Raw genomic sequence first — 72,089 nt, forward strand, 5'->3', positions numbered from 1 at the left:
TTGGAAGCCCACGTGGATTCCATGTTAGTAGCCAATCAAATCAACGGGACGTACACGGCCGTGAACGACACAATGGCCCTGTACCTCGCACAAGCAAAATCCCTTATGCGCGATTTCAACGACTGCAAAGTAATACACGTCAAGCGAAGTGAAAACAAATCTGCGGATGCGTTAAGCAAGCTTGCATCATTAGCCTTCACCCACTTAGGAAAGGATATCCGCATTGAACTCCTCGAGACACCTTCGGTCCCGCACAAGGAAATTTGTGTCATCCAAACCGGCACGGAAACGTGGATGACACCAATAATAAAATACCTTGCGACAGGTACACTGCCAGAGTCAAAAGCACAGGCAAGAAAACTACGCTGTAAAGCACTGAATTATCAACTCATCGATGACATTCTTTACTGGCGTAACTTTCTTGGCCCACTTTTGAGATGCGTGGACAACCAAGATGCTGACTACCTCCTAAGGGAAGTACACGAAGGCATCTGTGGAATACACGTAGGTCCCCGCGCTGTTGTAGCTAAGCTAAACAATGCGGGATACTTCTGGCCGGGGATGCATACGGATGCGCTGGCATACATCAGAAAATGTAGGTCTTGCCAGCTCTACGCACCCAACACGCACCGCCCGAAGAATGAACTTGTTCCAGTCACCTCTTCATGGCCATTTCAGAAGTGGGCCATCGATGTGACAGGCCCATTTCCTACAGCAGCAGGAAATGTTCAGTTCCTAGTGGTAGCCATCGACTACTTCACCAAGTGGATAGAAGCAAAACCCTTAGCCCAAACAACCGCGAAACATATCAAAAAATTTATTTGGGAATTTATTATTTGTCGTTTTGGACTTCCACAGAATTTGGTGAGCAATAACGGCACCAACTTTGCTGATAAGAAGCTACAACAGTGGCTGAAAGAACTTCAAATCACCCACACCTTTACCTCAGTGGCACACCCGCAAGGTAATGGTGAGGTGGAAAGAGCAAACAAGAGCATCGTCGAAGGCATAAAGAAAAGACTCTTGGAACACAGATCCGGCTGGGTGGACGAGCTTCCGCACGTCCTTTGGGCAAACAGAACGCTGAAGAAGGCCAGTACGGGAGAAACCCCGTTCAGCCTCACTTATGGCACGGAAGCCATGGTCCCGGTCGAAATTGGTTTACCCTCACCAAGGGTCTTGATTCAGCCAGAAGACAATGATGCTGAAAGACGGTTGGACCTTATGCTAACCGAGGAACGCAGAGACTTAGCCGCAGTGCGTGAAGAGAACTACAAGCGACAAATGCAAAAGTACTACAACACGCGGGTAAAACTCTGCAACTTCAAAGTAGGAGACTACATACTGCGTAACAACGAGGCTTCGAACCAAGAACGCCCAGGAAAGTTGGCCCCGGTCTGGGAAGGGCCATACATCATCAAAGAAGTCCTGGGAAATGGCGCATACCGGCTCGAAAGGCTCGATGGCACTCCCATCCCAAGAACATGGAATGGAGCTCAATTACGCAAATGTTATATGTAGATCAATTCCAAACTTGTAAAGAAAAGGCCTAGAGCCACTTCTAATGGAAATGATTCTCCTTTCACAATGTGTTGATAGCCTTACCTTTATACTTATGAACTTCCCACACTGATGTGCCGGTATTCACCGCATAAAGGGGGGAAGAAGTAAGTCGTTACGTGTGGAAGGCGGCAAAACCCGCATAAACACAACGCTAAAAATCTTAAAGTTTTAAGGAAAACCTACACGCAGGTCAGATGTAAGTAAAGTTTAGCCATCCTTGTAAGTGCAAGTGACGGTCTTACCCGCACAATCACGAACAAGGAAGCAAAACTTCAACCTATCATCTACCACGTTCAAAGGTTAACTTATTCTGAACACTTAGAAAATTTCAAAGGAAAAGATGAGGAAAACTTCCACGCAGGTCAGATATAAGTAAAGTTAAGCCATCCTACTAAGTGTAAGTGACGGTCATACCCGCACAATCATGAAAGAGGAAGCGAAACAAACTTATAATATACCACGTTAAAAAGTTAACTTATCTAAGTACTAAAGAAATTGCTAAGTTAGATCAAAACATGCGTAAAATAAACAAGGCAAAGAACAAACAGTCTTTATTTCATTAAAATTCAAATATTATAAAGAGCTATACAAAAGCAAAAATCTACGCTAGTGGTGGAAAGGGATCTTCAGAATCAAGCTTCAGGACCACTTCCACTTGGACCCGCTCCATCAGTAGAGCGTGGTGGTTCAAGGAAAGCTTTAAGGATAGCAAGCCCATCATCAGCAGCAGCGACTTCGTTCACCTTCTCCACCACCGGATGCGGGAAGGCGGCATACTGATTCACTGCTTGGTCGTAAACAGCTTCAGTATCAACATTGTACAAAGGGAAGTTGGAAGGCGGGATGCCTTTCTCAACGAACCCTAGACCAAGCAGGAAGCCGGCCTTTTCCCCATCCTCATGAGAAGCGTTGAGGGCTGCGCTCATAGCATCGTCATAAGACGTCTCTGAGAAGACCCGATGCACAACCTACAAGAAAATATACAAGTATAAGCCATTCCTTGGCAACCAGAGCTTCTTGGAGGGCAGCTTGAGCTTCGTTACGGGCGCGTTCGGCTTCACTCTTGTTGAGGTTGGCAAGCAACACTTCCTTTGCAGCAGCCTCTTCGACGCCCTTTAACTTCCGCTCAGTATGGTCAAGCACCCCCCTCTGGTCCAATTTCTCCTGGAGCTTTTTGGCGTCTTCCATCGCCAAGGCATCATGAGCCTGCTGGAGAGCCTCTAATTTGGCTTTAAGCTCTTCATTCTCCACGCGTAGAGGCTCAGCAATGGCTTCAGCCTTGGTGGCCCTCTCGGTTGCGTTCCTCGCAGTTTCCTTAGCCAGCCGAAGCTGTTCATTAACAGCTTGGGCAGCCTTGGAACGGGCCTCGAGTCGAGCCTGAACTTCAACCTCGAGGGCCTTGAAGGCCTTCTCCTTTTCCGCTGCCACTGCGGAAAGCCTTAGGTTCTCCTCCCGGACAGCCCGCACCTGAGCCACTTCTTTAAGGCGAGCTGCTTTTAACTTGTCGTTTTCACGACAAAGCAGCTCGACGCGCGGCTGCATCCGGGCCAGGAGAACCCGAAGCTCATTGGTTAGCCTACCCTCCTGGTAGCTAGCCATGGCTTCCCCCAACGCACCACTGGGAGCAGCGTGACGAGCCCATTCCATGCACTCCACAGGGGTGCGAAGGGTTGTTCCTCGGCGAATGTTCCATCGTGGAACATACACTTCATTGGAATCCGACACTGCAAAAACATAAAGCAGTTAGGAAAAGATGATATAAAAAAAATAATAATAATAATATGAAAAGGGCCAAAAGAACCCTACGCACCTGTAGGGTTAATAACAGGCCGATAGCCGCCGAACCCATCACCTGAACCCAAGGGAAATCCATCCAAGAGGTCAGGCAGATGGGAAGATGGCAGAGATTGGCGTGAAGCCCCATGCGTACCTGATGGATCGACCGTCGTTGCCGATGACGGGGGCATGGTAGCAGCCGCCGCGGTCGCCGCAGCAAAAGTAACCGCCGGCTCGGTGAAAGATGCCGTAAAAATGGCACTCACAGCCGGCGGTGACGTCATCTCGGCTGGAACAGTCGGCTCAAAGGAGTGAGCAACTGAACCAGCGGGGGCAGGCGCAAGCGCCTGGGTCGTCGCCTCAGGTAGGCTGACCAAGCCTACCGTCATTGGCGGAGAGGTACTCCTCTGCGCTCCACCCTAGAATGCGTCAACATCCACGCCTGCACAAAGAAGATAAGTGTTAAATGATATTAAGCTATGAAGATAAAAGCTAAAGGAAGTTTGTACTTACGGGTTTTGTTGAGCCTAAAGGTACGGAGAGGCGGGGACGAACCCGATGGAGCCGGCCTCTTTGCGCCGGTTACCGTCGTCTTCTTGGGCTCTCCGGAGGTGACAGTTGCAGCCTCCGGAGCGGTGGTCTTATCACCACCGGGATTCCCCGCCACCTCTTCGCTCTCGGTCTCCGAATCAGACCAAGGCGCCGGATCGGCAGTGGAGGCCACCTTCTCCTTCCCCTTCCCGCCGGCAGCCTTCTTCTTCCGCACCAACGGAGGACCATCTGCGGATTCCTCATCATAACATACGATTAGAGGAATTCCAGCAGAGGTTTCAACATTGAGGGGTCGAGGGTCGAATAGCGCCTTACCTGGCCGCCGGGCGCTAAGGATCTCATGGCCTTGCGGATAGACCTCCACGAACCGATCCGCCGTTTGTTCTAGGATGGGCAACTCGTTCTCGTCCAGAGCGCGAGTACCCATCCGAGCGGGACCGTCAGCCTCCCGCGGGTTCAGGAGCGACTGCAAGTCGTTCCCCTCTGAAATAAACAGGAAAGAAGTTAGAAGAAACTCAGAATCAACAAAAAGAAACAAAGCATACCGTAAGGAACAGAGTTCGAACCGTATTCGAGGACGATCGGAATCTTTCGCGCATCCGCCTCCTTCCACACCCGGCTCATCCCCAGCATCACCATCCCGGACTCCGCAAACCGGTAAACCGGAGATTGGACTCGGGATATCTTCGCAAACCATTCCGCCTCCTTGTAGTTGGAAGCGTGAAGGCTGGGAAGTGCTTGCCTGTTTTTGAATTTCATGGCAAGTGGGATGGCGCGAGCGGAGATGTAGAAGAACTCCCGCTTCCACGCGCGAAGACTGCGCTCGGTTGCACAAATCCTCAAACCCTTAATCCGGGTTATCAACGTGTACCACCCCTGGATGCACCTCCAAGTGTAGAAGGTCATCAGGCGGTCAACATAGGGCTCAATGCCCAAGATCCGGCACACCCACTCGAAGTGCCGAATCTTGGCAATCGCCATCGGGTGCACCTCGGTCAGGTGCACACCGTGCCTCTCAAGGACACGGTAAACAAACTTTGTCAATGGGAACCTAAGATTCCCATAAACAAAGAATGCAGCATAAACCCCGATCTTGCCTCTGGGGGCATCATACACCGTCTGGTGGGGTTCAGGAAACTCAGGCTCGAGAGACTCGAGCATGAACTTCCTGACGATGTAACGATACAGATAGCCAGGCAGAGCACACTGGCACTCGCCAGCAGTACTCTTGTCATCGGCTGTAGACTCGAGATCACGAGACGACATCTTGCAAAAGAAAACGATTTCGGGAGAATGCTTGCCTGAAAATGTGAGTATTCGCCGGAAATCGCTTAGAAGATGAAGAGAAGAGTGAAAGTGTGGATTACAAAGAACCCTCTCCCCCTTTATATACTAATCGCAATTAATGCGATGCATTTAATGCGGAAGAGAGAGAAACCGAAGGAGCAATGAAACTATGACACGTGGCAAAAAGCAAGCTAGCAACAGCTGTTGATAGGACGCATACCATTAATTTCGCGGCCATGCGCCCGAAAAATCGCGCCCACGCGCCTGAAAAAGCGTCTGGAATGACCATGTACTGTCACGTCACCATAACTTCCTGCACGTCCTGACACAGTCAGAAGAAACCGTCGCACGACGTTTCAGAGGTTTGGACTGTTCTTATCCTTCCACCAACTCTTCGAATTTCAAAATTCAAAATTCAAAAAGATTCTAAAGTAAGCGGGAAAATACCCCTTACCTTGGCAAACAAGTAACCATAAGACGAATGCGGGTACAGTGTTAAGGCAAAACCCTTCACATACTTAGCACCCGCAGGGAATTGACGCCAGGAAAATGTTGGAAGTAAAGTAACCGTAAGACAAGAGCGGGTACAGTGTCAAGGCAAAACCCTTCACATACTTGGCACTCTGTAGGGAATTCAAACCAAGAAGGATCTTCTGGGCCATGCTTGCGGAAACGGGAATAACATCCCCGCATGACGGGAACGTCGAGAACTATATTGTTCGAAACTCCATGATGGGATTAGTGGTTTTAGCATAATTGATCAGTATGTTAAAAACTACCAAAACCCCTTGGAGAATCCACACAAGTGGGACTCAACGCTCCTGACATACGAGGAGGTTACAAACCTACCCGCTTCACACCCAAAGATCAAGCAGAAAAGTCGGGAATTTCTGCGTGACATCAGGAAAACCGCGGGAAGAATCACCACGGAAAACCTAAAAACTAAACCCTTTTCAAAAACCCCTTGCTAAGTCCAAAAGTTCACCTCACTTATTAATAATTCATGAGAAGAACATTGGACTGGGGGGACTTGAAGAGGTAGGTCCCAGCAGAGCCCAGTTGGACCCGCAAGACTCACCTTGAATAGGGATGTCTGCGCAATGACCAACTACTCCAGCAGGACCCACCATGCTCAGAGAACCTTACGCGCAGTACGCCAGCTGTACTCGCATGGAAAGCCTCCCAATGGTGAAGTACCCCGCCTGTTCCCGCAGCTGCGGATACAAGCCATCAGGGAAGGCTACCCGCACTAACAGCAAGGCTACACGCACAAGGCATTTGCTACTTCAGTAGTCACATGAAGGAATGAGCAAGGCGGGAATACTCCCGCCTAAATGAGCCAGTCCGTATGCTTCTGGAATGTCTTTCGTACTATACCTAATAAGGTATGGGCGGAACAGACAATTTGACCAGAGCAGCCCATGACCCAATCACAGGGTGACAGCTCACCGACAACAATACGAGGAGGAGCACCCTCTAGTACTGTTTGTCACTATTAGCCGCTGCCTACTCACCAACCCTTACGATGGGACGTGCGCATCCTACAGTTGGTGGAACAGTGCGTAGCCGGCAGTAAAGGAACAGTATACAGCCGACCTTTACTGTTGGCCGTAGCCTATCCACCAACCAGCATGGCCTGTGCGTAGTCCACTGTTGGTGGAACAGGAATACTATTCAGCCGGCTGTACCTTCTAGGAAACCTACCTTCGGCTATAAATACTCCAACACCTTGGAATGGTAAGGACATGATCTGATATCTCAATCTTATCTAGCAATCTCTTAATATACACTTATATTCAGAGCAATCTAGTCTGATTCTCATGCCGGAGGGTGGTCACAAGGAGGAACCCCCCCCCTTCTCAGTGACGAGCCTACGGTATCTGTTTTGCAGGTCCCCTGAAGAACAACCTTCTCTGCTAGACCTCATCCTCGTGGGAAACATTACTTAACCCCCAGATTATCTATAATCTGCCCCGGGTCACTTAGTGTTTCTTCAGGGGCCTTAATAATTTTGTGGCCTCAAGCCCTTACTGGAGTTAACAAAGCAGTAGGGCCGGTAGTGCTGTAACCAATCTTATTCAAAAGTAGTATAAGTTGGAAATCTTAGGCCACTCTTTCCAGTTTCCACTAGGGATGGCAACGGGTTGGGTTCGGGCCAGGTATTGGTAATCCCATGCCTAAAACCATTTGTAAAACCTTGTCTTATACCCAGCCTATTACCCGCCGGGTATTTATCGGGTAATTACCCGTCGGGTATCTGGGCATACCCGTGGATATCGGGTATCCCGTAGGGATTTTAGATACATTTTTTTATCATTATAATTTTTTATACCATTTATTTATACAACAATTATTACAAATTAAAATATATTACACTCCATATATATAAGCATTACAATAAATAAATAATATCATTATAATTTTTAAATAATTATATATACATATATATACAAACACACACACTTCATAATCTATGAAATAAAAAAATTTTCCGGGTATAAGGTTCGGGAAAAATGGGTATGCGTTTTCGGGTAATCGAGCCGGGTATCATCTAATCCTATTCCCGCGAAAAATTTTAAATTCTAATCTCATACTGGCCCATACCCATCGGGTTTTGGGTATACCCGTCCCATTTGTTTCGAGTTTCGGATATACCCGTCAGGTTCAGGCTTTTTTGTCATTCCTACTTTCCACCTTCGAAGTAACATACTCCAGGGTTCGATGGGTTGTGTCGCCGACTACCTCTTCAGGCCTCTTGTTTTTTTAGTGAACCTTCTCAAAGATGGGTAAAGAAGTGGGGCGCATCTCCTTTCCTTGGTCGACAATAATAACTTAAGTTTTTCAGTGGGTTTGTTTCGGCTCAGGCTGCATTAAAGGCAAATTCAGGCAAAGTTGCTAAACACAAGAAAACTTATTTGGAAACACGTCTTTCTTCCCTTTGTTTTCAATATATTTGGTTTCCTGGCTTTAGAGGCTGTTAATTTTCTGACCAGGTCTAGCAAGTCATGCATCATAATTTTTAGACCGCCAAGACCAAAAGCGTCATTTTTAGTAGGGTTGATTTTGCTATTCAAAAGGTGGTTGTGCCGCAGCTTATTTTCCATTTACCTGACACTCTAGTGTAATTGTTAGGGGTTAATGAAAACAAGTATGAGTGTTAAGATAATATATATATATATATATATATATATATATATATATATATATATAACAAAACCTCCTTATTTTCTTTCAAGCCATCAGATTGTTTTATTTGTAAATAGTGGTTTCTCATGCATTTGCCCCGAATTTACAGGTATGGGTCTCACCAAACCTGGATAGCCATTGAACGGTTATAACATCTCATTATATTAAAAATTAATCTCACCAAATTTTTTATATGAAAATCCTATAAAATAAGGATATACTAAAAATTAATATCCGATTTTGATAAGATCTTATTTATATTATGAAACAATTTATAGTAAAAAAAATAAGCGGGTCATGGGTCTCATCAAACCCATATAGATTTTAAACAGGTTATAACATTTCATTTATTTGTGAAACCCTTTCATCACCAAACCCTAAATATATTATTAATTTTCTTACAATAAATAAAATTAAAATAGAAAAATACATATAATATTAGAAACGTAAAATGTAAAAACAAACCCCATAGTCAAACCATAATTAATTTCTCAATATGGATTTAGTTACATTAGCAATTCTTTTTTCTTTTAAGTTTATATATATATATATATATATATATTGTTAATTTTCTTACAATAAATAAAATTAAAATGGAAAAATACATATAATATTAGAAACGTAAAATGTAAAAACAAACCTCGTAATCAAACCATAATTAATTTCTCAATGTGGATTTAGTTACATTAGCGATTCTTTTTTCTTTTAAGTTTAACTTAAATGAAAAGTTTCATAAAATAATATCCAAATTATAACAAATGAACATAAACGAATAAATATAAAAATTAAGTAGATAATTCATTCAACGTTTCATTAAAAATGAGCATAACCCAACATAAATTTATCAAAATAGGTTCAAGTATATTATTAACTTCTTACAATAAATAAACTAAATAAAAAAATACATTCACAATATTAGAAACGAAAAATTTAAACAACCCCGTAATACGGGGTATAAAAACTAGTGTGTGTGTATGTGTGTGTGTCTATATATATATATAGGGTGGAGTTATAATAAGAAGTGAAGTGTGTCTAAAAGGTGTAAGAAGTAATTTGGTGTGTTAGATTTGATGATTTGATGATCTAGATGAAAAGTGTGTTTTTTAGGCGGTGTGTTTTATTTTAATAGCTGTTTTATAGCACTTCAGGAGCATATTCGTCCAGTGTGTTATAATTTTTAAACACAAGACCATGAATATCAAGAACAACAACACACTATGTTGAACAAAAACACAATAAATATCATACTAATGCATCAACTTTAAACACTCCACGACACGTTATTCCTCTTTGGCATTTCATCAAACAGTTGGCGTGCAACACAATATCTTATGCATTATCAACTTTAAACACTCCACGACACGTTATCCATCTTCGGCATTTCATCAAACAGTTGGCATGCAACACAATATCTTATGCATTATAAACTATACCCCAGTGTGCTTTTTATCCAAGAAAAATGAACACAATTATATAAAAAAACACAACTATTCAAAATCTAAAACACACCATGTTTATAAAAAAAAATAATAGCTCATCATCCTACCATGACTGATGAATTTGCCGGAAAAAAAATTCGGTCACTCGAAGTTACATCAAAACTATTCAAAATCTAAAACATACTATGTTTATAAAAAAATAACACTTCATCATCCTATTCGATCTCCTCAAAACAGCCTTGGAGACCAAATCACCACTCCGTAGCTTATCTGGACCCGGTATCATCACCCCTACATAACGAGACGTCTCCGCTGCAACGACGGACAACGAACCCATATTGTTCCGGCAGGGGTCTCAACCACCACATAAAGCAGACCCGATACGCAGCCGCCAACAACAGACCACCGCTACGAAGGGTTCTATGGCAGAGGTTGTTAGCAAGTTATGAGGACAGTGGCGACGCCGTGAAGTGGGATGGCGACACCGTGCAGTGGTGTATATCTGGATGGAGTTGCCGGAAAAGGAAAGGGGTGTATTGGGTCGCCGGAAACCATGGAAGCCATGAACTGATGTTATGAGAACGGTGGCCAGTGAGGAGGGTGTATTGAGGACGGTGGCGGCGCCGTGAAGTGGGTTGGCGACGATGGAGAGTGAGGTGTATTTGGATGGAGATTGTAACTGATTATGATAATTAATTTATATAGAAATTTACAAAATTAAAAAGATTTGGTTGATTACAATCTTGCCCTTGAATGAATATTTTGATCCAATGGTCCAAAATGCTTCTTACACTTCCTAAGATATTTCTACTTCTTATTTTAACCTTGCTCTCTCTCTTTCTCTCTCTCTCTCTCTCTATATATATATATATGTATGTATGTATCAGGATTATGTGAGAACTTTTTAAGAATTAAGAACTATGAGAACCATTTTGGAACACAAAACTCCCAAAAATTAAAAAAAATCATAAAACAAAAAAAAGTAAAAAAAAAAAATCTTATTCATAATCCTGGTTTAAAAAAAATCTCGGCTTAGCTAAATTATACATATATGTATAATATGTGCATATATGTACACACATGGTTTTATTATACATCTATCTATAATATATATAAACGAAACCCCCAAAATCCTACGTGTCGCGATGTGTTCGCTCCCCATTTTTATGGAACCCACCAGATTGCTTAATTTTTAAATAAAGGTCTCTCATTGATTTAACCCAAATTCATGGGTATGGGTCTTACCAAAACCAGATAGCTCTTAAAAGGGTTATAATATCTCATTAAATTAAAAATTAATCTTACCAATTATTTGATATGAACATCCTATAAATTAGGGTTATACTAAAATTTAATATCCAATTTAAAAAGAAAAAGATATTATTTATTAATAAACAATTTTATAGTAAAAAAACATAAGCTGGTCATTGGTCACCAAATCCAGATAGCTTTTAAACGGGTTATAACATATCATTTATTTATGAAATCTTTTCATCATCAAACCCTAAATATATTATTAACTTTCTTACAATAAAGAAAATTAAAATCAAAAAAATAAATATTAAAAAACGAAAAATGTAAAACAACCATTCTCTCAAGCCATCATATTGCTTTATTTGTAAATAAAGGTTTCTCACGCATTTAACCCGAATTCACGGGTAAAGATCTCATCAAACCCATATAGCTCTTAAACGGGTTATAGCATCTCATTATATTAAAAATTAGTCTAATCAAATATTTGATATGAAAATCCTATAAAATAGGGATATACTAAAAATTAATATCCTATTTTATTTAAAAATATATATATATATATATTATTTATAATTAAGAAACAATTTTGTAATAAATAAAATAAACGGGTAATGGGTATCACCAAACCCAGATAATTTTAAACCGGATTATAACATATCATTTATTTGTGAAATCATTTCATCATCAAACCTCAAGTATATTAATTATTAACTTTCTTACAATAAATAAAATTAAAATCCAAATATACATATATAAATATTAAAAACGAATAATGTAAAACAACCCCTGTAATACGGGGGATAAAATCTAGTATTTATATATATATATATATATATATATATATATATATATATATATATATATAATTTAAGGTAAATGATAATGTGCATATGTATACATTACGTAACTAGAGATTAAATGAAATTATACGCATATGTATAGGTATAATATATATTAACTTTTTTTAATGAAACTGGAATGAAATATAAGAATTTTAGTTTTTTTACTTTTTTAAAACTTTCTTTCTTTTTGTTTATAATATTTTAAATATTTTTAGAGGTTATTTTTAGTTGTCCAAAATGATTTTCAAAGTTCTCAATTTGCCAAGGGTCTCTTAGTATCCTTACCGTGTGTGTGTTGTATATATATCTATATATATTGTTAATACAATTATAATTTACATTAAAATTATAGAAATTACATAACTAAGATCACATAAATATGTTACAAATAAGTAAAAACTTCATCGTGCACTACATTGATAATTGTATTGGTCGATATACATTGTTTATCAAAAAGCAAAATCTTTAGTCCATGTCTGCTTGTAACTCTTTATATAGCCACGTATAGTTGTCCATGTGACAAATAAGGTTCTTTAGGTATATAACGATCCTAGATAAATGATAATATATCCATGAAACTAAAAAAAATATGTTAATACATATAAAAAGTCTTACCTTTTAATCAATTCATATGATGTCATTTGAGATCATCTACTCTTGTTTATCCAAATAACATGAGAGAAGTTGTTGGAATATTTAACTAATCGATATAACATATTTTAATAATAAATGTTATAACTGTAATTTTTTTTCAAAAATTTTTGTGCATAGCTTTATTATTTAAAATATAAACCATAACAAACACTTTAATTATGACTAACCAACATGTAATACTAGCATAACCCTAATTCGTTGTATTTGTGTAAAAAAAATTAATAAGTTAATATAATATTGAAATTATGTAAATAACTGATGAAAATATATTCTAGTATTCTAGGTTTAATATCCTAAATGATTTTTGGAAAGCGAAAATAGTAGAATGGGATTGAAACAGACTTTTTTGTTTAAAATTCTGAATGCCTTTAATTAAGTAATTTGTCTTATAAGACATATTAAATTAATATATTTAAATGTTTAAAAAATTATAAATCAAGTCATAAAATATATGTTTATGAAGCATTTTGGTCTCAGTTATGGAAGAAAATATTTAAAACTAAATAGTGATCTTCTTATTACTAAAATCCTTTATGCTACACGAAAAAAGTTATATAAATAAATGACAGATGAACATACAATAAATAGTTATACATGCAGATTATAATTATAACATTCAACTCCAATGATTTAATGTTAAACACCAAGATATATATAATAGGTATTTTCCATGTTTTTAAGATTTATACAAAACGTTTGGAGAAAATTAAGAAAATACATACTTTCCTGAGTTCAAATGCATTTGAGAAAATTTTAGATTCAAATTTGAAACAATCTTATAAAAAATTTTTTGCGTTGCTGCTCGAATCCTAATTTAAAACCAACTTGTAGTTTACCAAACAAATCTAAATTTTCGACAGTGATGCACATTTATTTTTCTTTAATTTGCAATTACCTGTGAGTTTAAATTATATTCTAACATATATGCAACTTCAATTTTGTTGTTTCCTTATTTTCTTAACCATTAATGTTAGTTAATAAATCAGTTAAGATTTATATTTAATAAAAATAAACTTAAATTCATATGTTAAATGACTTAAAAGATAAGGACCATATATTAAAATTTGTAAAAAAAATGATGAGAAAGGCTATAAGATTGACAAGTGACAAGAATGGTAGTATTTTATTATAGTATATAGATGGATAAGTTCAAATCATTATATTCGCCATTCATTCGTTGTCGCGCGACACTAAGTGATCCCAAATGTTCCTTGATGACACCTCAACGTGCTCTCCCTATTTTGCAAGCATGATGTATAAAACAATATATTACAAATTTGCAAAAGTACCACATATCTAATCATAGGACAATATGGCTCTCGGGTCCATTTTGGGGCACTCATAACCAATATTATGAGACCCTCAATTCTAGATTTCTAGCCACATAAATTTCACCCAGGTTCACATTGGTGGATGTTGCCGCAAACACGTGTTAAGGATACAAGACTACGTGTGACAAATTTAGGTCTTTTAGGTGATTTAATGAACATTAGGTTCATATCAATTTGCGGGATGTAAAACTTAGGGAGGTCAAGAAAGGTTATAAACATTTCTGATAGATTATTCATCGTAAACATATACTTAGTTGATTATAATACTGGTATAATCGTATAAAATAGTTAACAGTGGTTCGTCTAAACAACTTGCAACAACGCGTCTATATTTCCTATAAGTTGCATCCAATTTTACAATGTTGCGTCTAATTTTTCATGTTTGATGTATGAGTCAACTACGTGGTTATAAAGGTACGTGCAACCCAATGTTGTTGAGACCGGACCGGACCGCACTGTTTAAATTTTATTTTCGGCCCTAATAGTAATTTTTAGACAAAAGTTGTTTAGCAGGTTGGACCGGCTGAACCGGTGAACCGGTTACCCGTCCGGTTCGCTACCCAATCCGATTATGAAAATATTGGTGCAACCTATTAAAACATTGTACAATTAATGGTACTCAGCTGTTATTGCACAAAACCCGTACGAATGTAATTATACGCGTTTCATCCTGAATTGTTTGTACGTCTCACTAGTAAAATCACCTTTCTATAAAAACTAGTCTCCCACCTCACCATTCGTAGGCAGATGGCATTTAAACCAGTTAAGAAGGTTTCAGTCTCAATTGTTGAGACCATTTACTCGGGTTGCAGAGTTGTAGTTGCAACAACTTATGACATTTATAGGAACTACACCTTTCACATAAAATCTTTCCCAACTTTCTACTCCAATCTCCAATAGCTGTCAACATCTAACTTTATTTTTCATCTTCTTCATATAATTTTTTTTTGAAAATATATATCCAAGCGAGCCTTCCTGAGACGATATGTACGTCAACCGTCCACACTGGCTTTGGCATTGCAGGCTTGACTCACCGAGGAACATCACAATGAGAAAACTCATCACTGTGGCAAAACCCCATTGGGTCAGGTTTTAAAGCTAAAACCATAAGACCCAGGCTTTAACCATCACTATAATGACATTGAACCGAAGGCAAATTGCACTCTATCAAATCAAATGTATTTTAATTTTACTTTTTCACTCAATCAAGCTTTTCGCTCAATCAGTTTCTTCTATAACTTTACTTTTCACTTAATTGCGCTATTGCTAGAAATATAGACTGATCGATGATAAGCGTTAATTTTATAGCGTTAGGTAAAATATTTTTAATTTTAAATCTCTTGATCGCTTAAATAATTAGATTTAAATACACAAAGAAGTTACTTAACAAAGGATTATCACCAACGGATATCTACTTACGATTTTAATCCATCGGTAATCACTAGCAGAACGTTGACGGAACCTAACTAAACAAAGAAAATATAATTAAATTAAAAAATTTTAATTGAATAAATTGGTGACAGATTATCGATGAAACTTCTACTACTAGAAAAAGGAGTATCACTTAGAAATAGTAATTATCGACAGATCTCCAAAGATAGGCGAACATGTCACATAAAAGAAAATTATAAGCAAAACCAAAGTACATAGTTGGTAATATAGACTTCTCCTACTGATAACTAACAGAATATTACCTTGTAGTCAAGCCAATGTTTATCGACCACTAATGTCTAACCCTAACGAGTTTTTTCTTTTCCTTGTTTTGTGGTTCTGTCATCTGTGTATTAATATTGAAAAAAAAAGTCTCACAAAAGTCGAGAAAAAAAAAAGGTATTCAGTTGAAGGATTCACATTTTACAGGCCACGAACAAAAAATCAAAAATAAAGGAGGTGATTTATTACTTTTTTTTACAAGGAATTTAAGGAAAACCAAGTTGATTTGGAATTCTTTATCGGTTGGTTCACCAAGTTTGGGTTGACCATTGACCGCTTTTATTTGGGTTGGACATGCGGAATCAATTCAGAGTTCTTATTTTATTGGGTTAAATGAGTTAGTTTTAACCAAGTTTGATTTATTTTTGTGAGCAAGTTGCTTTGGTTCTGAAAAGTTGTTCGGAATTGATTGGCTTGTATTTGTTCTAAAGAAGTGGAGCAAAGGCATTTGACGAAGTCAATGGCAGGTGACGAAGAAAGACTGGTAATCCTGTTGGGTTTCAGTGGTGATCAGTTAAAAATTTGTTTATTAAAACCGGTTCAATAAACGTGATTAATAAATAATTAATCTCATTAATTAATAATTATACGCAACGGAATGTATACAATTAATCAACACCGAAACTAAACCCGAGGATCCGGTTACAGAAAATACGAGTACAAGTCAAACAATAAATATATTATTATAACTAACGATATATTTAAGTTTACATCGGTTAATAAATAACCGGTCGAGACACCGAGGGATAACGAACGACGCTAGTTTGACGAACAAGTAACCGGACAGCGACGACGACAACCTTTGTCGATAGCAGTGGCGGTATCCGATCAGAAGCAGCAAACAACAAGAACAACAAACGGCGACCTGGGAAATGGCGCTGGTGGCTGTGTTGCGGTGATGCTGTTCGGCTTTCAAACGAAGATGGTGGTTTGTTTTCTTTACGTGAAGAAACAAAAACCCAACTCTTGTAATGGGGCTTATGCTCCACACCTTTTGGAGTGGTGGCCCGCTCCTGTCTTTTTTCTTCAAGATATGTCCTTTTTTCTTTTAGGTTATAATTATATATAAGTATAATTATTAAAACCTAACCGGGACACCAAAGTCCAATTCGTTTAAAGCCCGAACAAGTTTATTTACTTAGTAAATAAACTATACTATTTATAATTATTATAAATAATAATTCCGTCATAGTTATATTCGTCATTTACCGGTTAAACAATGTAAGCAGATTTTAGTTCGTTGCCGTAACTCTTACGGGGTCATAACCCGATTGGGCGTATTGATTTACCTGAACCGGTCTATAATTCCAACAGTCTCCCACTTAGACGGTTTCTGGTTAAGTTACTCAATACTGATAGCCAGTGGTGCTCTAGCTACACATAGCTGCTCCGAATAAGTTATAACATTTTAAATTCATTAACCAAAACAATCTTGGAATACACTATTGCAAGATAACGAATTTATGGTAATCGTTGTCATCTATCCTTTTTGTATAAGACATCAATTGAACAATGAGACATGGATCAAGTTCAATCTCATATGGCGCTCAATCATTATAGTTCTCTATCTAGAATCAAAGTGGTCCAATCAAGCACACAATTAGTTTGGGTGAGGCCTCACACTTCACCAGTTTGAATCAACGAGGGCGCCAAGATGTCTAACTGTTACATATCATGTAAGAGTACAAAATCCCATCTTGATTATATACAACTCCCACTGAACTTCAGATCATTCCCAACCAATGTCTTTATAGCTGGCAGTTACGCGATAGCGGTTGACACTGATCAAAGAATAGCCTTTAGTAAACGAAAGTTCTAATATGTATCTCATGTCTAAGGATACTAAATGAGTATACCGGTATCAAAACATCTTATGACTAAGATCCATGAAGATGATTTGATGCGAGTTACATCCAACGTCATTCTTAATGAGGCCTGTGAGTTTGGAAGTCAACCCCTTGAGTCTAAAGTCAGAATAGTCTTAATTCAGAGTCGTTCCCACGAGTCTAACCGACTACGGTTAATTTAGAATACAATATTCATGAATTAAACGTATTAAAATCGAACACAGTTATATTATTCAACATTTGGATTTAACCATTAAATCAAAAGAGAACTCAAAAGTATAACTGTTTAAATGTTCACACATCCAAATACTAAATCAAAACAAACTACTAGCTAATCTAAGACCGATAGCATCTCTGTGATGATCATGCTTGTCCTGAGTCATCGGTTTAGTGAACGGATCAGCTAGGTTTTGATCTGTGTCTACTTTGCTTATTATGATGTCTCCTCGTTCCATTATTTCCCAAATGAGATGGAACTTCTTTAGAATGTGCTTGGCTCTGGATGAGACCTGGGCTCTTTGGCCTGAGCAATAGCACCTGTGTTATCATAGAACACCTCGATTGGTTTATGAATACTCGGAACCACATCGAGATCAGCGATGAACTTCTTCATCCAAGCAGCCTCTTTAGCAGCATCTGATGCAGCTATGTATTCTGATTCGATGGTAGAATCCGCCACCACACTCTGCTTGGAGCTTTTCCAGTAAACAGCTCCTCCATTGAGAGTGAATACATATCCTGATTGTGAGCGAGAATCATCTAGGTCAGTCTGGAAGCTAGCATCAGTGTAACACCTTACAGTGAGTTCTTCTTCCACTCCTCCAAAAACTAAGAACATGTCTTTCGTCCTTTTCAGGTACCTCAAAATGTTCTTCACAGTAGTACAGTGGGCAATGCCAGGGTTCTACTGAAAACGACTAGTCATGCTCAGCGCATACGAGACGTCGGGTCTAGTACATAACATAGCATACACGATAGAACCAATCGCTGAAGCATATGGAATCGCTTGCATGTGCTTAGTTACAATGTCCGTTGCCGAAGATTGCGATTTGTTCAACACGGTTCCTTTAGCCATGGGGAGAGATCCTTTCTTGGAGTTATCCATAGAGAAGCGTGCCATTACTTTGTCTATGTATGTACTTTGACTTAGCCCTAAAAGCCGCTTAGACCTATCTCGGTAGAACTTAATTCCTAGAATATAAGCAGCTTCGCCAAGATCTTTCATTGCAAAACAAGAGCCCAACCAGTTCTTAACTTCCTTAAGCATAGGGATGTTGTTTCCAATGATCAATATATCATCCATATACAGGATGAGGAATGATATAGTGCTCCCACTAGCCTTTCTGTAAACACAAGGATCATTTTCAGTTTTGATAAAACCAAACTCTTTGATTTTCTCATCAAAATGAATATTCCAGCTGCGAGATGCCTGTTTAAGTCCATAAATGGACTTATTCAGTTTACACACCCTGTTAGAATATTTAGGATCGACAAAACCTTCAGGCTGAACCATATAGACATCTTCAGAAAGATGTCCATTAAGAAAAGCAATTTTGACATCCATTTGCCATATCAAAGGGAAGAAGAACTACTCTAAATTCATTTTTAATGAGATGATGAGCAACCTCAAAGGAAAGAAGAAGGATATGTTCCTCATGTATCCGAGGTTTCTACAGATGATTTTTGATTCACATTATCCACAACTGATGAGATCTGTAGAGACGCTTGATTTGAAGAGTTTGGGTCCTACTACTTTTGGTCTGATGAAACAATCAAGGATGGGAACAAAGTTTACATACCAAGGACTCTATCCCTTGGTAAAATTCAGGAAATTTGTTGATATTGAAGCTGCAGTTGCACCAATCATTACTAAGGAGCACGTGACTCCAGTTCAAAGGCCAGTTGCACCGACCTTCGAATTATCCTCTGACGATGAACCAGACAGTCCTCCGCCATCTACGACGAGAATTGAATCTCATGTTCCTCCTGAAACACCAGTACCAACATCCGCTCAGATCGAAGCAATTGAAGCAATCAAAGCAAAGCTCCAGTTGACTGCATTGAAACCTCCTCAATCAGTCACTGTGACACATGAAGAAAAGCTAGAAGAGGAAGCAGACACGATATCGTACCACGTAAAAGAAGGAAGAAAGATCCTAGACCGGGTGTCCTGATAACTGAGGCTACAACTAAAACAACAACACCAATAGAAACAACTACACAACTAGCAACACCAACAACAGCACCAACCGTATCTGCTGCATCACCACCACTAGTTCATTCACCACCGCCAGCTCAATCTTCACCACGTGAGCCAGTTACTCAACCTCAGGTGTCACCAAGTTCTGTTCATGACCCACAACCTTCTCAAGATCTGTTATTTGATGAGGTATTTCCAGACTATGACTTTGAAACTCAGGTTGAATCCATTTTTGGACCCTCAGGACCATCCGATCCGGTTGGTCAAGGGAGTTCCAGTGCGTCAGAGAAGGTGGCCCAAATTCTTGTCATGCAAGACAAGGGCAAAAGGATAGCACTAAAGCAAGCACCAGTTGATATACATGCTCTACAACAGCGGGTTTTTGAATTGGAGCAAGACTCGGCTGTCAAAGATGTCCGAATTCAAGAGCTAGAAGCAAGCAACTCAGACAAGGATTCCAAGATTAAAGAGCTTCAAGCAAGTATGGGAGGCCTCACTGCCCTTTACTATGATCTCCAACAAAGGCTTGTGAGTAAATTTGGAGATGAATTCAAAAGTGCTGACGAAAGAGAGAACGTTCCAACAACTCAAGATGAGTTTTGTCCAGCTTCAGAAATTGAGAATTCTGTGAGTCTACAATGATATATGTCTGCTCCATCTAGAACCGCCGAACAACAACAAACACTTGTACGAAAAACTCTGATTCGCAAAAACTCAAATAAGAATGTAACTTCGTCTGATCATCCGGAAAATTTTGTTGTTGAGCTTCAAAAGGGGTTTTCTGATAAATACGACGATCGTTCTGGGATTGTGTCGTGGGGATTTAATGTTGACAGACATATTTGGTGGGTTAAAAGGAAGTCTGGATGACTCGAGTATTACAAGAAGTTGAAGGACTTCGGTTCATGGACAAGGGTGGACTTAAGTGAATTAATCAAGGCACCTTTCCATAACCCAAGTAACGAGTCAAAGGCCACTAACTTCTGGATGTATTTAAGCAATCAGGTTGAAAAGGGATTTCCTTCAATGCCTACTGCTGAATCTTTTATGAAGAAGGGCAAGGGTGTTCTCGATCCGCACACTGGAAATACGATGATGAATGTAATGTGGCCACCCACCAAGAAAGCTTCTTCAATTCCTCTAAATTCAAGACTACCTGATGGTGTTCTTGAAGGCATGAGGTTTTGGACCTATGACGGTGAGAACGCAACAGTTATCATTCGTTTAAAGAAGGGATCGTTTAGATTTGTTGATCCACGAGATTTACTTCGCTTTGGTGAATAAGACATCAAGATGCTTAGTGGTTTTCAAATCACAGCTGAGCCCTTGTATGAGCCTGCTGCCAAAGAATACACACGTATGGTGGGTTCGATAATACGTACAAAATTGTGGGCTGGAGCTTATAGGGAGGCTGATAAAGAAGCTGATGCAGAGATACTCGAGCACGAAGTCTAGTCAAGAAATAAACCAAGGGGGAGAATGTTAGGTTACAATAAATGGTTTATGCTTTTAAATATGTTGTTGGTCCTTCTTTTGTAAACCGGAAAGGGTTTTCTGTGGGCTTGTGTTTGTGTTGGGCTTAGGTATGGTATATGTCTATAAATACCATGCATTTCACATTGTTCTTTTGGTTGGTTGTTCATCCATTATTATTCAATCTGTAAGTTAAGGGCTTAAGCACCCGACGTATAATATACGTGTGTTTTGAAGCTTCTTCATTGTGTTTGGTGTGTTCTTAATCGTTTCTCACAGAATCAACGTAGTGGTTAGTTTCCGCCTAACCATTAAGTATATTGATATCACATTGAAAGATCCGTCACGGGAATTACACCGGCTCTTGTCTTTTTTCTTCAAGATATGTCCTTTTTCCTTTTAGATTATAATTATATAAAAGTATAATTATTAAAACCTAACCGGGCCACCAAAGTCCAATTCGTTTAAAGCCCGAACAAGTTTATTTATTTTGTAAATAAACTATACTACTTATAATTATTATAAATAATAATTTTGTCACAGTTATATTCGTCATTTACCGGTTAAACAATGTAAGCGGATTTTAGTTCGTTGCCCAAGGTGTAACTCTTACGGGTCATAACCCGGTTGGCCGTATTGATTTACCCGAACCGGTCCATAATTCCAACAAATCCAACCCAAAGCGAGTGGGGGAATATCTTTACAGGTTCCAAAGCTGAACGGAACTAATTACATCACATGAGCGATTGTGGTGGAAGCAATTTTGGATGATCAAGACCTATGGGAAGTTGTTCAACCAGAAGAGGTGCGGTTATTGATGCAAAAAAGTATAAAACTGCAAGATCGTTTTTGTTTCAAGTGGTGGATGGTGATATTCTTCTTCAGATTTCTCAATACGAGAATGCCTGGGATATATGGATGGCTTTGAAGGCGCGGTATGTTGGGGCTGAGCGAGTTCAAAAGGCTCTACTGCTAACGTTGAAAAGTGAATTTGAGAAACTCAAGATGGCAGAAAACGAGACTGTTGACGAGTTTGCAAGAAAAATAACAAGTATGGTTTCAAAGGCAACGAGTCTAGGTCACGTGTTCGAGCAAGATGTCTTGGTGACGAAGTTACTGGATGCGGTTCCAGATAAATACTTCCAACTCGTAGCCTCAATCGAGCAAAGTGTTGATCTCGATAGTTTGATGTTTGAAGATGCCGTTGGAAGACTTAAGGCATTTGAGGAACGTCTACGAGGGAGAGAACGTGATTCAAATTAACAAGGGCAGTTACTTTTCAATCGTTCGGAAAGTAGTTACAAAGGCAAGACGTATGATCAATCCGGTAGCCGAGGTAAGGGTTGGTCGAGTTCACAGGGGCATGGAAGAGGCCGTGAAACTGGAGGTCAAGACCGAGACGATGAGGACCAAGATGGTTGCGAAAACCGAGGTGGTCAAGATCGTGGGCCAAGTCATAAGGGACAAAGAAGAACCAATGATCGTCAAAGGGGAAAAAAGGATAGATCACAGGTTCAGTGTTACCGTTGTGATGAGTTTGGTCACTTTGCTGCTATGTGCCCGGAACGTAAGAAGAAAAAGGAAGAATCTAACTTAAACAAAGTTGATTTTGATCCATCTTTATTTATGATTAAGGGTGATTAAAAGACGGTTTTACTGAATGAAGATGGTATGATTCCAAAGCGTTTCGAAACCGAGCCAATGGAGAAAGATGTTTGGTATCTCGACAACGGAGTATCGAATCACATGACGGGTAATAAAGCGTACTTTTATGAATTGAATGAATAAGAAATGGGAACGGTGAAGTTCGGGATGAATCATCTATTGATATTCGGGGAAAAGGGTCAGTCTTAATTGAAGGGAAAACGGGGGAGCAGCATCTGTTCACCGATGTCTACTACATCCCGAGCCTACAGTGCAATATCATAAGTCTTGGTCAAGCAACGAAAGGTGGATGCGAGATTTACATGAAACATGATTTGCTAACCATTAAAGATGATACATGTAAGCTTTTGATGAAGGTGACAAGGACCAAGGACCGATTATACAAGATTAGCCTCAAGATAACAAGTCCTGGTAAACAAGCTATTGTTGGAATGAAGAATTTTGCAGGTCGAGATCTTCAAAGAGTTGGACTGAAAGAAGACAAGCCGGTTACGAGTCAGATTCCAATCAAAGATTCAAGTTCCAAAATTCAAAGTCCAAAGAAAAGTGTTCAATAACTTAAACGCGTGGTCAAGGAAGAGATTCAAGCCCAAGGGAAGGCGTCTAATGATCAAACGAAACAAGTGTTACTTCAAGCTAGGTGAAGCCCAAAGAACATTGCAAGAGATCAAGAAAAGCCTAGGAAGAATCAATAGAATGATGACAAGCGTGAAGTTGAAGATCCGCCAATTTCGAGTAGGAAATTAGGGGGTGAGTTGGGTGAGTCGGATACAACAATTGGGGGGGGGGGGGGATGATTGTTGGCTCAATTGTTGTTTGGCCCAAGTGTAAGGCCTAACCCATGAATTATTAAGGTTTATTATATTTGGTAATGTCTTGACTAGCAAGTTTGGTTAGTCTGTATAAACCGAGTTATGGTTAGACATTAGATTAAGAAGTTGTGCAACTGAGTTAGGGTTCATCAAGAGTCAAACCGAGTTAGGGCTTGATAGTTTGTAATCAGTTTTTTGAGTGAGATTTTCCGATTAATAAACAAGAGTTATTTGTTTAGTTCGTGTTTGATTATCGATCTGGCACTTGAGATGAGATTTTGAATGGATTCCCGCTAAAATTTTTAGTAGTTTGTCGGTGTAGGGTCCAATACCAGATACCTTTTATGGTAATCTTTAAGAAATATTTTTAAAAAATAGCAGTTCAAGCCTCACCAATAAGCGTTGAGCGTATGAATTTTTGAATTCAAGGGTACAATGGCAACGTCCCTATATTTCAAATATGATATATCGATGTTTGGGTGTGGTTTGTACGAAGAGTCATTATGGGATATTGTTGTAAGCGCATTTGTTAGATTTGGTGTCCCAAAATTTAAAGAGTCCATCATGAATGCGTAATATGCCTTAGGCATAGAATATAGGTGTAAAAATACAATTTAGAGGAATGCCAATACCATGAGTGGGCCGAGCGGCTTTCTTAATTGTGTATATTCGACATGTGCGCACACGTAAAGATATTTTATTTTTATTTGTTGTCCATGTTGAGCCATTAGGACTCGTGGTCTCACATAAAATCTAGTGTATTATTTTATGTGTTGCTCTTATAATTTCGTGAGCACAGGTAAAAGATAAAGGAATGTGCTATCCAGGGTGTTCGCGATAGCCATAGGCACAAGTATGTGCCCACCTATAGAGAACAAGAAATTGTAATATGTGCAAATGTATTGTAATTTATTTGTATGATTTTACAATGTAATATAGTTTGTTTGCAAGAATTAAATGATTTAAATAAAAAAACATGTATGTAAGGTCTAGAAATAATAACACAGATGGAAATAATAATATGAATAACAGGAGCACGAGCACGAGCACAAGCAGCAGCAACAACAAGAAAAACAACTACAGCAACCCATAAGCACATAAATCCATGGCAAGGCCATTAGTAGATAAGAAGCAGATATGATACATGATGGAAGCATGGTTCGTGCATTAATCAACACGGTTTACAACCATATGGCACGCCCCGACTATTTTCGTGCACAGCCGGGACGACAAGAATTTAAGTGAGTCGTGCCAACCAAGAGGCATGACTAGGCAAAAACAATTGAAGATAATCACTGTCCTACGATAGTAATCGCATAGATTGGCCAAGAGAATTTTTTTAAAAGCATAATCATACCTATTGTTACATCCCAACCTAAGACGAAATTGTCGGGGCGTGAACTGATTGCTCATAACTCATAGGACACCAGTATAAGTAGAACCGACAATATCTAAATTACTTTATTAAATATAAATCACAATACACATTACAATATTTAGAAACAAACACAATATACATTACAATCATTTAACTAAACAATTATTATTAGTTGATATCCTAGAGGTCTGATATACGAGCTGCAAACTTGCAAAATCCAATGCCACCTGCGATATGCATAAAAATACAATAATTTGTTAACAACACATGTTGAGTGAGTAAATCACCAGTTTTGATATATATGACAAAGAAAAATAACAAATCAATACTCAAGTGTGTAACAAAATTAAGTACAAATAGTGGTGTCGGTTGACCATGATTAATCGAACACAATCGATAGCTACTAAGACAATAAATCACAATTAAACAAATAATGTTGTCGGTTAACCATGATTAATCGAAAACAATTGATGGCTACTAAGACGGTGTATGATAATACTAAATGAGATACATTATGATGGACCTATCTGAAACAGTAATTAAATAATTAAGCAGTTTGCACATAACACTTAATTGAATCATAACGTAATAGCAAATATAATTTGCTTGTTAATATTTATGTAAAAGTTGTTTGGAATGGTACGCATAAAGTCCCTAAAAAGTGTTTAAAAACAGTAGAAAAAGGAGAGTGATTACTCACCTTATAATCTGATGAGATGAAAGATAATAAGATAGAGAGAACCGAAGCTCGAGATTTAACGTGCTGATTGACCGACCCAGAATAACCTGAAACTTTGAGATAGGAAAATAGAATTAAGAAAGACAACAAAGCCGTTTGAATTAGGTTAAACGAATGTATAAAAATCACGATATAAAGTATTTAATGTTTAAGCGAGCTGATACTGTTTAGAATCTGAACTTTCATGACAAACATAAAAGTCTTCTGACCCGAAAGCTAGTTTTGACCAAAGTAGTAGTAATCGAATAATCATAAAAATAGACTTTTATGCCCCCTAAATGGTTCGGGATCAAATTGATCCATGAAACTCCCTTAATCAGTGAAATTGATTGAGGGATTTTGTTTATAATATGAAAACCTATGAATTTTCAGAAGACAACTTAGCCGGAAGATGAATAGAACAAGGAGATAAACGAGGTCAAAGAGTCTTGAACACCAAAGTTAAACAAAGTCTTAAAGAACTTGAAAAAATCTTGAAGAATCGTCAAAGGAGGAGATGGAATTCGAGATTTGCAGAGATGGTGGCTGATGCTACAGTAGTCTTTAGGGTTTTATGACATGTTTTGATTAAATATTAACGGTTAAAACTTGTTTAGATAGTAAGCAACTCAATTAGGAAACGAAATAATGAGTTGACGATGAAATCGAGCCTAACAACTTAGAGTCGATTGTAATAATAGGGAAATGAATTTGGACAAGTTACAACACTAAATGACTTAACTTGGGCCTTAATTTACAGGATTTGGGTCAAAATAGGAATGATTTATCATTGAAAACGAATAAACAAGTCAAAAATGAACTTTTGCTGATCAGGAGGCTACCCAAGTCACGAAGGGAGGAAAGGGGGGCCTCTCTGCGCTACAACTCGAGTCATTTTTATAAAACTTTGATTTTGACATATTTAGCCCTTGTACTTCTATAAATACGTTTTTCGGCCAATTTTAAGCGATTGTAAGGGTTTCCAAGAGTTATTTGACTAGTTTGAATATTATGAGGATATAAAATGATTAACCCAAGTTAATTACTAATAAGTTCAAGATTTTATTAATACGAAAGATCCAGATTACATTCCCAAGTCGAGTAAACATAACCGAAAACAAATACGAAAAACCCAAAATGTTAAACCTATGGATTAGCATGGATGGGAGCACGATTCCTAGAAAGCATGACCGTGCACCTCAAATTTCACGACCGTCTCTACAAGACCTCCCAGATCATACAAATTTATAGGGAGCATGATTCATTATTTATCACCTAATCCAACACAAACCACACCATATAGATATAAGCTAGATGGTTCGAGAGGGTTCAAGTGAGTGTCATCGTCCACAAGGGGCCTCAAGAAGTAATAATCCACACCCTACTTTGTTTTAGTTTAATTAACGTTGATTAAACCTAGTGTCAGTGTCGTTAATATAGCCTATAATGGCTAAACTTCTTGTATCACTTTCATCTTTATGAGCTTTTATGTATTTACCTTCTAATTAATATTAGGTTACTTTTTATTGTTTTCAATTCTTAAAGCCATTATTATTATTATTATTATTATTATTATTATTATTATTATTATTATTATTATTATTATTATTATTATTATTATTATTGAATATGAGTGCTTAAATTTTATTAACTATTGGTTTTAACTAATATTACAAAGGTTGCACAGTTTATATACAAACTCCAGCATCACTTTTGACCGAAAGGGTGAAGTCTAAAAACTTTATATTGTCTGGGTTAAACTATTTCAAGATCAACTGTAAGTTTGAACGTCATATCCTTTGGTTTTGACTGGTACCTATTTGTATATTCCAAACCAAACTATAAGTTTGAAATGTCATTCTTTTAAAACCTTGTAATTCGCATTTGAGTCTAAGTATGCTTTGAGATTGCTTTAACTCCAACTTGTCTGTCCTCGGCGGTGCTTGACCATTTGACCTTAATGACAATGTAACATCCGTTATTTATCATTTCCTTGTACCCCACCCGCGTTATAATTCAGATTGTTTATCATTAATAAAAATTGAATTATTCAGTAATGTTGTGTATTTGTTTGCTTAATTATGCTATAATATGTTTCAATTCTATCACAAACGCTATTTCATGTAATTTGGTTCATTATTTGCATTTAATCAAAGTTTTGGGGTTATAGTTATCAAAATATAAGCATTTGCTGGAAATCTGTTCTTCCCACTACTCTACAAGCTTAAGCCGAGTCCATCATGATATGCGAAAATTCTAGGGTTTCAGCCCAATCCAATTCGGTGGCGATACACGACGGATACCCCTTCAGTCAATCGCGATACGCGACCTACTCAAGAACAGCGATACTATAATTTGGTCGCGATACGCAACGCACGAGCTCTCGGGCCGTCGTGATACACGAGCAGAGCTTGATTGCAAAATTTTTGTTCCAAGCCAAATTGATCCGCCAAATCTTGATTATAACTCGTTTTTCTGACTATAGAAGGTTCCAATGGCATATTACACGGCATTCCCGTAATTTATTCACCAAGAAACGCTTTGATTCGTTGATTTACCTATAATACCTCTCCAAGTTAGGGTTTTATCCCTAAATTATGAATTAAACCATTATAACTCAATTATTATAAATACCAACAACCTAGACATCTGCCCTCTTGTTCATAACTCTCAATTTACTCAATCTTTCACAAATTCAAGCTCGAAGGTGATGATTTGCACGCTTTGGCTTCTAAAAGTCAAAATTTTCATTGGTCATCTTATTCTAGACGATTTTTGAGTAATTATTTAATTGTTTTATGTTCTTTTACATGTTAGAATCAAAACGCACTATCAAATCAATTGATTTGAGGTGTTTTAAGGTTCAATTTTATCTTGTTCTGTATTCTAGTCTTTTTGTTTTTCCAATGGGGTTATACCCGTTAATTTTTCATCTTTATGTTCTAAATCAGAAACCAAACTTAATAAAAATTGTTTTTTTTACTTATATAGCTTGTTGAAAGCAAACCGGACCTAATTTTGGATTCGAGTCCGATAAAACTAAACCACTCGATTAACTAACTTTAGTGATATAAAATACATATTTCAGTAAATTAAATAAGCTAAGGTATTTAAAACATGACTAGTAATTATTTGGACCAAACTAAGTACAATCGAACCCGACCCACTTAAGTTTAATTTTCTCGTTTTAACTCAATTCTTTAATCCAATTAATGAACCGAACCCCTAATCTTTTATATTCTTTATATTATGTAGTTTGAATTTCTTTTAAGTTAGGTTTCTTTTATGAGGGTTTGTTGTTGGGACAAGTCAAGCTAGTCCTTCCGCTAAAGTCATTCTGTTGTCATTATTTCCTGCCCGTTTAAGAGGTGATTATTTCATAGCTTCGTATTTATATTTTACTGGTTTTGGGATGTAGCATGTAACCATATTTCAACTCAATTGTTTCAATTATTACATCTTCAAACACTAATCATGCTAGTATCATGATGTACAATTCTTTTCGTATTGTTTCATGCTTTATTTGCTACATGTCAAAGTTTTTATTTTATGGTTGATGGATATGGCTACATGAACGCAAACGCTATAATGGGATGGTCATTGAGACAGACCTACTCTTCTAAGTAGTCTGACCTTATGTTTGGGGGGGGGGGGGGGGAGGGGGATGTTGTCCTGAAGATGATGGCCTGCAGTGGTGTCCTACGATGGTAGTGATGGTGGCATGCGGTGAGGGGGTTGGTCTAGGAAGAAGATAAGATGGTTAGTGTGATACATTTTGACTACTTTTTTAGAAGTAATTCTTTTTACTCAAATGGATTTCATTTATTCAAAGTTAGTGTAAAGGAATAAAACCGAAAGTGTTATACGTTTAAAATGACTGCTAGTTTAAATTTTTTAAAGGCCTAGTTTATAATTTGCTAATGCTAAAAGGAGAAAAATTATAATTATGTCAAATCTTTTATTCTATCAGTCAATTATATGTTTAAAAATTATTTAATTATATGAATATGTTAGTGGTATAAAGTTAATATATAGTACTTAGAAGTTTGGACTAAAGTAGCATTAATTACATCTTAAATTAAACTAGCAATACAATAATAAGCTCATAAAAACCAAACACCCCTAAAACATATAACGTGGAGTTGAGCAATGTATTCAATTCCTTGTTCTATTTTTGTAGTTTTGTGAAACCTTAGAAAATTGCTAACATGCGATACCTTAACAATATGGAAATCAAGGATGTTGCACATGATTAATGTCTGGGTCACAATGGCAAAAAGATATCTACGAGGAAAGTTGTTGGCCTAAAGAAGGGGGTTCATAAACTCTGTATCGAAGCACAAGTTGTTTTTTTTCAACATGAAGTTTTCTCGTATACGTCTCACTGTCATTAGTTGTAACTGTGTTTGGCAACAACTTGGTTCATTTTGTGGTAACGGTGGTTAATTGTAATTTGCTACATCATTGGCAATTAAGAACAAGTAGCAATTGTTATTAAAAGTAAGTGTACGTGCATTGGCATCAACTTCCACGATCAACAATATATAATAATTGTTAACCTGACTCATGAAGAATTATGTTGTTTCCGGATAACATTTTGATGATTCCCAACCTATATGAAGGTTTGGTTGTACGTATCATATTGTTTCTATAACTTTTTGGTGCATTATTCATAGCATAAGAATATACTAGTTCTTGTATTCTCCACGAATTTAAAACGTACTAGGCTAGTGCAGCTCGCTTCGCTGTGTAACGACTCTTTTTGTTTCCTTCTGTTGACCTTCTTAGGAGTGAACTTCCTTGAGTCAGTTAAAAGTTTTGAGAGTACCTCCACAATATACCTTAACTTGGAAGTGATTCTTACACGATTTAAATAGATATCTAGGCGTGGATTACCTGTTTGTTTGAGGCTACTATGATTTTTGGCATCAAATAAGTGAATAACACATTGGGGGATCAAGGGGTCGGAGCCCATTAGTGGGATTCAAAATGATCGCTCCTTAGCAAGGTCAAGGAGAAACGCCCGTTGTGAGGGTTCAATTCCTTTGATGGAAAGTTGTTAGAAGTTTAATTAGATTTTCATGGTTGATAGAAAATTGCATAAGTATCAGTGCTATTTGTAATCAAAAATTAAATTGATGCAGACATGCTAATTATAAGCAGTTGTGGAGTTGCTACTAAGTGATTTTTGATTCCTAGAAGTTATTGCTGATGGTAATCGAATAATCGTCAATTGTTTGGTAGTGCTATTTCAACAAAACGTTTAGATTTTTGTATGATAAATTTACATAAGTTTGATAAACTATTTACTAGTTTGACGAACTATTTCCTACCAAGTGTTTTTTGTTTTTTAAATACATTTACTAGTTTGATGAATATGTGAATGATAAACTATTTACATTTTAGTATTTTACACACATAAAAGAGTTGTGGCGCATTAAATTCCCAATATTCTTGGTTTGAAAATCTTACCATTTCATTAATTGTTCCACCACCCATTGTAACTTGCTTACTTTTGTACTAGAATTTTAATCTTCAATATTACGCCATCACGATCTTAATTAAAGTTTTTTAGTCTGCTTCATAGGGAGTAAAAAAGCTAAGGCCGTGCATAAAATAGATCAACTTTATATAGTCATACCATCGACCAATCATATCATTTATGAATATGGAAAAGCTGGGCAGTCATAAGGATTCAAGTACGCTATATAAACCGAAAGAAAGGCTCGAATGAATTATATAAATAGTTTTATTAAACAATGATTAAAATTATAGTGGAGGAGTGGAGGTTGTTCGACTTTAGCATCCAATCGACGCATACACTAAGAGTGTTTATTTATTTATTTACTACTACTGCTACTACCACTTTTACAGCTGCTACGACTATTACCCCTACAACTACTACCCCTAATACTGCTACTTTTAATGTCGCTACTGCTACCACTACTTAAGGTCGATGGATCAATTTTTTATTAGGTCTAACCAATAGTTATGAGGTTTTAATTTTTTTTTTTATAAATATAGCCAAATAAGTTTTAAGATTTTAGTTTTTTTAAGGACTCAATAAATATTCCATTTTATATTTTTTAAAAAGTTATGTTAAAAAATTTGTGCCAGCGATAAAATTGTTCTGCGGCCGGGTGTCCGGCTTGGCCCATGCTTAGGGCCAGCCAGGAAAAGTATTACCGTTCAATTTTCGGTCACAGAGTCCTTCATTTAGGGTTGGTACTTTATTCTTATTTTTGGTTTTACGAATATAATGAATCCAGTCACTGATTATTAGATGGTGAATCCTGGTGATGGTGTGCCCTTGAAGACATGGGTTGGTTAACCCCTTTAGTTTTAGGTTTGATGACTTTAAGACAATGTGTTGAAGTTACATTTTTAGCCTTGCAGATGGTTTCTTTGGAGCTGCACAATTGGAGGTTCAACCACCACCAACCCAAGTTTAAAAGTGTTGCTAAAATCTTTATTATTATTATTTTTTTTAATTTTCTTCCAGCAAACTGTTTTAATGAATGCATTTATCTCTTACCTGTTAGTATCTGTCCACAGAAACACCTTTAATACAGGTATCAAGCCCACACTCTTCTCCCTTCAAACCCACAAGGTGATGCATGGACTCAGTTAATTAGATCTGCTTGTAAGTGTGATCATGGGCTGTAGTAGTCTAGCGATGATCGGTCACCTAATAAACGACGTTTTGAGTTTCGTTATATTCTCCATTCTGGATGTACTAGATCTAGTCCTATGTTACGGCTACAAGGTTATCGATTTTCTCATAGAATCCGAATGGAAACCGTGTTATTGTTCTTCACCGAAAGAGGCCATTGCAAGCAGTGGTAAGATCTTGGTGTCCGAGACTGGTGAAGCAAAAAAGATCGTGTGCCTCACGTCAACGAAGTTGCAACTAGAAGAGATCTCAGACACGCTCTACACTCGGCCATCCTTAGTGTCCGAGGTGTCCAAAACCACCGTGAAAGAGCTTAAACGTCGAAAACTCAATAACACAACCAATGTTGTCACGGCCTTAAACAAGGCCACCATTAGATCGAGTACCTTCACGGTGAACAACACCATTGTGGAAATGTTACAAGAGAAAATAGGTGGTCACAAGTCTCACCCGATTCCTCGGTGGTCGGATTGTGATTGCGACACGTGTAACTCGTGGTCGAATATGTGTAACGATAGTCTTTTTGTCCACACTGATGGACCTAAAGGTTTGTAACTAATTTGTAGTCTAGGATTCTTTTTATATTCTTAATTAACATATAAAGTTTTTAATGATGATGACAACTTTGATGATATCTAGATAAAGTTGGGGACGATGTTTTGTTTATTCACGGGTTCATATCATCATCGGCATTTTGGACTGAGACGGTGTTTCCAAACTTCATGAAAACGACTAAATCTACATATCGACTATTTGCAGTCGATCTGCTAGGGTTCGGACGAAGTCCGAAGCCCCATGACTCGCTCTACACGATAAAAGAGCATTTAGACATGATCGAGAAATCCGTGCTCGAAGAACATAAGGTTAAATCTTTTCATATAGTGGCTCATTCTCTTGGTTGCATCCTAGCTCTAGCACTCGCAGTGAAATACCCAAACTCCGTCAAGTCGCTCACCCTGATCGCACCGGTAAGCACTATTCTTTTGAATGTTTTATAAAACTTTTTAATTGTATTTATGATCTGAATCTTTTAGGTCAATTCATTAACCAAAATGATGCAGATTTCCAAGATTCAATGACTAAGTTTTTACCAACCATGTTAATTAAGACTTAAGTAGCCCAAGTCAAATTTTGTGGGGGGCAACTACACACATCGCTTGCATCTAAATCCCACACCATTTTAAAACCCGTCTTGATAGAGGACGGATGATCGTTTTGTCAAATAATTTTTAAAGTTAGACAGTCTATGGTCAGAACGGTTGTCGGTATTGACCGAATGATTGTTCTGAAAAATAATTTTTTTGAGTTCATTCATCCAGAAATTATGAGCATTAATTTCAAAATTAAACTTTTCTGGTCAAAATGGTGGTTTAAGTGTTTGTGGACGATCATTTTATGGTGTGAATAAGATATGGGTGGTGTAGCTATAACTTGACAAAATTTTGTAGCCCCTTTTCTAAATAAAAGAGCTTATTTAACTGAATGACTTGCCAGCCATATTTTCCGACACCGAAAGGGGAACATGCGACACAATATATGATGAGGAAGGTAGCGCCACGGCGGGTGTGGCCGCTGATAGCGTTTGGGGCATCATTAGCTTGTTGGTATGAACATGTTAGTCGAACAATTTGTTTGTTTATCTGCAAGAACCATCGAATATGGGAATTTCTCACCAAACTCATCACCAGAAATAGGTAACCATTCTGTTTATTAAAAATATTATAAAATGTCGTATCTATAACATGATAGTTTTTTATTAGGCAAGATTTTAAATCTATAAAATCTTATTTTATTTTTTAAAACAAACGCATTAAATTAATTAAAGCTAGTTTACTTATAAGTTGAAGTCATATTATATAGTCAATGTCGTGATCACTTGGACAGCCGAATTAATGCACAAAATTTATGGCCACCTTCTAAGGTTGTCATCCACGATTTCGTATCTGTTTGGTTCATTTATATTTTCTAAGACTTACCCGTAATTATATATAACTTTGTTTAATTTATAAAATTTAAATTAATAAATATTGTTTTACTTATTTAATAATTTTTAACAAATCAATCTTATCATAGCATACATAAACCACCGGAAAAAATGTTACCATTGTATAATCTATGTTACTACCAACACTCAGGGCGGATCTAAGGCGAGTTGAGGGGTTGCCTAGGATAACCCTCAACTTTTACAAATAAATGAAAAATCAGTGGAAATATTTTCTTCTTTATTTTATATATTCGGAAACGTATGTGCAAATATTATAATACCTTTATGTGCAAAAGTTTTTTTTTTAAGGTTACCCTTGAATTTTTCCTTATAGATCCGCATCGTTATTTAATTTGTGTGAAAAATTATTGAAAGTAACAACTTGGGTCCATCTCGGTAAGCATGTGTTTGGTTAAATACTACAATAAATATACAACCAGGATGTGAAATTGTGAATACACATGTCACACTTACCAACTGAGATCATTAAATGAAATGCTATTTACGTGGCCTTTTATTTTTATTCATTTTATAATCCCCAAGGATATAATAATAGTAATTTCAACACCAAAAGAAGCCACCTACGTACATATATGTAGGTCAAATGTTGTTATGACTAATGTTTCCGGATAGAAAAAGACTTGCTAATTGTTTGATTAATTGATTTCATGTTATATTTAATTAAAACAGGATCAAGACTTATTTGATCAAAGGCTTTTGTTGTCATACACATAATGCTGCATGGCATACCCTTCACAACATCATTTGCGGGACCGCAGGCAAGATCGAAGGGTATTTGGATACGGTCCAAAACAATTTAACATGTAGTGTTAATATTTTTCATGGTCAATATGACGAGCTCATCCCAGTTGAGTGTAGCAGCCATGTGAAGACGAAGGTCCCTCGGGCAAACGTTAAGGTTTTAGAAAAGAAAGATCATATTACGATTGTTGTCGGACGTCAAGAGGCTTTTGCTAGAGAACTTGAAGAAATTTGGAAGTCTACAAATTTAAACCGGTAAAAAAAGGTTAAATCCATTGGAAATCAAGAAAATGGATGAATACTGGTAGTGTTATTATATATATGTGTGTATGATTTGGTGAGGCTATTGTTTATTTGATCTTCTGTTGCATTGCATTTTAGAGAATTTCATCTATTCATATACAACCAATTGAAGTTAAAGTTTCACGTTTAGAAAGAAATTTTTAGAAAAAATGATTTTTATTAATATATTGAATTAATAACAGAAGCAAGTATACACTGAATTATAGTTTCGAGTAGATTTGGAAATAAAAAATTGTAACTCGAAAATTGATTTGAAAACGTACAACTTGTGACTTCGATTCAGATCCAACCACGACTAAGTTTCATACATTTGAATTTAAATAGACTTAAATTTTTGAGTAATAAAAATAAAATAGAGTAACAGGTTGGGTTTTTTTTTTTTGCTAGTTTCCCACTAGCATTTTTATGAAATTTGTCATTAAAAAAAATAATAAAAAGAGTAAGACCCTTTTGGTAGGGATTTAGAGCAATATATATCATCCAAGGTAAGTTGATAGAAATCTATTCTCGTTATATATATTTAAAAAATGAAAATAAATAAAAAAGATAAGGGCAAAAGTTTAGAAAGGCTTCCAAGACAAATATGGAGTTTGAAAACCCTTTTCTCCTTTAAGGCTTTAAGGCTGTATGTTATGATGGGATTTTTAAGCGCCTCTACAGTGTTACGTCAGCGTCACGTGGGCACTGAAGGCATCGAAGCCCCAGGGCCATAATACCCCTCTATGATGAGGGAGGCTTCGAAGCCCAACTTTTTTACTTTTTTATAAATCAAAAAAACCAATACAATAAGATATAATACAATAATAAAAAAAATACAATAATACTAAAATACAAAATAAATTAAATATGAAAACATATAAAAAAATTACAGCTACTTTTAGTCGTCGTTTTCGCCGTCATCTTGCTTATTACTCCAAAAATGTTCAACCAAATTCGATCGAAGGTTGAAATTCGTTTCCTTTTTCGTGATTTTTACAAATTAGCAAGTTTCTCATCTTTATTTAGTGTACAGATCGGCTCTGATTCATCGTTGTACTCGCCTTGGCAAATTGCTCTACTCGAGTCCTCCAATATCATATTATGCAAGATAATGCAAGTGTACATTATGTTTCTTAACTTATCCATTTGTTGAAAACAAACCGGTTGTCTAATGATATACCAACGTTTCTTTAATACCCTGAATGCCCTTTCAATGTTTTTTCTTGCCGACTCGTGTTTTTTCTTGAAATACTGACGTTTTTCGTCAATCGGGCACGTAAAGCTAAGAACCAACGTGGCCCACTCCGGATAAATAACGTCGACTAGATAATATCCGTATTCGTAGTTGACATCGTTCGTGAAAATGAGGTGTCGGGTGAGACTCAGTCTGTGAGGCGGTCAAAAATAGGGGACACGTTAATCACAGCTACATCATTGTTTGCACCGGGCATCCCAAAAAACGCATGTCATATCCAAAGATCAAATGATGCAGCCGCCTCAAGAATAACTGTTGGGCCATCATGATCACCCCGATGATATTGACCCTGCGAAGCAACAGGACAGACTTACCATTCCTAGTGCGTGCAATCAAGGCTATCAAGCATCCCCGGAAAATCGTGTCTTTGTTGATGCACCTCGTATATTTTTTGTACGTCACTTTGAGTCGGCTTCCTCAAATATTTTTTTATGTTATAGGTGTGGAATACCTAAGTTTAACAAATTTTATAAAATTCATACTCAAAATTTTACGGTTTTGAAATAAATAATTAGAATAATAATACTCACATTCGCAGAATGTGTGAAGCGCCTCACGAGCCACTGCCTCCAACATCTGTAAATACTCTACCATGGCGTCGCTCACAGCCTCGTACGCTAGTTGACGAATTGCCACCGTGCATTTTTGCATAGTTGAATATCCAGGTTTACCTCTCGTGTCCGGCCGTTGTTGGAAGAATGCATAAACGCGATCTAAATCACCAACTATTCGTAAAAGTAGTTGGCGACTCATCCGAAAACAACGTCGAAATTGTTCCAAATCAAAAGTCGCGTCCGACGAAAAATAATCTATCATCAACCAGTCATGAGCACCTACGCGATCCCGTTGAAGATGAGGCCGTCTTTTTAGTGGTTGTGAGCTTTCACAATGCTGGACTAAGAGTTTGGCAGCCTCTCGAATAGCACGAAATATCGCTTCATCCTCGGAATGTGAATTGGAAATATCGTCGATATCGGGCTGGAAGTCGGGTGTCAAAGATGAGTCGGAAGACATATTTGAGAAGAAAGTTTTAAAAAGTTTAAATAGGAAAATGGGATGTTTGTAGAGATTGGGTGAATGGTATGTGTGTATATATATATATATATGTGTGTGTCAAGACCGTCTTTCGGGTGCAACCTTAGCAAAGGTTTGACAAGAACACATCGACTTAATTACTCAAAGACCGATTGAGTATCCCGACGGAATCAGGATATTCAATGATTGAGAATGAAAGCTTGTGGAGAATTATCAAACACAAAACAATAAATGATAATCGGTAAAGACTATTTCAATGACAAATATTCACTATATTAAATGATACGTCAATGATACAGTGAATGGAATGTCTAGGGTTTTGTGTGACGGCGACTTTTGATATTCGTCTGCAAAGATTGTCAGTATGCGTGCCAAAAAACCGTCTCCTAGTCATACCCTAGGATGTCTATATATAGACCCTAACATTCCATGTATACGTCCTAGACATTACATAATGAAAGATAAATCTAATACAAGTGTTTCAGACCCATATACCTTGCTCGAGCAAGCTTCCTACACAAGGTGTGCTCGGAGAGTGTCCTCGAGCATACTTTACTTAAAATATATTCTCTTTCGAAGAATACATATTCTCTTCGAGTAAGCTTCATTCCTCTTGACTTGTTCAAACTTTGCTCGAATAAGTCCATCGAGCAAGCTCATTCTTCTTGATGTCTTCAGCTTTTCTTATTCAGCAATCTTTATCATGCTCGGATGTAAATCTTGCTCGGTAACTGAACTGTGCTCGAAGTCTTTGCTTTGATTCACGTGACATCCTCTTATTGCATCCATGCTCGTCCCCATGTGCTCGATCATCCTGTGCTCGTAACACTTGGCTGGAACTTGTATGATCAAGCTGTTTGCTCGATTGACAATCCATGCTCGATAGAAGAGTACCCTTGCTCGTTGAAGTGTAGCTTGCTCGAAGCCTTCAACACTTAGAAGAATCAACCATTTAAGATTCAGAACCTTGCTTGAAGTAGTAAAAACCATGCTCGATCGTCTAGGCTTGCTCGTATTCCATACTTAGCCGTTTCTGAGGAGGTTGAGAAGATTCCAATCTTTCTTATTAAGAAATCCGACCCAACAATATATATATATATGTATGTATGTATGTATTTTATATTATTTAAAATTGATTTTTATATAACGGTAAAAATCCGTTGGGTAGGGGGGGGGACCCCATCTTCTCACCGCGCTCGTCGTCCCCTTCACACCACACCCTTCCGCGCCCCACCCCAGCGCACCCCCCGGCGGTGTTCACACCTCCACGCCGCCCTTCTCCCCCCTCCACGACTAACATAGCGTATGGTTAAAAAGTTAAAACTGAATGCACTCATCCAAGCCTCCACTCACAAACTTCAAAACCCGTGACCGACCAAAGAATTTTTATTTTTTTATTTTTTTTGGAGAAAAAAACCAAAATATCCACTTCACATAAAAAGATTCCATATTTATTCCCTCTAATTTTTGTTTTCAGATTGTCCCGAACCTATCGTATCGTTGGCGACGTGTTAGCAAACCAATCACAAAAAAACACGTGGCCGGAATTAGTCGTCGATGTGTTATCCTGGCTATCCCGTCGCTGACGGTATGTAATCCTCAACCTATCGTGTCGCCTAGCTGGTTTTTAATTATATCTAGTCAGCCCCATTATGTTACTAACATTAGACAAAGATGACGTGATCTACTTGCATAAGGCGAAGGCGACGTGATCTACTACTAACATAATTAAGGGACTAGTAGATATAAATAAAGAGCAGCCCGACGACGCGATAAGTCGGGAACAACATACCATTGGTGACGTAATAGCCTGGATAATGCATCGCCGATGACTAATTCCGGCCACACGTCTCTCTGTGATTGATTTGCTAACACGTCGCTGGAAATATCAAAAAGGTGGATGGCTACGCGATAGGTTGGGATAATTCTGGAAACAAAAATTAGAATTGACAAATATGAAATCTCTTTCTATTAGGGGACATTTTAGAAATCCCCCACCCCCCCCCCCCTTTTCTCGAGATGTGCAATTGCCTTAATCAAAATTTTATTATGACAATTGTGATTTTCAAGCAAAATATGAATAAATTTACTTTAAGGGTGTGCGACCAACAATTGGTATCTATTTTGTAAATATATCTTGTTACAATGTGAAAGTCTTTTTAAAATATTATTATATTCAAAATCCTGGGATTTAAACATGCGATATTAGTTTTACAAAAGTTAAACTTAGAAAGCAACTAATTTACATTTTGTTAAATTAAACAAAATATTGAGCAATCAGATCGTCTAATGACTATAACCATCATCTTCTATTCTCTATTCTTGATTACTTGTTAAAAGGTTTATAAAATACATCAACAACACATGTTAGTGAATACGCTGACACGGATGTGGTTTTATAATCTTAAATATTCTCTATGGATATCTTGTGACCCAGCCCGTCATGGCAAAGAAAATAATTAAGTTTTAAAATTTTGAAATACTATTATAAGTTCAAGCTCAACTCGAAACCACCCAGCGGACAACGTCCGAGTACTTAGTAACTACCAATATACATGAGACCATTCCCTGCACGGTATAACTTGGACCCGACTCGTCATGGCAGATAAATGACCAAGTGTGGAGCGGTGTGCCCGTCGATTGTCCTGATATGTAACGATCCAGACAAATGTATACGATAGCCTGAGGGCTAGCGACTGTCTTTGCTTATAAAGTTTTAGGGATCTATTAATCTATGCAAACTTTGTTCGTATGGATCGTTTAATGAATTGTGAAAGTTTAATCATACACACCTTTGTTATGATCTATATGTCTTGCTAATTTATGTAGTGCACGCTATCCCAAACCCCTAGTTACGAGAATTACTTGTATAAATATCAAGATCGAATGATCTAACTTTAGACCTTTAGTCTAATTTATATAGCTTTAAACCTTGATAAATCATTTGCCTGAGTAAAACATTTAGACCCGTAGTCTTCCTATTTATTTACCAATTATATGTTACGCTTTTTTTTTTCACGAAGAAACGTCTATTTATAAATATCTTTGTGTTTCTTATTCAAGAAGAAACGTCAATTTGAATACAATCTTTGTATGTAAAACTTTTACGTTTCTTAATCATGAAGAAAAACATTTATCAAATAAACCTTTATCTATGAAAAGCTAAAAACATATATTTAAAACTTTTTAATGTTTAGTCTATACCCCCGACAACGGTCTAAGCTATGTATTTAATTAACTTAACCAGAACCCTTACCTTAACATGAGTATTCGGGCAATAATCTTAAGATCGACTGATCAACACTCATACTATACGTTGGGTGTCGAGGCTTCGTCGAGACTCCAACTGGCCAGCACGTACTTCAAGGCTTGGGTGTGACACTCCGATAAACAAGTCATTTTCCGTACAATGTTTAATTATGATTTCTTAACGTTAATTCTCACATGATTAAATTTTGTTAAGTTTAACCACGACAAGTCTAGCATAGGCCACATATGCACGATCCATTGCATAAAAGTAATTTAATTATTTTTTATTACTCAGAATTTTGGATTTTTGTCCGATGAACACGGAAGTTGATGATTAGGAAATGTAAATTCTCTGATATACGACTATATTTTATAATTATTTTTATAAAATATCCGAAAAACAAATTCGAAATGGGTCTTCGAGCATTTAGGTTTATTATAAGTCAATATCTGTGTACATGCGGGTACGCAACATTGTACGTTAAGAATACATGAGCTCAATTTCTTCAACCATTGGAAAATTAAACAACCAAATACATATCTAATAAATTTAAGTACATTATGTTTATCTTGTAACTAACATTAAATGACATCAATTAACAAAATTAATCAGTAGTTGAATAATCATACCAAACTTACGAACAAAAACCCATTCTGTTAGCCAACTTTTAATATGAACAAACACATGCTCTCATCATCATAATTGTTGGAATTCAAATATAAGATTTGTTTGCAATATAAATAAATATAGTACTACTAACATCATCCTAATGTGTGATCAAATTCACAAATGTCAACATCTATCACCACTAAATTATTTTACTTACCCACCCACCCACCCTTGTGTTTTGACACAGGCAATCACCAAAATCCCGAAACCATACTTATTTTTATATTATTGTTGTGTCCTGTTTTGTTAGTCAAACACACAAACAATCTTCGATTTATTTTAACCACAACCATTCATTCACTCTAAGGGCTTGTTTGTTTACAACTTAATGGAGCCATTCAGAGGCATATATCTGATTCGGCCAGACATGAGGATTGTTAAGAGCGTTTGGCAAATGCATCTGAATGACTTATGAGCCTCTAATTCGGTCAGTGAGGAATTGAAGCTGAATGAAACAGAGGACCAAAAACCCCTCATGAACGTTGCTTCTCATCTGGATCCCTTCCAATCCTTAACCTAACAACCACCGCTCAATCCCCCCCCCCCCCCTCCCAATTGACGGCGTTGCTTCCTAGTCAACAACAGGCCTTTCTCATCTTCGATTCATCCCAGCACTCAACCAGGTAATTTTTTTCTCCAAAATTGATGAACAATTTGGTTCGTTCTTTATTGTACCATCTGCTAAGGTGTGTGTGTGTTTATATTTTATAGCATTGACTAATTGGATTGATGGTATTGGTTATAATTGTTTGAGATTAGGGCTTCAATGGTAAAATAAACTATTGATAATGAGTTCTGGATGTTAAATACATACATGTTTTATTGAATTTACATGTTTCAAACAGATATTCAAGTATGTTTTTTTTTTTTTCATTTGAGTTTGTAATTTTGTAATTTGATAGTTTGTAATATTGTGCTCTGATAAGTTTAGGTGGGTTAATTCTCCTCCTTATGAAAGTTGTGGGAATGAAACTACAATTCAAGGAATAGGTGTAGCAAATTCATCAGAGTTGGCTTATGGAGCCTCTCGAGTTAAAATTTATCGGTATAAGGATAAGATTTATCATCTGTCACTTATAGTATATTATTGCTAGAATACCATATTTAGATTTCTTTTGAATGATTACTTGTATATGTTTTTCTTAACTTGGCTAGTTGCAACTTCTAGAACAACTCGTTTCCCACGGACCCACGGTACAATGATCCTCTAAAGGTAAGCAAAGAATGTTTTTACTTTAAGTATTTGATTGTTTAAACTAATAGAGCACTGTTTAATGATGTGGATCCTAGAAACAAAGAAGGGGCAATGTGGAGACACTACAAAAAAAATGTCATTTAATGACACATGTTTTGAATAACATTTAGCTTTTGTGCCACTATTTTAGGTTTTAATGACACTTTGTGTTTGCCACAATTGTTTAGCACACACTTTTAGTGCCATTTAGCATTTTTACCACTAAATTTATGTTTTAATGACACTTTGTGTATGTCATACTTGCTTGGCACACGCTTTTAGTGGCATTTAGTATTTGTGTCACTAAAATTTAAGTATTTAATGGTATATTATGAATGCCATATTTGTTTATCACACCTTTTTTAATGGCATTTAGTTTTAATAGCACTTATTCATCATATATATACCCTTGCGTTTGGATTTGTGTAAACTACAGCAATTATAATACTTATGTTAATAACTTCCAAGATTTTTGAAAAAAAAAAGGTCTTCTCATAAAATTGGGGCCAACTGCACATTTTCCTCATAAAGTTGATAATTAAAAAAAAAATAGAAATTTAACTTGTAACAGGATAATAAGTACCATCAAATTAGAAAAGAAAAAAAAAGAAAAAACTCCATTCATTCTTCTTCTTTTTGAAATGCCATCCATTAAATTTTAAAATATGACTGATATAATTTAGCAAACCCGTAATTTGAAATTATTGCTTACATGCTTTCATAAGATGAATAATCTGTAAGCAAGATGCCATATAGGGCACTAGCATAGAGAGACGTATGAGGCTTGCCAGGCGACAAAGACTTCAACACAGTTTTCATATAATAATTCATTGTGACAACTAGAATAAACATTGAATTGACCAGAATATTCATCAACAATTACTCAAATCAATTGAGACCTACCCAAAAATAACAAATATGTGTTATCTTGCCATCTAGGATACAGGGGCGGTTCAACTAATTTGAGGCTCAAAACAAAATAAAAAATTTGGGTTCACATCAAATTAAAAAAATAATAATAACACTTCGTAAAGCTCAATAAAAGCAAAAATGTAACAAAAGGTGCTACGAGTATTGAATATCTGGAACTATGATGTTTGACATTTCACAAGTTGAAGCCCACATGCCACCCCAACTTCAAAGAAGAAATTCCAAAATAATCTAAGAACTATATAAAATGTACAGGTCTTGTTTAGTCTTTGGCTTAAAGAGTTCATTATGTCCCGTCTCTCCGCATATAACTTAGTGACAGATGTCAATAAACAAAGTAAAGGCAATGCATTTAATCTATAATGGCTAATCACAAAAGCAATATAATGTATATCGTTAGACAAAAATAAAATAAGCAAGCGTGTGCATTGTGCACACATAATAAATTGGAACGTTCACCCAAATGTAGAAAAAAAATTGGTCTAAAGATTTCTCCTTCTCAAAGACCCACATACATGAGTCCTTGAAAACAGATTGTCAAAACTCAAAAGTTGATTCCCCAAATAAATAATCAACAAATTCCATTTTAATCACTGCAGCCATTGCTAAGAGATCACAAAATTAATTATTTTCATCAAAATCCACTATAATAAGTAAGTAAATTAACACAAAAATTTAAAAAAAAACAGAGACAAACCTGATGGGAGGAAAGATCTGTACAATTCAGCAACCCTCCACTATCATTGTCATGTGTAAAAACACTAGTCATAAAACGGCTCAACATCAACCTAGAATGAATTTTGATTTTTATGTTGTATTTGGTTTGATAATCAGGAGGTGGGCAATACAGATTAATATTTATTTATTTTACAGAAGTGAGATGGATTTAGGTTCATGAAATGGCGGGAATATGACTAGTTGGGAGGGAATTTTAGGAGGGAAGTGAAATGCTAAAGACTCTCGAAGTGGAGAGAAATTAAAAATGTGTATGGATATACATTAATTTTTTAGAAAATTCGTGACCAATTTTAGATATGGAAATTATGTATGAAAACTGATTTCTTTTTGTAACATTTTACCATGTATAAGTATTTTCTATTGACTACTAAATGGGTCGATCATCTAGAGGTGTACACGAGTCGACTCATTCTTAAACTACTTAAAACTAATTCATTAAAAATCTGACCGAACTGAGCTTAAACAAGCTCGAACTAGAACTCGAGCTTTTATTAATGCTCATTTGGTAATAATACTTGAGCCCGAACTTAACATATCGAGCTTGATCCAGCTTGCAAACCTTAACGTGCTTTTTTATTTATATAAATAACAACGCATTATTTTATAACTATCGGTATATACAAACATATTAAAAAATAATTAACTAGCATATAAATACTTAGAAAAAATAGCTATTATATTAATAAATTAATGCATAATAAATGAGTCGAGCTCGTGCTAGAAAAACCACTCACAAACTGAGCTCGTGCTAGAAAATTACTCACGCGCAATGTTGTAAAAGTAGGTCTCCAAGGCCGAGTACTCGCGAAGTAATCGCTACAAGGTATGGCCCCGAGGAGGCTTTCTTTAATTCCGCGTATTTATTAAGAATCTATCAAAAGTGGTTAACCTCAGCAATAATCTGATTTAGTTGGTCAATTTGAGTCGATTTTAACTTAAAATAATATAGCATAATTCGTATTTTTATAATATTGAAGAATGAATATAACTTTCTTATTAAACGAATAGTTATTTTAGAATAATTTAGTATTTAAAAATGTATTTTTCTTATTTATAATAATGTTTACCTATTTTTTTACAAATATTAGGAAGAGTAAACTACGGTTTTCATCCCTGTGGTTTGTCTGAATATGCGGTTTTAGTCCAACAGTTCTAAATCTGTGATTTTCATTCCTGTGGTTTCATTTCACTTACAATAAAACCCGAATCCACTAACCTCGTTAAGTCTGATCATTAAACTTATCAGCATGCCCCTCACGTGAAAGGCAGTTTTGTCATTTTTCTCTCCAGTTTTGTCCTTTGAAATATATTAATATAAAAAAATTTAATTATATTTACCATTCGAGTACTCTCCGAGCACTCCGGGTACACCCAACTCCTAAGCCGGCCGCCTAGGGTGCTTAGCAACTTTTGTAACATTGCTCATGAGCTGAGCTCGATCTTGACAAACTACTCACAAGCTGAGCTCGAGCTTTATAAACACAGCTCTAAATGAGCCGCACAATCTCGATCCCTCTTAATTTAAAACAAGATGAGCTTAGGCTCGGCTCAACGCATCTACACCCATATATTATGTTTAGCAATTATTACTTAATATTTGTCAATCATTTAACTTCACTTGACACTTGAAGATTAAATTGGTCAAATACACACAGTTTTACTGCGAATTAGTGTATTTACATCAAAATATAAAATCGGTTTCAATTTATTTTTTTCTATTTGGTTTAGGTTGGGTATATGTCAAGATGGGTATAACTCATGACATCTATATCACTATTTTATGACTTATTAAGAACAAACAACTCATGACACCTATATTGTTACTATTTTATATCAATCATCGAATAAAACCAATGATAATTAAAATATTAAAATAATTAATATATAAGTTTTTCTAGCACTTCCTTGTTTGATACAAATATACATTTATATTTAAGAAAATCTACACATACATTTACACGTTATTTGTATATTTTAATGACAAAAAAATACGATGTATAAAAAAAATAAAATAAAGAAACGGTTCTCCCCCCAAACCAAAATAAAATTTTCAAAATAATTTTCTATTTTCCACCGATCGATACGCAATTCTTTGGATGTAGAGAAGATGGGTTGCTTCAATGGAGGGTTAACAAAATAAGAGAAAATCAAGGAATCGATGGTGAAGCCGCCGGATTGATGTGTAGACTTCGTGTAATCGAGTGGCAAGTATGCTAATTTTAATTTCTTATACATTAACTATGCATTTACATTGGTAGATCTAACGGTTTTGCTTATGTTTTCATTAAATAATCGAACAACACAATTAGGGCTCATATTATCCTTTTGATGATGATAAGAATCCGGATGCGATAATTGGATATGCTGTAATTAAGGTAATCATAGGCCTGTTATTATGAGGATGACTGAATTACACAATATACTTCGATTAGTTACCACACTTGATTTTTGTTAGCTTTTGACTTTGTATTGTCATCCAAGTTACTTAGTTGAGTTTTTGTTTATCTAAATAGTTGGACAAGTTATATTCTATGTCTTTTATATGAACTTTGGTCTGTCATACAAATCACTAAAATAGGACTTCATATCTTTAAAACAACTGGGCACACAAAGTCCTATGAATATTATATCTTTTGGTTGATCTTCAATTTTATTTGTACTTTTTTGTTAGGTCAAGTTAAGTTTTTGTTAAGGTTCCTTGAACTGTCCTTCCATGGGTGAAGAATGCATCTATTTTTGTATCTTTGCTTAAGCCCTTTTCATCGTTTCAGTTTGTTGATTTTGTGTAAAATTGCAAAAGTAGAGTATTTAGTCTATGCATGTTCAATTACTAACGGGTCAGGTCAGATTAGGTCCATGTTTCTGATCAGATTAGGCCAACTAGAACCTGATTCGAGTTTTTTTTTTTTTTTTTAAATCAGTTTGATTTCTTATCATTAATCTTTGATGTTTATGGTTAGGCTGCAATACATGATAATATAGAAGTGTTCTTCGGTGATTAGTAAATTAATTAGTATGCTGGCATACATATACATGTAATCATGTGTTCTGTTTGAAGACCATGTGGCATAGTAATCTTACAATGATATTGAATACTAAGGATTTATGGTTAATTATTGTTCGATTACTAAAACTATATATTTTTATTGTTTACTCATTACATTCGTGGCACAGAGGAAATCAAATACATTTTATTTTGTAGCTGAGAAAACTTTTAGATTTTTCAAGACACATATATAGGTTTTTCTTTTTATGAGCCAACTTATACTCTCCCTGCATTAGTTTATGAAGTAGAAAAGTTGAAGTATTCTTCACACAGTCCACATATGTAAGGAAATATACAAAAAGTTTCATTTAGTTGTATTATCTAATTTAGATGTTTGAATGCTAATGTTTGTTATATCTTGTTGTAGGATAGAAGAAATTCAACTTTGATGAAGAGGCACATGTTTTCTGTAATTGTGTTAAGGTACATACTTGATTTGATTTAACTTAGTCACTGAAGAATATTTCTTCTTAGCCGTTCAAAAAAAAAAAAAAATTAAAGATTCTTTTGTTTAGTTATGATTAGAAAACAGGCTTGGTGCTTCTACACATAATTCTCATATTGTATGAATAGTATGATAAGTTGATAACCAAATTGATTTGTTTCTAGTTTATCTACACAAGAAGTTGATCAATAATAACAAGAAAAGACTCAATTGTTTGAATGGAAAAGGAATTTGAAGAGGACCATCAAAGAAGAAAGGTTGAGCTAGAAGCCATGTGGAAAGATTTTGACACTTCTGTTAAGGTAATATGTTGTCCTTTTGTCTAATTGTTTAGTGTTTGGGCCAATTATACATAGCATTATATGTTGTTTTTTTTGTCTAATTGTTAGGTGTTCGGGTCATTTTATTACACATGTTTTTCTTTTGAATCAGGAAGAATAACTTTCATAAATAAAAAAACTATTAGATTTTCTTGAATTAATACTAATGATTATTTCTATGTTTATGCTGGCAGGGTAGATATTAATAGAAGCTTTGGAGCTAAGTTTTATGAAAGTGAAAGTTTCATCCAAATGAACGTTTAGACTCATTGTGTAAATATTAGGAATTTGGAATATGTTATTTATTATGCAATATTTTTCTAACATTTGGAATATGTTTTGGATTGTATTTATTATTGAAGTTATAATATTATAATTTCTACATTTACAATTTTATCGTACTTTTGTTTTATATTTTATAACGTAAATCATGTGATTTATGTGGTAAAATTATGTGCCGCTAAAAATTTGTCATGACACCTTTTAGATTGTGGCAAAAGAAATGTGCCACTAAAACTAGTGTATACATGTAAATAGAGCTAGTTTTTAAAGGCACAAAAAAATGTGCCACAAAATTCTTTTTCTATATCGTGGCAGAAAAAAAAGTGCCACTGAAAGCTAAATACTTTGTGCGACAGATTTAAAAAGTGTCACTAAAAGGCTTTAGCGTCACCGCTTCTAGTGACACTTTTTTTGTGTGCCACACATTGTTATAAGGGTCTTTAGTGACACTTTTTTGTTTTTTAGTGTCATTTTTTGTATGTCACTATATGGCATTTTTTTTTTAGTGGTGGGCCAATTGTTTTTCACTTTATTGTCGTTCTTTTGGATATGATACTCGGATTTCACAAACCACGTGTGGACAGAGTGCTATTCAACATTATTGGGAAGGTAATTTTACACCAACAACATTAAATATTTTAATATTTTCTACTCTAACTTGCCATCTGTTCATGTTCCAGATGGATGCATCTTGATCCCTGTGAAGGAATATATGATACTCCATTGCTATATGAAAAGGGTACTTTTGTCATTTCACCATGATATCACAAGAATCAGAGAGGTGGCAAGATAGTCTGGTTGGGTAACTTGTCAAAATGGATGTGTAAATAGTAATTAAAGCACAATATAATCACAAAAGTAACCTGAATAAAACGGTTTAGGAGGTTATATGCATTATTAAGTAGATTTGGTCAACTTTTAACCTGTAAGGCCCGTTTCCCATATACACAATTTTCTTGATTGGCCCATATGAAACAAAAGCGTAACCAATATCTTGTCGGTTGAAATTGCAACCTCTACAAATCTATATCTATTTATGCAAAAGGTTAATAAGTACTTGAGCACACCCCCCCCCACCCCCGGCCAAAAAAAAACAGGTGGAACAAGAAACTGAATTATGCTATTGCTTATGCAAAAGACGGAGTCCTTGATGTCACTAAACGTTACACCAGGAAGTGGCATGAGGTATGTCCACATTAACTTTATTCTCTTCTTCATATTGTTGTTTTGACCAACAAGGGAAAAAAATGACATTTTGAAGGTTCTATCTAACTTCAGAGTCTAGTGCATTGAATATTCTTGCAAATATAACAAGAGAACTAAGAAGGAACTTGACATCAACTATGATATCTTCACTTGAGGAGCGTGACCGTAAAGAAGTCAGCGAGCTTGAAAAAAGTCAACATTCTCAAGAAAACGATTCTTTATCCTTACCAGGAAGATTAAGTGGCGACAAGGAATGGCGCACGTTAAGATCCAAAATCGGGTCTGATTCACTAAGTTCTTTTTCCTGCCCGGTTCATGTATGTGCAGACGAGCACGTTTCAAGTATCTATAATGCGTTCGCCTTCGTTGTGGTAATTTGTTTTTTTAGAAGTGGCCCAAAAAGAATGGCCCATAAAGAAATGGCACAAATAAAGAGTAGGATCCGTTGGAGTCACTAGGCTATTGACAAAACATTTCTTGAAGCGTGTCTTCATGAAATAACGCTCCACGGACTTCAAGAAAGCAGCCTTAAACCAATATCATGGAAGATTGTTGCGGAGAAACTGAAAATAGAACACAACATCATTTGGATTTTAACGCCCTGCTTGAGGTGCGCGCATATTATGTATATATGTGTAAACCCTCGGGTGGGCAAAAGTGAAATTGCACTAATTTTGACGTTATTTTACTAATCTCGTGAAAATAATGTTAAAAGTGGCGGAAGGTTAATCAGGCATCATGTGGTGGCGTTGATAGCCGAAAGACGAGGGTACATGCACCAATCAGCCGGTATCCCGATGATTGAGTGCTATGTGCTTTATGTCCAAGGCTTGATGCAAAACTACTATCGAGCCGGGGGTCTCACCGGAAGCAGCCTCTCTATCCCTATGGGGTAGAGGTAAGGCTGTCTACATCTTACCCTCCTCAGACCCTAACATAGCTTTGCTATTGGTGGGATATACTGAGTACGATGATGATGATGATGATGATGATGATGATGATGATGATCATTTGGATTTTAATATGTTTCCATGGATTTTGAAGTAATAATGTGTAATTTGGATTTTCTATGATGTTTTGTATTTTATGCTTATACTTATTTATTATTCGGAGTTCCAAACAAACAGATATATTTCATTCAGCATAAAATAGTTCAGAGGGTAAGATAGTCATTTTGTACAGTTATTCAGATGTCCAACCAAACAGACTTTATCTTGTTCAGATCTTACTGACTCAGACTTTCTTAACCATTCAGACCTCTTTATGATTCAGCACTTAATGATTCAGCAATTGCTAAACAGCCCCTAATATTTATAGAACATGTAAGAACCAAACCAAGAGTCATAAACTAACACAAACTTATAACAACTACTATCCTTTCATTCTCTCTCGGTTAACTACCACCAACCGTCACATCCACCACCATAAATAACCACCGCCCTACCGTCCCACCTTCACAACATGAAGCAGCCACCATAGCACCGCCACCTTTAATCGCCACGACCATCTCCACCGCCCTCCCCTCCTGGACGGCTATAATTTCACTCCCACCTCAGCCACCTTCACCACACACCATTGCCATCGAAACATCACCATGATCCACCGCAACATCAATGTAGCATCCCCAAAGCTGCACCGCCATGTAAGGAAACTCCTCTAATGCATAGTAGTATCACCGTAATAAGCTATTGACAACTCGTTCCACCGTGAACCACCATCAACATCCGTCACCTTTTCTCTCTCTAGAACTTCTCTCTCTCATAAGGTAATACACATACAAACTCACAGTTTCTCTCTATTTACAATCTCACTCTACCTATACAAACACATATTACTAATATGTAGCACCTTCTGTTCAAGAGGAAACACAGTGTAGGAGAACTTTACCGAGAATACAAGATTTGCGTGAAGAAATAGGCTCATGATCCTCTAATCTCTATCTAAACCTTAATCCTAAACCTAGAACTAAGTGAGCTAAATTTCCTCTAATCTATCTTTATATCTTGTTTATGCTAAGTTACTCACTCAAATGATAACCCACACATTAACATGTAAACAAGTTTATAATCTTTGTTAAAGATATTCATGTGTAGTTAAAAGCATGCATATGGGTTTGGAAACACTAAAATTAATGTTAACAAGAGAGCTATAATAATTGAAAGATGGATTTTCTAAATAAATATGGCTTAAACATAGTAGTTACTTTTGACAACACTAAGTAAGTGTATATGTATATTTGTTAAAAAGATAACGCTCATGAACATCATATTAAAAAAAAAATAATTATTTTTATATTAACAAATAATAAATATTATAAGAAAATATGGATGTAAATATATAGGGTTATGAGTGATGAACATAATTATTGCATTCGTGTAAACTTTAGAATTGTTACGCAAACATACATGTTGTTATACTTGGTTATTTAGTTCGAATATATATATATATATATATATATATATATATATATAGGTATCGTGGTTTTCGAAAGAAATATGAAAATACGAAAGTCCCACAAAATTTTATTACACAGATATAGTTTTAGGATTTTAAAGGAAAAGATGTATTAAAAAAAGAAAAAAAAGAAATTAACATTGTTATCTAAGCTATAAAAGTAGTTTATAATAAATAAAGAAAATAAGCTTTTCTATAAATTATTATTGGCAAACTACATATGTTTTTGTTTAAAACAACAAATAATAAATATTATTTGTAATAACGAAAAAATTGTCGAAGGGACGGAATTTAATGACGAAATACAAGTTGAATAGAGAAAATGTTACATAAATGTATATTTTGGAGAAATATATATACGTTAGATGTAAAAATAATAACTTTTACGAATTAAACGATCAAAACGGTATATAAAGTGGTTGCTAGATTTTGAACGCAAATATAAAAATCTTATGTTTTACTACAAATATTAATCAGAACTTAACAAAATATTACATAAAAAATATATAATTATTTTATATGTATTAATACTCATCCAAACGGATCGGTTATTTAAATGACTCTTAACACAAATAAGAATTTTATTCTTAATATTTATATAAGTATATATAAATATTTATTTTCAAAAAGAATACAAAACTTATCATAAGCGGTTCATCTAAGAATAAACGAAACGTTCGGTTGGTGAAAGCAACCAATATAAATATAATCATGGCTAGTTGGGTGAAAGCGACTAGCATAAACCGACTTGCGAGTCGATGACGAACTAATTGACTTTACACATTTAGGATGTGTGAAGACAGCAGAACCGGGTTAATCTAACATTGCTAGCGAATCGAACACTGAATTCACAAGTTCTGTTTAACGTCCCCTTTTCCTGTTTTATTGTTTTCAACTGGGGGGATAAACATACGCAACCACTTTTATATATGATAATTAGAAACAAAAAAACTGATCCTTATACGAACTTGAGTTAAACTATATAGTGCTATAAGTCCCTTGCTTGTATAGTATAACCATTAGCTAACGGAGTTAGCCACAGGAATATACGAATAGTACTACTGGATTTGACATTCCCCCTATTTTAGGTTAGTCGTGCTAACCTCCTATATTGCTTCGAACAGGGTGCGTATATTCCATCTATGAGATTTGAATAGAGCAAAAATTATATAAGTCGTGGTTTGGTTATTGGCTCATGGGTCGTATAGTAATTCGTAGAATTAGCGCACTCTATGGGGATTACTGTATTTGTTTCAATAGCTTATCGTATAATTGTTTGTGAACTGATTCAACGTTTTATAAACAACATGATTTTATTTCGAGTCTTAAAACTTGTGAACTCACCAATTATTGTGTTGACCTTTAAAAAGGCATGTTTCTTTCAGGAAATTAACAAGCTTGTAAGGAAATCATGCAACCAGGATCTCTAGGCATAATTAGGATACCTATTTTGGAGGGATTTCTGATGTATAACCCGATTGATATCTTGGTCATATACGAGAAATCTCTTATTATGTATATTTATCTTGTTAAAAACATCTCATGGTTTGATAAACTCTTTTGAAAACTAATGGTATTCTAATACTATTATGTTTGTGATAATCATATGCTTACGGTATACATGACGTCATGCGCCTGCGATTCCGCCTTGGCGGGATGTGACAGATTGGTATCAGAGCCACTGGCTATAGCGAACTAGAGAATCTGGTCTATAACCGGTGAGTCACAAATATATATATATATATATATATATATATGTATATATATATATATATGTATATGTATATGTATATGTATATGTATATGTATATGTATATGTATATGTATATGTGGTTTGGATCAAATACAAATAAAATTAACGTGCTAATTGTGAGAATCAAGTAGAGTAATTATATATACAAGTAGAGTAATTATATTACTCTATGATGTAATTACATTATTACTTTACTTGTATATATAATTACTCTACTTGATTCTCACAATTATCACGTTAATTTCATTTGTACGTTAACCTTCTCATATATATATATATATATATATATATATATATATAGGGGTGGGTTCTAGTGAAAACTCCTCTTAAAGAGAAAACTTAAAAACTTCTAAAAAACTATTTTTAACTTAAATTTTTTTTTTGAAGTTTCTTTTTTTCCATTATTCTTATATATTGTTATTATATATATATATATATATATATATATATATATATAGGGGTTGGTTCTAGTGAAAACTCCTCTTAAAGAGAAAACTCCTAAAAACTTCAAAAAAACTATTTTTAACTTAAATTTTTTTTTTGAAGTTTTTTTTTCCATTATTATTATATGTTGTTATTGGTTCCAAAAAAAAAAACTTGTCGGTAAACTCGTCGGTATAGTGCGCATGTGTAATAGTGTGCGTTGCATATATGCAAAAGTGTTTGTATTGCATAGAATACAACACTATTGCACATATTTGATAGACACCATTGTATATATGCAATATAAGACTAATACACACATCGAATACACATTAGTACGTATGTGTAATACAACATTAACGCACATGTGTACCACATCAACTTTTATTTTATTATTATTGTTTTCCATATAATACAACACTACTACACATATACAATACACAAATATTGAATATATGCAATAAATCACTATTATACTCAAAAATACATAGTAATACACATGTGTAATACAACGGTATCGCACAGTAATACGTATTTGCATTACAGCGGATTTTTTTTTATTTTTTATTATATTTTTCGAGTGAAATATAAGAAAATATAAGAATAATGGCTAAAACAGAATTTTGAAAATATTTTTTTATTTTAATTAAAAATAATTCTTTACGAGTTTTTAGGAGTTTTTAAGTTTTCTCTCTAAAGGTGAGTTTTCCCTTGATACTCTCCGTATATATATACACACACACACACACACACACACATGCATACACATAAACAAAACTTATATCACATTGTACGGATACTTTGTCACAACCATTCCTAAAGAAAACCCAATCATCAACACGGATTCTGGTGAGGACCCAAGCGAGCATTAAGAGACACCACCCACACAGTCGCCGATTGTCTTTGACGACGAGGATGCCATTATGGAGACACCCTCATCCTCACCGTTACCAGCTTCGCCACTACTGCCTTCCTCACCTCCACGTTCTGCATCCCCACCCCCGCCACCACCATCTCCCCACCGTGGGAAGAGGATTGTTAGGAGCACCACACCTCCTGACGTGGCCTTAGGTGAGCCGCCCATCTTCTTTAGGAAAGGAAACGGGCTTCTACAGATAAAGAGTGCTAGGAAGAATCCCCCACTCCCTAATAAGAGGAACCTAGCTGCACAAGATGAGCCAGAGAAAATTAAACAACCACCAATGAAGAGACCTGAATATCGATCTTATGCTAGGAGGCTGGGATGGATGGCACGTGTACTAGACCATTGGCGTGACCTTGAAGGGGTACTCCCTCTACCTTTGAGGTCAGTGAGTCCTCTCAGCCACCACCATCTCTACCCCACACTAGGGAGCCAATGGAGGTAACCATACCTACTCTTGTCTCCAGGACTCACACACATGACATACAGCTTGAGAGGATAATTAGAGATGTTGAGACTTTGCTTTATGATGTGAGAAGGATGAGACAGGATACTGCTAGGATGATGGGACAGGATCTGGACTATTTACATGGGATGCTGCACTAGGTTGGGCATCCTGCCAAGTTGGGCATCTTGCCGAGTCTGAGTTCCGAGAGATGAGGATGACTATTGGACCACTTAAGAGGTCTACTTGAGCAGTGCAGGTGAGTATTACTCAATCCGAGATGACATTGATAGGATCCGACTCCTAAGAGCCCATGACTTTGATCTGCTTCATGAGCTTCATGCTAGGATAATGGAGTTGGAGGTTCATGTCGGGAGACACTAGATGATGACTAAAGCTAGCATGCTTGTGGCTGGAGTAGCTATGCTGGTTGGGATGTTTGTAGTTTATTTTACCTAGTTGGGTGGGGGTGTGCCCATGCAATATTATATGTATGAAAGCTTTGTACTGATGGGGGGTATGCCCCCATTCATTTTGTATCGGCTATGCAAAACTATATACTAGATGTTTTCTCTTGATGTATAATATTGTATAATATTATGGTGTGTTTATATTTCATGTTCATGTGATGACATTATTATTACTATTATATATTTGTCTTATTTCTTTTTGTTTTCTGTATTAGAAAGAAACTCATGGCACCGAAAAAGCGAAACACCTGTAGAAACCCCGAAAGCACCGGCCCAATGAGCCCTGAGGCGATTGACCAATTGGTAGCACAACGCGTATCCGTGATTGTACAATATGAGGCAAATCGAAACGGGAACAACGGGTCTGGTAGCGGTACCGGAGGAAATGGTACTAGAGGTAATGGAACTGGTACTGGCGGAGGCACCAGATCAGAAGGTACCAAAGGTAAATAAATAAGAAATTCTTACCTAAAAAAATAGAAAAAGAAATCACTACGTAACATTAATCAAGCATTAATACAGAAGCGAGCAATAATGAAAAAGGTTGTTCCTACAAGACTTTTTTATCCTGCAAGCCGAGAAACTTCCATGGAACTGAAGGTGCAATTGGAATAATTCGTTGGATTGAAAAGATGGAATCTGTGCTCAACATATGCAATTGTGCTGCTAATTTTATGGTGAGATATAAAAAGTGTACCCTAGTGGACTAGGCACTAACTTGGTGGAACTCACAAGTTTAGACTTTGGGTATGGAAGCTGCACATTAATTGACAGGGGAAGAATTAAAAAGCGATAATGCTGGAGGATTTTTGTCCTCAAAATGAACTCCAAAAGATTGAAACCAATTTGTGGAATATTACAATGACTGGTTCCGATGTTACTGCTTATACCACTCAATTCCAAGAATTGGGAAGGTTGGTACCTCATATGGTGACTCCTGAGTATAAAATGATTGAAAGGTATATACGGGGCTAGTTCCTCAACTTACGAGTTTGGTTACTTACTCAAAGCCAACCACCTTTAAAAGTGCAGTAGCCTTGGCTCAAACTTTAATCGATGAGGCAGTCAGGATGGGTACATTTATTAAGAAAATCACTGGTTATAAGAAAGAGGTGAATGAGAAAAAGGAAACTGATGATAAAATGTTGGGCGATAAGCACAAATGAGTTGGAAAGTCAAGTAATGAAAACTACGAACGCCATGAATCGGCTAAAGCATATATGGCAACTACTAAAACCGAAGCTTATGCTGGAAACAAACCTAGGTGCAACAAGTGCACAAGACACCATGATGGGAGATGCAATTTGTGTGGTAATTGTAAGCAATGGGGGCATCAAACTCGATATTGTCCCTCTACTCTTGTTGAAAAAGGGAATACTGATAAGGGGAAACATGTTTACTATGAATCTGAGAGTCCGGATCATTTCAAGAATAACTGTCCCAAATTAAGGAACAACAACAATCAGGCTCGAGGAAGAGCATTTGTGATCGGGACAAAAGATGCCCGCCAGGACCCCTCAACTGTGAGAGAGCCTGATAGCATCTAGATCTATGATGACATCGTGTTCATTGTTGATTAGGTGTACGATTAGGTCTAATACGATTAAGTGTGTGTACTGTGTGTGTTGAGAGTGAATTCGGGCAGAGTAACGACACTGAGAGGATAATAATAAGAACTGTTTTATTACGAATAAACTTACAGGGTATTTATAGGGAGATGACCTCATTCGTAAAGATAAGCTTAACGGATAGGTCATTCGTTACATTAAAGACCAACGAATGAGACAACTTATTCGTTATACATTACAGAAAGCAAATGCCCTACATTCGTTATGTCCCATTCGTTAAGCAGGGTTAACGAATGGAACTTACATTATACGAATGTGACACATTCGTTACAAGGTAACGAATGTGACTTACAATTAAGGCGAATGGGCTATATAATTACCCAAATGCCCTTTACATTAAAAAGATAGTATAATAATTAACTAATAAAGACCGAGACGCCAAGATTGAGTATCAACAAACTCCCTCTCGTCTCGAGCTCTTTATACTTAATTGCTAGAACATCTTCGTCTTCCAGTCGGTGCACCTATGAATCTTGAATACATAACAGACTCGAACAACTCTCTAAAACTGCATCGCAAGATCATAATCGCTTACGTTAGCAAATCTGATCTGACTGTGAAATAACGCATCGTTGTCAGACTCAGATAAGTTAACGAGCCACATCAGATCGATCACACGTATTATCCTCGTGTTAGACCCGGTACCCAATACAATAGCCGCTTCACCCGTCTGATTGTCCTAGTACCAACGGTTGAACGTGGTGAACAGACTCTGAGGGAATATCTTCATCGGTGCCCTCTTTATTGTCTTTGGCGGCTTTACTTGTAAGATCATCTTCCTCTAGCCAGTACGAGGATCAATCTCGTCAATATACTTGTGAGTCGGCACTTGTGGATTGAAGAACTTGAAACCATAACGGGTTTCATGTAATAAATGAGCATAGAACCACTCAGCCCAGACATCTTTTCCTCGATTCACGAACGGTCTGTTGGCTAGTGTTCTAACATCCCACCTTGGCATAGATTGAATATCATGTGGGCGCTTGAAATAATAAATACCATGTTCCCACTTCACAATATTTACTTTAAGCTCAGAATCATATTGCCAAGCTACCAAATCACCCTTCACATCTTTGACGGGCTTGTACTTCTTCATCTGGTATGCAGATGCTCGAGCCTTAGCTAATCTGACTTCCTCTTGTTCATGATATCGAAAGGCCTCGATCATCTTGTTCATCCTTTTCACATCACGCTCAAACATAACCTCCAAAGCACGTTTCCGTTTCCTTTCTTTAACAGATCGGTGACTTGTCTTGGCTTCCCTATTCCACTACTCAATCTCTTCTCGTAAACGTCGTTCTGCTGAATCAAAGTGTTCTGTGGTAAAGAATGGAATACATGAATCGTTGTTGTTATCTGTGTAGAACTAAGGATACTCCTCAGCAGTTACGGCTTCTACATAAATTTCTTCATACTCAGGCACATTCCCGCGTGGAATGCCTGGATTCACACTTTCCTCAAATTCAATATCGACCTCCACTGTCTTCCCAAGTTCCTCAATTTCCTCTTCATTCAGATCCAGAAGCAAGGCTATTTTTTTAGGCAATGAATGATCTACAAACTCACCTTCTTCGATCTCGTCAGCGTTCACCATACTATACACTATTCCGTCCATACCAACAAATAATAACATATTAGCCGGAATAACATCAATCGGCTTGGTTCTTGTGTAATCTTTGTATGGCACAATCTGTAGATTACTCCCCTTTGTCCCACCACCAGTACTCGTATCAGCCTGATTACCTGCCGACGGTGTAGAACTACCTCCCGGTTGCTGATCAACACCACCTTCACCATCCTGATCATCTTCATCATTCTTCAACTTCTTTAACTCATCATCTTTTCACATGAGCTGAAGTATGATCTCATCTTGTTTGTCGATCCTCTCCCCCTGAGCAGCAACAAGGGCTTTAATTTCCCTGTTTTCACACTGAATAAACTTAATATGCCTAAGCATATTCCGCTGCTCTGCCCTCATCTGTTTCTGAAATGAGCGATCTGCCTGAATCTGAGTTTGTTGCATATGAACCAGATTCAACAGATTAAACCACTAGGCATTAGGAGACAACTCATAGAAGTGTGGATGAAGCAGTTGCATAGGACCCTGAGGACGATTAAAAGTCATGAAAGAATGCTCAGGTCTTTGCAACGGTGTAGGAGTAATTGGTGTAGCAGGAGTAGTTGGTTGTGGAGGAGTCATGCATGCCAAAACGGTCTGAAACACATCTCCAAAATATGGATCAGCTACAAAAGTAGTCATCAAGGTAATTGATGGAGCTATTGGAGAAATTGGCATCTGAATAGGAGTTGGAGATCTAGTAACAGCAGGAACCGGAGATCTTGGTATACTTTGAGGTATCGGAGAAGTAGAAATAGGAGCTGAAATACATACCGGTGGAGTCGATCGTACAAAAGGTTGACTCGGGATCTCGATACCCGAACCACATCGCACCCTTTGCTTCTTTGCTTTCTCCCCCTAATCCACCATAGGTTCCTTTCCCTTACGCTTACGTTTTTGCTCATACGTTAACTCAGCTTGTGGTCCTGAACCACCATTACCACCATCATCACTACCATTACCACCATCACCACCAACCTCACGCTCAGAATCTGAATCATCATGAGCCCAACGATCATCGGATGGCTCTTGATAGTCAATATTGGCAAGATGGCTAATCAACCGTTTAAACCTCGGTCGATCTTGAAGACTTTGACCATGATATGATCTCAAACATATCATAGTCTCTGAATCCATGTGCTCTAGCTTCAATACATCATCTTGATCTTTAATCAAGTTAGGCTGGTGATCAATGATCATCATCTGCAAGAATCTCGGGTACATAAGGAACTTGTGACGGCTCGTGAGATTCTCCTTCAAGTGATAATAAACCAATTCAGAGAAATTGAATGGTTTATTTAATATCAAGGAAACGAAAACAGATTGTAGCATCACACGACATTCATCAAACCCTCCTTTGCGTCCACCGAGACAATGTATCAACACATGAAGAAAATACTTGTATTGTTCGAACAAGTTTGCTTTGTTATACATAGATTTACCCAAATCACCATTATACCTAACCCGTCTAAACAACCCACGAATCAAACTCGCATCTATCATCCACTGTATCACGAAAGCCCAAAGAGTCTCTAATAACTCCAATATCGATCACCACTCGTTTATCCTGAATAACCGCTTCTATCTGATTCTCGATCTCATGAAGTCTAGCGGTATCCCAAAAGGCTTGAATGATGCCTTGATAAACCACAGTCTTTGTAGAGATGGCCTTATATATTCTGGAGCGTATCAAGAAACTAATCATGCCTCGAAAGATATCCAGAAAAGTACAGATGTTATGACTTTTGTTCCATGATAATATCACTGGAGCTTGTTCAGGTTCAGCTTGAGCAGGTTCCATTTCTGTTTAATTAATAACAACAAATCAGTAAACTGTTTAAAACCTTATACTAATTAACGAATAAGCATTACATTCGTTTTATTAAACGAATGAGACATTCGTTAAATGTTTGTCATTCGTTACAACTAACAAATCAAACTTATACATTAAACGAATCAACTCAAATTCGTTACACTTATTCGTTATCAGTTTAACCATCTATTCGCTATCTTAGCGAATCAGATATTCATTCGTTAATTATTTAACGAATATGAATTTGTTAACCTGTTGACTTTCAGAAGCCAAATTTACCATTTAATTTTGACTAATTACAGTAAAAAACGACGACGATCATCGATGAGTCCTTTGATTTCCTATCATTGTTACAATTAACCTCAATTACAATGGTCGGAAGCCTGTTTAAAGCACTAAACAATGATCATCCATCCTAATTTTGATTATAATATACGTTTTATGAGCAGTTAACGATTCGGTTAATATTCAAATATCAAATTGATCTGTTGAACCCTAAAACTCTGATGAAATCCCATGAATCTCATATCATTGAGATCGTCAATACTTGTAGAACAAGACGATATCAATCAATGTCAATAGAATGCACGTAGATGATTTTTAGAAAAATTAGCAAGAGTTCATTTTAGAAAAGCAATGAAATAGGAACAGGCGAATGAAGGGTCATTCGTTAGTAATTGGGATTATAAACCCCAATAATTTCACACTTTCCGAGGTCATTCGTTCAAATTTCAACTAACGAATGGCCTCATTCGTTAACTTACAATCGGATTCGTTCAAGATTTTAAAGGAATAAGATTCACATTCGTTAGCATTTTAACGAATACTACTTTAACTCTTTCATTCGTTAAATTATAACGAATCTTAGAGTCATTCATTAAAATTTTAATGAATGATACATTATAAAATCATCCCATTCGTTAACGGTTTAAACGAATGTCTTCCATTCGTTATACACAATGGAAGCGAATGTCATTATAAAAAATGAGATATTCATTCATTATGTTTTAAATAACGAAAGGCTTTATATTCATTAAACCATTTTAACGAATCATCAATCATCCTTAACGAATAAGATAAAATCTCATTAAGGAATTAAATAAAAATTAAAACCAATTAGGGTTTTAATAAGGAATTAAGTAATCATTAAAACCAATTTAGGTTTTAATTTCATACCTTAAAATACCCGATCAACCAAAGATCGGTAATTTTTAAATTAAACGGATTTTTACATTAAAAACAACTTATACCAGTTGTGAATGACGTTAAGCACGATTAACTTAAAATTTGGGGTAAACACACCTTATCGTTTTGTCTTTAGATTATTCGCTAACTTGGAGAATAAAAAATAAAGCAAAAAAATAAATCTTTTTGAATTTTTAAATTTTTTAAACAACAAATAAAGTAAAGCAGTAAACACTTAACTATCAAAGCGGTACTTATTTTTATGAGTTTGAGCAGGGAATCATATTGACCAAATTTTCCGGCCATCACAGTTTTATTTTCAGCTTTTATTATGACTGGTGTTAAGTCGATTATTGGTATTTTTTATCCACTTAAATCTTTGAACAATTTTTTCAGAACTTTCAGTGATATTTTTAATTGGTTCGATTAAGCACAAATATCAGAAATGTTAGCTCAAATCTTGATTCAAGCTTAATTTGATTTTCTTCAAATCACCCCAACTTGACTTAAACCATAGGATCAATTTGATGTAAAATGATGATTATTTCTAAGAAATCATAGTCCGTAATCCCCATTGCAAGATATAGACGCGTTATCAAGCAATACCCTAAGGTCCGTACCCATGGATGAGTATGCACTATTTCATTTGTCGGTTTACAGACATTGTGTCCCTTGTGGTCCGTTTCTTAATGGTAATAAGACGCGATCAAGGGGACAATGTATGACTCATAGCGTGGTTTGATCAAGTCTGTAATTGATTTTGTACACGGAGTACTTTTTGCGATCAAGTTTATAGACTTAAGAAGTTACACTGCGGGTTCGCTTTTACAAGCATTTTTAATATTCATCGAAATGAATACCAGATGTAAAACCGCATAAAGACCCGATGGAATCCAGAACCTAAAGCATCCCATCAATACAAGATTTAAGGCCATAAGACCATACATCGTTGAAGCGTTAACCACCAACTAGACTCTTTTTCTTTAAAATGGTTTTTCAAATTGATTAGAAGGCTTGAGTATGACCAGATTATTACATTTCTGCCATCATTATCAAGACCTTTTATAAAACCAATCTCTCTGTTTATTCAGCAATTTATGTTTATATCACCTACTAGTCAGTACTTATTTGTCAAAAAACCTACCAATACATCAATGCAATTAAGTACACAGTCTTTTATTACTTACTTTTTACTGGACTTAGGAGCAATTGACCAATGTACTATCATTTTCCCTTTTTGCTCAAAAACTCATTTTGAGGAGCATTTTTCAATGTTTTTGAATTTTTTAATATTTGAATGTTTTTGGAGTTTTTAATTTTTCTATACAAAAAGAAAATCACAATATTTTTGGATTTTTATATTTTTCTACCTCTAAAAACGAAAAATAAAACAAAATAAGAAAAATATGAAAAGAAAATGATTCAACCGAGCTGTTGAATATCTGTTAATCTTTTTAAACCGTTTATACCCAGCAAGTATTGAAAACGTGTTTTATCAAATGCCTTGGTATAAAGGTCAGCCTTTTGAAAATCCGTATGTATTTTTTCAATATCAATTAATTTCTTTTCAAAACAATCAATTATAAGGGGATAACGGATTTCAATGTGTTTAGTTTTTAAATGATGAACCAGATTTTTGGTGATAGATATAGCAGCAGAATTGTAAATGTAAATAGGAATAGTAAGAAACTTCAAACTAGGGATGGCAAAATAACCCGGACCCGACGGGTATACCCGAAACCCGAAGCATTCGGGACGAGTATACCCGAAGCCCGACGGGTATTGGGCCGGGTATGGGATTAGTTTTGAAAATTTTTCGCAGGTATGGGCCGGGTATGGGATTTGGTGATACCCGGCCCGATTACCCGAAAAGGCATACCCGTTTACCCAAACTATATACCTGAAATGAAAACCCGAATTTTTTTATTATTAATTCCATTTTTTCTTTACATTTTGTATTTAAGATATTCATTAAAAAGTATTATTTATGTTAATATGTTATCAAGTTTATATATAAAGTTTTACAAAAGTTATAGTATTATTATTTATTTATGCTAACATTTAAATAGATGTTATGTGTCATATTTTAGTTTATAACAGTTCATATATAAAGTATATATGATAACTATAATGGTAAAAATCTACTTAAAAATCCTAATAATTTTTTTTAACAATCTAATGGGTATACCCGATACCAGACGGGTAATTACCCGACACATACCCGACGGGTAATGGGCCGGGTATGGGATTGAAATTTATAATCGGGTACGGGTATGGGATTAGCAATACCCGGCCCAAACCCGACCCATTGCCATCCCTACTTCAAACCGTAATCCCGCAGATGCTGCTGGATCCAAAGAACCTGTGAACAGCAACTTGAGGCCACCACATACTCCACTTCAGCTGTTGAAGTTGAGACCATTGTCTACTTCTTACACTGCCAGGAAACAAGCCGGTTTCCTAAGAATTGACAACCTGCTGTTGTAGACTTGAAGTTGATCTTGTATCCTCCGTAGTCCAAATCAGTAAAAGCGGTGAGATCAAACTTATCTTCCTTGGGGTACCACAACCCGATGTCTGGATTTCCCCTCAGATAATGTAAGATGCGCTTTACTGCCGCCAGATGAGTCACTCAGGGACTCGATTGGTACCTGGCACATAAACAAACAGCAAACATGATATCAGGTCGAGATGCAGTCAAATACATAAGAGATCCAATCATCGCTCGATATAGGGTAGGATCAACGGTATCCTCCTATTTATCTGGTGATAAATTGTGACCCACGGGAAGAGGTGTCGAAGGAATTTTTCCGTCTGATATCTTGAATTGGCTCAAGATATCATTCACATATTTGGTCTGATGGATGAAGATCCCGAAATCAGACTGGTGAACTTGCAATCCTAAGAAAAAACTCATCTCTCCCATCGAACTCATCTGGAATTTGGTTTGCATCATCTTCTCGAAATCTTTGCACATGCTATCATTTGCGAACCGAAAATAATGTTGTCCAGGTAAATTTGGACGAGGAGCAGATCATCACCAATATTCTTGTAGAATAATGTACAGTCCACAGTCCCCCTCTTGAAGCCAATATCAATCAAATGGTCTGCAAGCATACTGTACCAGGCTCTCGGGGCCTGGTGTAAACCATAATGAGCTTTGTTTAAGCGATAAACACGCTTTGGATAGTCAGGATCCTAAAAACCGGGAGGCTGCTTCAAATACACTTCCTCGTGAATTTCTCCGTTTAAGAACGCCGATTTCACATCCATTTGATAAACCTTAAAATTTTGTAGGCTGCATAGGCAAGAAAGATACGTATAGCCTCCAGTCATGCCACAAGAGCATATACTTCGGTGTAATCAATGCCTTCTTGTTGATTATAACCAAGAACGACCAATCGTTCCTTGTTTCTCATGATTACCCCACGGTCATCCTTTTTGCACTTAAAAACCCATTTCGTCGGTATCGCTTTCTTGACGCGATCGGGTTTATCAATCAAATCCCATACACCCAGTCTTATGAACTGTTGCAGCTCCTCCTGCATCGCTTCAACCCAAGATGGTTCCTTGAGTGCTATAGTGACACTTGTCGGCTCAATCTGAGATAAAAAGCAGGTGCATCGTGCAATATTAAGAATCCCCGATGAGTGCAAATCCGCATAAGCACATATAATCGGATCCCCAGTTGGAGATAAGTTACACTCAATCACGTCATCACATACATTAGCTAACTGATTTCTCGTACGAACACCATCGTTCACATCCCCAATTATCTGTTCCTGCGGATGGTTCATGTGAATCCTTAAAGAAGAATTCGCAGGCACAGATACATTTTCACCCAGATTGGTGATGTTTTCCTCCGCTGTGAGCCTGTGTCTAATGAGACACTTGAAGATACATCTTCAACAAGAATGGGCTCGCTTGTTTCTTGAGCTTCATCCAATGGAATTGAAGACGAATCAACAAAATAAGCATCATCAGAAGAGTCAGAAACATCGTGAGATGTCTCAGATACATTAGGAGAGTCATTTACATCAATAGACGAAGAGCTTGGAATAGAATGACATCGTTCTTCCAAATAGGAACGAATAAGATCTTCATGTATATCTTCAACTGCCGGTGTAACGAATTAAATAACCCATTGTAATCAAACATCCAATCGGGACCCGTACCAGTTGGAGGAGTAGTATAACTTTGGCAATCAACGTGATACCATTCTTCCACACAACCCGAAGAGATATTGAAGATCCGCTTCTTAGGAGAATTGTATCCCAAAAAGTTACCCTCAAATGCCTTTTCGTCAAACTACCTGATATATCTTTTCAATATTGTACAAGTACACCCGAATGGTTCCAAATATAGTTCGGTTTACGATTATTCAGAAGTTCGAAACTTATTTTCTTGAACTTCTTTACAGTTAGAACGCGATTCAATGTGTAACATGCCGTATTCACAGCTTCGTTCCAGATTTGAACGGGAAGCTTAGAATCAGCAAGCATAGTTCTCGCAGCCTCAATCAACGTACGATTTTTCCGTTCAGACACGCCGTTTTGTTGAGGAACATATAGCGTACTGAATTCCCGATGAATTCCCTTCTGAACACAGAAGAAATCCAATACATTATTCCTAAATTCAGTTCCATTATCACTACGAATTCGTCTCACTTTCAGTTTGCAAAGTGATTCGATCTTCGTGATAAAGTTCTAAATTAAGACAGGAGTCTGATCTTTCGACCCCATAAATAATACCCATGAGTAACGTGAGAAGTCATCTGTTATGACTAAGCAATAAAAATCACCCGCGATACTAGCATGATTCACCGGACTAAATAAATCCATATGAAGTCGTTCTAGTGGTGTGATAATCGAATTATCGATTTGCACATGTGTGACTTCTTTTTTTGTTTCCCCTTATTGCAAGCGACATAATGATCATTCAACTTGAAGTTCTTGAGAGTTACACCATCCACCAAATCATTAGAAACTAAATGATTCATTTTGTGAACATGGATGTGCCCCCATACGTCGATGCCAAAGAATAGAGTCTTTTTCCGTGGCCTCGGAGACAAAACACGTTGCCGAGGGTGAAACGTTTACATTAACACTCATGTCAAGTACATAAATATCTTTCGATCGAGGTGATCGCATGATAACCATGTCTTCAGGAATCGTGTATCCTGGTTGAAGGATAACACACTCCTTGTCTGTGAAAATTGTGGTGTACTTCTTATCACAAATCTGTGAGACACTTAACATATTATAATCCACTTTTTCACAATAATTAACCTTTTCAAACGTAACTTTCCCGTTTGAAACCTCTCCCTCCTTAGTAATCATCCCACTGTTGTTACCAGCAAATGCTATATAACCACCCTGAATATCTTTGAAGTTATTAAGAAGATCCAGGTTGCCGGTAATATGTCGAGAACATCCACTGTCCAATATCCACTTGTGACTTGACCCAGACCTGGATGAACTCTGCACAAGATGGTAAAATGATTAGTTCAAAAAGTCAGCCCAAGCCTCAATACATCCTTTTGATACTTTTGGAGATACATTTAAGTTAACGCTAGTATTTGGTACTTGAGAATAGGTGATGGATTTCTTGTTTTTCTTTTAAGGTAACCATCACTTATTATTCCCGAATCAGTGTTTTTGCAAATCGGTTGAGCACGGTCAACAAATTTGTTTGATACATTAAAAGTTTCAACCCGAACCACTTTCTTCGGATTGACATTTGAATACATTATAAAAAACTCATCAATTTGATTTTCTTTCAAATTTTGATTCATTTCAGTCTTTCGGGTTGATGACGACTTGATATCAGCAACCTTTGCTTTGCACTTCTTTGAAACATGACTGGGTTCACCCCATTTAAAGCACAAACGTGCGTCTAAAGATTTTTGTGGTGAAATACAAGTCTTGATTGAATGCAAAGGATGAGGAATATCAACCTTGGGTTTTTCGAAAGTTACCGTCCTTGAAACTTCATGTTTTAATCCCTTTTTATTTTTATTAAATTCCAGATTGGTGGAATTCGATGAATCCTCCATCCCAGATTATTTCACAAATTTTATAGGGTTAAACATTTTAACATTATCATTCACTTGAACATGTTTGAATTTGGACTTGTTAAATTGTTATTCAAGTTCAGTAACTTTTGAAGTCTCGTCTTGAAAAACACTTTTGATCATTTCCGGATTCAGAAGATTCAAAGGAACTTCCTTATCCGAAAATACTTTAGATACCCCTTTGATCTAAAAGATTTTCCCATTGACAGATTCAGGTTGAGGATTAATGAACCTCATCAACTCCTCATCAGACATAGAAGGCTTATTTGATTTCTGTAACTTAGGAGATACCTATGGAGTTTTCACTGAATCACTCGATGGTTTTGAACCATATACTGCTTGTTCAAACTCCTCGGGTTCACACAAGATATGATTGTCAGTAGGAATGTTATCATTTTTGACAATCACCTCAGGTTCTGTCAATTCCTCAATTGAACCATCCAACTCATTTTTAGTAAAAACTGATTTACTATTAATATGGATCAGTTCTTGAGATGTTTTGGTTGGATCAATAATTTCAGATTCAACAGTAGGCATTTCTAGAGTTATATATGATTCAGCCACAGGAATGCTATTGTAATCTCCTTTAAAAGGAGGTGGGATCTCAACATACCCTAAACCTGATTTCCCATTTTTCTTATGAGAATTATTGAATTCAATAATCTCATTTAAAAGAAACGAGGAATCTTGAAATTTTCCAAGTTTATTTTTTATTTCCAAAACTTCATTTTCTAAGTTTGAAATGCAGGTTCGGAGTCGGAGAATCTCCTTGAAATGTTGGTCCTAGTTACTCTTCGGGACGGAGTGGAAGAAGGGAGGGGATTCTCGAACGCGGAAAAGGATTCTTTAGGATCTACTCCAGCGTTTAGAAATTGGTTAATAGGTAAAGATACATGTACTTGATGCCGAAAACTTCTGGATAGGTATCCTACATCTGAACCGAATTCTTTCTGGTTAAAGAATCTCTTTCTAGTTGCTCTGAAACAATTAGGAGTTCAACAACTACTATCTTACAATGAATTTCAGCTTTGAGATCATGATTACTTTTCGAGAGTTTTTTAATTTTTAGAGTCGATTGTTCCAATAATTTGGATTTCTGTCGATAGCATTCATTAATCATGAAATGTTCTTTTGTGAGAGTAGTGTTCTGATGTAAGGCTGACTCAAGTTTGACTTTGAGTTCAACACATTCAGCACACTTAATCTCAACAGCTGAAGTTACTGTTTCTTTTGATTCAGATACATTAATTGAAGGTTTGGACATACCTCTTCAAACTTTGCCATGCAGGAAAAAGATTCGGTTTGATCAGGTACTGGCTGTTCAGATTCGGTTTGCACAGATGAATTCTGATCAGAACAGTCTCTGAATCAAACATGTCACTTTCCTCAGATAAATCATCACCACTTGCATCTTCAAACATTTCAACTGGTTCAACCAAAGCAAGGTTAGCTTGATTTCCCAATAGCCGTTGAGACCAGTCTACACCTTCACTTGCAACAAGAGCTTGAGTGTTAGTCGACTTATTCTGGTCACCATCTTTTAAACTCTTCTTACTCTGATCACTTCCAGATGAATTCTTTCCCGAACTTCTTTCATAATTGCTTGGCCCCGAATATTCCTTTCTTGGTTTATCACACTCCTTGGAAAAATGGCCAAAGTCCCCGCAATTATAACATTTGACCTTCAGTTTGTCAAATCCAACTTTCTTGTTAAGAGTGGGAAGAACTTTTCCTGTCCGTTGCATGAATATTTTTACTTTCTTAACTATCATTGCCATCTTTTCCTGTCCGTTGCATGAATCTTTTTACTTTCCTGACAATCATTGCCATAAAGCATACTTTAGGAGAACCATTTCCATTAGCTAACTCTTCTTGTGTTTGTGTAAAAAATGCTGTGATTGGAACTGAGCTTTAAGGATTATTAGCAGGCATTGAACCACCATAAAGAAAAGGATTCTGATTCTGATTATCCTTCAACGAGGTCTGGCATTTCAAATCAAATTATCTTTCCTCTATCTTGTTAATAAATTGCACAGTAGTGAGCTCAGTGTTACGAAAGAAACCATTCCCTTTTAACACCAATAGGAAAGTAGAATATGAGGGTGGCAATGCATTCTTCAAGGTTTCAATCTTGTCCACCTCAGTCGGCTCAAGATTCAAAGTTGTCATTTCCACAACAAGATGACAAAAACGATTAATCATCTCCTCCACAGTTTCATTCTTCAATAAGGTAAAATTTCGAAACTGAAATTTCACCAGAGTCTTTTTTACTCTTGAGTGTATTCCCTAAGCTTCTAGTCTTCAAAGTTTCAAACAGAGATGCACAAGTCTTGATAGTGCTATACTGGTGAATTTTTTGCTCGGGCAATGCCATCGTGAGTGTAGAATAAGCTTTGGTTTCACTTTCAAAATCTTTGATTTCCTGAGCTTCATAATGCTTATGTTCCTTCGGAGTCCAACCAAGTGTATCACTACCTACTAGAGGTTCTATATAAACATCATCAAGAAATCGAACACTGCTTGGATGTACCGAACCCAAATGAGCACGAAACCTCGGTTCCTACCGAGCAAATTCGGACAGCTTCATGAGTTTTGGACACCTATTATGAGTACCAATTTCATTGTTCATTGTCAGCATTTGTTGCGTTAACGCATTCTGGGATGCTAATGCATAAATACGAGGCATTCTGAGAAGCCATGATATAACAAGTTTGAAAAGTTAGGGGACCAAACTTGTCAAAAGTTAAAGTTTTATTGTTACTGTTCAAACAAGGTTACTGTTCAAACGAATGGAACAGTTAACGAATGAGACAAGAAATAGTAACGAATGTGAAATGAATGGATCACTCCATCACTAGCGAATGTGAATACTTGTTGAGCGAATGAAGGTATATAACGAATGTGAGTTAGCGGATAGCGAATGGAAAGTTTTATCGAATGAATTAAGCGAATGTGAGTAACGAATGATCAGTTGGAAGTTTAACGAATCAGTCTTCAACTGATTAACGAATCAGTATTCAACTGATTAATGAATCAGTATTAAAATTCTTCAAACAACCAAATCTTAGTCCATACTAGTCCGAAATCAATAAAACCTATATCACTCTGCTCATATCTCAAATCTGAACCTATTTATAGTCGTCCGTAATCATAGACTTCCACTTAAACACTCAATTAATCAACCCGTTTAACACCATTTCCCGCCATGAACATTCAATACAGATTCCAATTCAATTCCTATCAATTAACCTTCAAATCTAACTCAGACTTCCATAATTAGTCTCAATTACCTTAAGAACACAACCAATTACACTTATATCTGTCCAATTACTGTTACTGAGAAACCTCTGTTTCACCAGATATCAATTCATATCGATTCATAGCTGTATTGACTCAATATGTGATGTATTAACACAATTAAAAACAAATTAACACGAAGATCAGATCATTTGGCTCTGATACCACTTGAGAGAGCTTGATAGGATCTAGATCTGTGACGACATC

The 72,089-nt window shown here is 36.5% G+C and overlaps 3 protein-coding genes across 4 annotated transcripts; 2 read left to right on the forward strand and 1 right to left on the reverse strand.

Moving 5' to 3' along the window:
- Positions 1 to 21,897: 21,897 nt before the first annotated feature.
- Positions 21,898 to 22,761, forward strand: LOC143546754 (uncharacterized). Its single transcript, XM_077038346.1, has 2 exons — positions 21,898 to 22,307; positions 22,416 to 22,761. Exons 1-2 carry the CDS (start codon positions 21,898 to 21,900, stop codon positions 22,759 to 22,761), a joined length of 756 nt encoding a protein of 251 aa, XP_076894461.1.
- Positions 22,762 to 32,250: 9,489 nt separating this feature from the next.
- LOC143547437 (putative lysophospholipase BODYGUARD 3) lies at positions 32,251 to 35,490 on the forward strand. Of its 2 annotated transcripts, none has more exons than XM_077038865.1 (4): positions 32,251 to 32,910; positions 33,003 to 33,331; positions 33,858 to 34,057; positions 35,038 to 35,490. In XM_077038865.1, the coding sequence occupies exons 1-4, from the start codon at positions 32,346 to 32,348 to the stop codon at positions 35,366 to 35,368; spliced, it is 1,425 nt and encodes a 474-aa protein (XP_076894980.1). In that variant the 5' UTR covers positions 32,251 to 32,345; the 3' UTR covers positions 35,369 to 35,490. The 2 variants fall into 2 exon arrangements, with proteins under 2 accessions (XP_076894980.1, XP_076894985.1); XM_077038870.1 differs by having other exon boundaries at positions 33,858 to 33,967.
- Positions 35,491 to 37,080: 1,590 nt separating this feature from the next.
- LOC143546763 (uncharacterized) lies at positions 37,081 to 37,660 on the reverse strand. Its single transcript, XM_077038356.1, has 2 exons — positions 37,177 to 37,660; positions 37,081 to 37,097 (listed from the first exon to the last, which is right to left on the reverse strand). Exons 1-2 carry the CDS (start codon positions 37,658 to 37,660, stop codon positions 37,081 to 37,083), a joined length of 501 nt encoding a protein of 166 aa, XP_076894471.1.
- Positions 37,661 to 72,089: the final 34,429 nt, after the last annotated feature.

The sequence above is a fragment of the Bidens hawaiensis genome, unplaced genomic scaffold, assembly GCF_021521415.1.
Source record: "Bidens hawaiensis isolate Kalapana, Puna unplaced genomic scaffold, B.hawaiensis_p1.1 tig00000905_1, whole genome shotgun sequence".
In the NCBI taxonomy this organism is placed as follows: domain Eukaryota; kingdom Viridiplantae; phylum Streptophyta; class Magnoliopsida; order Asterales; family Asteraceae; genus Bidens; species Bidens hawaiensis.

Bases quoted from the DNA above. Each gene is read 5' to 3' on its own strand.
- LOC143546754 (XM_077038346.1), top strand. From the start codon at position 21,898: ATGGGAAGTTGTTCAACCAGAAGAGGTGCGGTTATTGATGCAAAAAAG. The intron at 22,308-22,415 runs GTTTGAAGATGC...TTCGGAAAGTAG, and splicing joins GTTGATCTCGATAGTTTGAT to TTACAAAGGCAAGACGTATG.
- LOC143547437 (XM_077038865.1), top strand. From the start codon at position 32,346: ATGGGCTGTAGTAGTCTAGCGATGATCGGTCACCTAATAAACGACGTT. The intron at 32,911-33,002 runs GTTTGTAACTAA...GATGATATCTAG, and splicing joins CCACACTGATGGACCTAAAG to ATAAAGTTGGGGACGATGTT. The intron at 34,058-35,037 runs GTAACCATTCTG...TAATTAAAACAG, and splicing joins AAACTCATCACCAGAAATAG to GATCAAGACTTATTTGATCA.
- LOC143546763 (XM_077038356.1), bottom strand. From the start codon at position 37,660: ATGTCTTCCGACTCATCTTTGACACCCGACTTCCAGCCCGATATCGAC.